Source organism: Mesoplodon densirostris, chromosome 16 (assembly GCF_025265405.1).
Source record: "Mesoplodon densirostris isolate mMesDen1 chromosome 16, mMesDen1 primary haplotype, whole genome shotgun sequence".
Lineage (NCBI taxonomy): Eukaryota > Metazoa > Chordata > Mammalia > Artiodactyla > Ziphiidae > Mesoplodon > Mesoplodon densirostris.
Genome location: NC_082676.1, coordinates 28,915,874 through 28,986,687, shown reverse-complemented (window position 1 = coordinate 28,986,687; position 70,814 = coordinate 28,915,874). Strand labels below are relative to the sequence as shown.

Genomic DNA, 70,814 nt, shown 5'->3' with positions numbered 1-70,814 from the left:
TAATGAAATTGAAACTGTGATTAAAAATCTTCCAACAAACATGTCCAGGACCAGATGGTTTCACAGGTGAATTCTATCAAACATCTGGAGAGGAGCTAACACCCATCCTTCTCAAAGCCTTCCAAAAAACTTCAGAGGAAGGAACACTCCCAAACTCATTCTATGAGGCCAGCATCACCCTGATACCAAAACCAGACAAAGATACTGCAAAAAAAAGAAAATTACAGACCAATATCATTGATGAATATAGATGCAAAAATCCTCAACAAAATACTAGCAAACAGAATCCAACAACACAGTAAAAGGATCATACACCATGATCAAGTGGGATTTATCCCCGGGATTCAAGGATTCTTCAATATACACAAATCAATCAATGTGATACACCATATTAACAAATTGAAGAAGAAAAACCATATGATCATCTCAATAGATGCAGAAAAAGCTTTTGACAAAATTCAACACCCATCTATGATAAAAACTCTCCAGAGAGTGAGCATAGAGGGAACCTACCTCAACATAATAAAGGCCATATACGACATACCCACAGCACACATCATTCTCAGTGGTGAAATACTGAAAGCATTTCCTCTAAGATCAGGAACAAGACAAGGATGTCCACTCTTGCTACTGTTATTTATTTATTTTTTTGTGGTACGCAGGCCTCTCACTGTTGTGGCCTCTCCCATTGTGGAGCACAGGCTCAGCGGATGCACAGGCTCAGCGGCCATGGCTCACGGGCCCAGCCGCTCCGTGGCATGTGGGATCCTCCCGGACTGGGGCACAAACCCGCGTCCCCTCCATCGGCAGGCGGACTCTCAATCACTGCGCCACCAGGGAAGCCCTTGCCACTGTTATTCAACATAGTTTTGGAAGTCCTAGCCACAACAGAGAAGAAAAAGAAATAAAAGGAATAGAAATTGGAAAAGAAGAAGTAAAACTGTCACTGTTTGCAGATGACATGATACTATACATAGAGAATCCTAAAGATGCCACCAGAAAACTACTAGAGCTAATCAATGAATTTGGTAAAGTTGCAGGATACAAAATTAATGCACAGAAATCTCTTGCATTCCTATACACTAACAATGAAAAATCAGAAAGAAATTAAGGGAACAATCCCATTCTCCATTACAAGAAACAGAATAAAATACCTAGGAATAAACCTACCTAAGGAGGTAAAAGACCTGTACTCAGAAAACTATAAGACACTGAAGAAAAAAATCAAAGATGACACAAACAGTTGGAGAGATATACCATGTTTTTGGATTGAAAGAATCAATATTGTGAAATGACTATACTATCCAAAGCAATCTACAGGTTCAATGCAATCCCTTACAAATTACCAATGGAAATTTTCACAGAACTAGAACAAAAATTCTTAAAATATGTATGGAGACACAAAAGACCCTGAATAGCCAAAGCAATCCTGAGGGAAAAAAACGGAGCAGGAGGAATCAGACTCCCTGACTTCAGACTATACAATAAAGCTACAGCAATTAAGACAGTATGATACTTGCAGAAAAACAGAAATATAGATCAATGGAACAGGATAGAGAGCCCAGAGATAAACCCACACACCTATGCTCAGCTATCCAGCTATAATTAGTTGTATATTCTTGCCAAAGGGAGCAAGGATATACAATGGAGTAAAGACAGTCTCTTCAATAAGTGGTGCTGGGAAAATTGGACAGCTACATGTAAAAGAATGAAATTAGAACACTCCCTAACAGCATAAACAAAAATAAACTCAAAATGGATTAGGGACCTAAATGTAAGACCAGACACTATAAAACTCTTAGAGGAAAATATAGGAGGAACACTCTTTGACATAAATCACAGCAAGATCTATTTTGACCCACCTCCTAGAGTAATGGAAATATAAACAAATGGGACCTAATGAAACTTAAAAGCTTTTGCACAGCAAAGGAAACTATAAACAAGATGAAAAGACAACCCTCAAAATGGGAGAAAATATTTGCAAATGAATCAGTGGAGAAAGGATTAACCTCCAAGGTATATAAACAGCTCATGCAGCTCAGTATTAAAAAAAAAAAATCCACACAATCCAAAAATGGGCAGGAGACCTAAATAGACATTTCTCCAAAGAAGACATGCAGATGGCCAAGAGGCACATGAAAAGATGCTCAACATCACTAATTATTAAAGAAATGCAAATCAAAACTACAATGAGGTATCACCTCACACCGGTCAGAATGGCCATCATCAAAAAAAGTACAAACAATAAATGCTGGAGGGGGTGTGGAGGAAACGGAACCCTCTTGCCCTGTTGGTGGGAATGTAAATTGATACAGCCACTATGGAGAACATTATGGAGGTTCCTTAAAAAAAACTAAAAATAGAACTACCATATGACACAGCAATCCCACTACTGGGCATATACCCTGAGAAACCATAATTCAAAAAGGGACATGTACCACAATGTTCACTGCAGCACTATTTACAATAGCCAGGACATGGAAGCAACCTAAGTGTCCATTGACAGATGAATGTATAAAGAAGATGTGGTACATATATACAATGGAATATTACTCAGCCATAAAAAGAAACGAAATTGAGTTATTTGTAGTGAGGTGGATGGACCTAGAGTCTGCCATACAGAGTGAAGTAAGTCACAAAGAGAAAAACATTGATTCCTTAAAAAAAAAAGAGAGAAAAACAAATACCGTATGGTAACACATATATATGGAATCAAAAAAAAAAAAAAAAAAGAAAAAGAAAATGGCTCTGATGAACCTAGGAATAAAGACACAGACCTAGAGAATGGACTTGAGGTTACAGGGAGGGGGAAGGGTAAGCTGGGAAGAAGTAAGAGAGTGAGGGCTTCCCTGGTGGTTCAGTGGTTAAGAATCTTCCTGCCAATGCAGAGGATACAGGTTCGAGCTCTGGTCCAGGAAGATCCCACATGCCACAGAGTAACTAAGTCCGTGCACCACAACAACTGAGCCTGCACTCTAGAGCCCGCAAGCCACAACTACTGAGCCTATGTGCCACAACTACTGAAGCCCGTGCGCCTAGAGCCCGTGCTCTGCAACAAGAGAAGCCACCACAATGAGAAGCCTGCACACTGCAATGAAGAGTAGCCCCCGCTCGCGGCAACTAGGGAAAGCCCACATGCAGCATCGAAGACCCAATGCAGCCAAAAATGAATAAATAAATAAAATAATTTAAAAAAAGAAGTGACAGAGTGGCATGGACATATATACACTACCAAATGTAAAATAGTTAGCTAGTGGGAAGCAGCTGCATAGCACAGGGAGATCAGCTCGGTGCTTTGTGACCACCTAGAGGGGTGAGATAGGGAGGGTGGGAGGGAGATGCAAGAGGGAGGGGTTATGGAGATATATGTATATACAGCAGAAACTAACACAACATTGTAAGGCAATTATACTCCAATAAAGATGCTAAAAAAAATAGACACATGCACCCCAATGTTCATTGCAGCACTATTTACAATAGCCAGGTCATGGAAGCAACCTAAATGCCCATCGACAGATGAATGATAAAGAAGATGTGGTACGTATATACAATGGAATATTAGCCATAAAAAGGAAAGAAATTGGGTCATTCATAGAGACGTGGATGGACCTAGAGACTGTCATACAGAGTGAAGTAAGTCAGAAAGAGAAAAACAAATATTGTACATTAACACGTATATGTGGAATCTAGAAAAATGGTACAGATGAACCACTCTGCAGGGCAGAAATAGAGACACAGATGTAGAGAACAAACATATGGGCACCAAGGAGGGAAAGTGGGGTGGGGGTTTGGTGGTGGTGGGATGAATTAGGAGATTGGGATTGACATGTATTCACTAATATGTATAAAATAGATAAGTAATAAGAACCTGCTGTATAAAAAATAAATAAAATTCAAAAAAAATTAAAAAGAACACTGAAGTTTTTACAGTAAGGAAGTGTATTTCTATGTGTTACCTGGAAAGGTGCCTGCCCCAAGTGTATAAAGTAGTTGGATATGAACCCATTTATGTAAAAAAAAAAAAACAAAAACAGCCTATACACTAAGAATAGCTCCCAGTTTTTGAAGGCTAATGATCATCTGGGCCCATTATAACCACTTTTACATTGTCTTGTCTCATTTGATCATCACAGCAACCCTTTGGGGTAGGCACAGTTTTAGGCACCTTTCTAGAGAGGAGGAAACTTTCACAGAGAGGTTAGGAAACTTGCCTAAGATCACACAGCTGGAAAGTCGAGAGCCAGAAAATGAATCCAGAGTCTGACTTCCAAAAATATATTCACTAAATGGGTGTAGAGTGATTATTTCAGGGGGTGGAGAGGGGTGAGTTGAGGTTCAGGAGGCCCTGGGATATCAGGCGAAGGGTCCAGATGTCAATGCTTTTCTTAGGACACTGTGAGATCTCAGGCAAGTCAGCTCTCTTCTTGGTGCTCACCTGGGAACCCAGGGTGGTGGGCCAGAGCTACTGAGAAGAATCAATTGGATAATGTCGCCAGAGTGCCCAGCTCGGGGCCTCAAGACATGGTAGCTCACAGCAAAGGTTATGAATGTTTGGGGAAGCAGACCTGACCTTGGCTGCCTGAAAGCCTTGTTCCATTTCCTGCATCCAAGGCCACACACGGTCTCCCCAGGGCCTGGGTACTTGGTTCAAGGCCACTGTCCGCATGGGGCCCCAGGGCTCCCAGCTGTCGCTGCTGCTCTCACTGTGCTGGAATGTGACTCCCTGTGTGGCCCAGCCAGGGGAATGTGCAGGGGTCATTCTTGACATAGCTGAGCTCTGGCCACAAGGTGCTAAGAGCAGGGCAGGCAATTTCAAAGGGCCTTTGCTGCATCTCTTGAAAGATGTGACTCTAAAACTTGTCCTGCCTCAGCGGAATACACAGCTTGAAATGGAAGTCAAGTTAGGAGCAGGTGGCTCAGGCCTTTGGTGCCTGCCAGGCAGAGCTGCTTCTGCACAAATGGGTGAGGGAGTGCTCGTGGGCAGCTCCCAGTCTGGACTGTGCATTTGGTTTCCTGCACCTCCCCTCTGAGCCGCAAATTCACGTCTAGTTTTGTGATTATTTGGTGATTCCCTCATGCCTCCCCCCCATTTCCCGCAAAGGCCTGGGACCTTGTCAGTTGCTCTCTCTCTGTGTACACAGTATGACTTGCAGTAGGTGCTGAGTAAATACTTCTTGAATAAATGGATTGCCCCCTTCCGCCAGTTTTGTCATGTTGGAAAGGCCCTGGGATTTATTTATTTATTTATTTTTAACAGATCTATTGAAGTCTAATTGATATACAAAGAAATGCACATATTTAATGTGGGCAATTTGATGAGTTTGGACATGTGCAAACACCCATGATACCATCACCACAATCAACATAATAGACAGGCAACACCTTCCAAAGTTCCCTTGTGTCCTTTTGTTTTAGTTTTTTTGGAGTGCACAATACCATACTGTTAAAAACTGGCACTACCTTGTACAGCAGATCTTTAAAACTTATTCACCTAGCAGAACTGAACTTTATAAGAGAGAGTTATTTTTAATTGATTAAATTACAATACAGAGTTTAATTTTTCCTTTCACTTTCCAAAAATGCATATACAACATAATACCTTAAAAAATGTCATCAATAGATAAATTTTCGGGAGGTCTTTACATGTTTTGGCATCTGTCAAAGAATAAAGAAAGGTCTTTCTGATATAGTGACATTTGGACACAGACTGGGAGGAAATAATGAACGTTCCAGACAGCAGGAACACTAAGGGCAACAACCCTGACGTAGAAGCACGTGTGGCAATTTCAGGGAAGACCAAGGACACCAGTATGGTTGGTGCAAGTGCGCAAGCTGAAGGCCCTGGGATTTAATCGTGCTTCTAGGACTAGTTGGGTAACTTTGAACTTTGCTTTCAAGGCGATAAGGCTCCGGAGCCAGCCTGTCTGGGTTTGAACCCAGGCTCTGCCTCTTCTTACTAGCCACTTCAACTGAGGAAAGTTTCTGAACGTCTCTGTGCCTCGGTTTCCTCATCTGGGAAATGGGGCCCTCGCTGTGCCTACATCACAGATCAGTGTGAAGGATAAATGGCTCAGCACGTGGCAAGCACTTACAATAAGGCAAGGCACAGAGTAAGGTCTAGATAAATATTAACTCGTATTATTTTATTATTAAATCAACTTTATTAAGGTGCAACTTACAAACAATAAAAGGCATTCATCTTAAGAATACGGTTTGATGAGTTTTGATGGATATATATACACCTGTGTAAGCACAACCTCAATCAAAGGACAATCCCACCTCCGCAAATGTTCCCTCTGCCCATTCAGTCAACCCCCTCTCCCCTGGCCCCCATTTGTCTGCTCTCTGTCTCCATAGCTCAGTTTTGATGGTTCTGGAACTTTATATAAATGGAGTCTTACAGTGTGTGCTCCAGCCTCTGGCTCCTTTTTCTCAATGTGTTTTCATCCATGCTGTTGTGTATATTCGTAGTTTGTTCCTTTTTATTGCTGTAACTCATGTTATTACCAGTGATTTTCTCAGTCTCAGTTTCCTCTTCTGTGAAATGAGGTTAATAATTTCCACCTCATAGAATGCGGTGAAGGAGAAAGAGGACCCTGAGTAGTGTGGCCACATCACCGAGCCCCGCACAGAGGACCCTGCATCCTGTACTCAAACCATGCTCTCCCACCACCTCCCCCTGGTCCCCAGAGAGGGGCCCTTCCAACGTCACCAGGAGCCTGGAGCCCAGAGGGTCAAGGGCTTTGCGGGGTCGACTAGGGAGGGCCCTCTGAATAGATGCACAGCCGTGAGATGATGGCTGTGTTTATAAAGCAGACTGTTATTTTTTAATTCTTCTCCTTGTGTCCTTTCCCCTACTTCTCTCTTTCAAGGATAATTAAAATGCAAGCTGGCACTCCCTGCGAGGAGACAGCTGAAGATTTAATTGCCCCAAGAAAAATTTTCCAGTGAAAGGTCTTGCGGTAATGGCAGCTCCCGGCCTGGCTGCCCAAGAGGCTTTGCATCTCGCACATAATATTAGCGGTAATGCCTTCATCTGCATGTGCATGGGTTCCATTTACTGGCACGGAAGGAGTCAGGGCAGAACCGAGCCGACAGCCTCAGTCGGGCCATCGCCTTCTCACCATTAAACTCTCACCCGGCCTCACTCTGGAGACAGGTCTGTGGCCCAGATCCACGCGGCCGGCTGCCACACCAGCTGACCCTGCCCCGAGCGGGCCTGCGGGGGCAGGAGGCCCGGGCGCCTGGGAACAGCCCCTTCCACCACGAAAGTTTGGCCTGTTGTCCTTGAATTGGGGCCAGGAGGACATGTCTGCCGAGCGTCCAAGCCCCACCAGCTCTCCACATCGGGCCATTTGCCAGCTGTGCTTGGGTTGTGCAATTTCAGGGTAGAGAAAGATCTTGCAATCTCTCATTCTGTTTTCCAAGTGTGGTACCAGTTTCCCCAGAAGAAGCATCAAAGACTCAGACAAGGGTCACCGGCTCCTTGCCTGTTGGGGAGGGTGCATCAATGTTTTAAAAAGTGATCGCTCTGAACCCTGGATCATGATGAGAGGCAGAGTGACTTGTTGGGAAAGTCGGACGGACTGGGGTTTGAGTCCTAGTTCCAAACCTGCCAGCTGGGGCACGTTTAGTTCTCCTGAGATGCCGTGCAGTCTCCAATTTCGGGACCTCTGTGCGTGCTCTTCTTTCCCCACCTTTCTTCCCTCCCTCCATCCCTTCCTTCCATCCTTCTTTCCTTCCTATCCAGACATCCATCCTCCCATGCATCTATCCATCCATCCATTCATCTTCCCTCCAACCTCCCATCCTTCCATCCCTCCTCCCATCCATCCAACAAATATTTATTGGACACAGCCTGTGAGCTGAGCACAGGAGTTACATTAGTAAGCAAAGCTGACACCCCCTTGCCCTGAGGCAGCTCCCAGGGCAGTGGAGGAGAGGGGTGTTAAGTCACCACAAGGTCAATGTATACTTACAAATTGTGACCAGGGCTGCAACGGAGAAGTTCTGGACAGGTTGTTACCGTGGTGTTCAACAAAGGAATTCAGCCCATCTTTGATTTGGAGGACAAGCCGGAAGGACGTAGCAAGTGTTCCCGGTAGGGGGAACAGCATGTGCAAAGGCCCTGTGCTTCCTGCCAGGAAGTGTCGGGAGGCTGGAGTTGCCAGTGGAGGGAGTGATGGGGAGAGTAACACAGGGCCAGCCCCCACGGGGAAGGCAGAGCCTTCACCGGCGCCTCCACACCCTCTTTCTCTGGCTCATTCTTACTCATCCTTTAGGGCTCAGCTCAGGAATTACCCCTCCAGGTAGCCTCTCTGCCCTGTGCAGGTTGAGTGAGGCCTGTGTACTTTCTCCTAATAGGAAAAAGTGTCCAAAACTCAGAAATAAGGCAAAGAAGGTGGCACTTCCTTTCGTTGTCATACTGCAGCATTGTTTAAAAGGCCCACTAGGGGCTTCCCTAATGGCGCAGTGGTTGAGAATCTGCCTGCTAATGCAGGGGACACAGGTTCGAGCCCTGGTCTGGGAGGATCCCACATGCCGCGGAGCAACTAGGCCTGTGAGCCACAACTACTGAGCTTGCGCGTCTGGAGCCTGTGCTCCGCAACAAGAGAGGCTGCGATAGTGAGAGGCCCGCGCACAGCCATGAAGAGTGGCCCCCGCTTGCCACAACTAGAGAAAACCCTCGTACAGAAAAGAAGACCCAACACAGCAAAAATAAATTAATTAAAAGGCCCACTAAAGGATTAGTTAGTTTAGTGGGGTATATACCCGAGTTTGACTTTGCTATTCTGTACTTGTCATGTTTTATCATTTCCTGAAATGTCAAGTTGACACCCCCTTGTTCTAGTGGCGCTCATGCAGTGTTGGGATTATTACTAGGAGCTCTGGCTCCCTCACCCTTCGTGGGCTCACAAGGGTATGGTCATCTTTTGTCAACATTGTATCCTCAGAATTTTGCACAGGGCCAGGTTCACAGCCTGAGAAATAATTATTGGCTGAATGAGTGATCTTGACCGTACCTCTTCACTTCTCTGAGCCTCAAATTTCTTATCTGTGAAATGGACATCATAGCACCCATCTGCAAAGGAAGTAAAGTTTCAGTGATATACAGAATTCAGTTCCCTGCAGTTCTGTGGGCCTCAGTCCCCCTTCTCCCAGGGGCTGGATCCCAAAGGTAGGAAATGAAGATCTGGTGTGGGGAGCTCATGGTCTGGTTGGGGGTGGTACTTAGTCACTGGAGGAAGGGAAGGTGACTCTCTGTGGGGCCAGGGCAGCCAGAGGCAGCTCCATCTGGTATTTGTTGGGACAGGGAGACCAGCCTGGTTGGGGAAGAGCAGGAAGTAGCCTTAAATAGACCAGGTAGGGTGTAAGGAAGAGACGCTGGAAACCAGGCTGGGGTGTTGGATTCCCCAAAGTTGGTAAGAGGGAGCCATCCTAGGCTAATGAGGGAGGGAGGGACTTGATAAAATCATTTCAGCCAGGAGAGGAGAGCCACCATTGTTGAGCTCCTCTGAGAACCTGGCCTTGGGAGGGGTGTGTGTGTGTGTGTGTGTGTGTGTGTGTGTGTGTGTGTGAGAGAGATTGTGTGTATAAATGTGTGTGAATCTGTGTGTGGGGGGCATGTGAGAGTGGGGGTGTGAACGTGTGTGTGGGTGTGAATGTGTGTGAAGGTATATGTGTGTGAGTGTGCGGGTGAGCGTGTGTGAATATGTGTGTGTGTTGACTGCCATCTGCACCACACTGCTGCAAAGGGCTGATCTATTCTCTATCTAACCTTCACTAGAGCCCCCAGAGCTGAAGACTACTACTCCCCCATCTCACAGGAGACCAAATGGAGGCTCAGAGGGGAAGCCATTTGCCCAAGGTCACAGGGTGAGGACTGCGCAGCTGTCTTGACACCCCTGGGTGGAGAGAGGAGGGGTTTGGGCGCAGGGTGAGGAGGGAAGGAGGGGGTAATTAAGGGAGTCTCAGTAGACAAAGTGATGACAGATAAATGGTTCCTGACTGTTTCACGTGCTGTTGAGGTCACCTGGATGTTATCTTTCAAAGGAATTCAGCAGTGCTCCCTAATCCCTCACCTGGGCCAGGCCCTGGGCTGAGCTCCAGGATAAAAGATAAGGCGTGGACTCCATCTTAAGAAAGTGTCAGGTTGGGGCAGGCATCAAAGTTGGGGGTGGGGTTGAATCCCCGGGGGGCCAGGGCACCAGTCTTCTTAAAACTCTGAGGTATAACTTGTATGCAGACATTGAGTATGTACTTGATGGATTTTTATATCTGCAAGTCCCCACATAACCACCACTCGGGTGGGGAAACAGCATCCCATCACCCCAGAGGGCCCCTCGGCCTTCTCCCCTTCACTACTTCCTCCAAGGATAGCCTCCCTCTGACCTCTGTCACCAAGCTGTTGCCTGTTTTTGAACATCTGGGGCCCATGTCTCTTTGGAAAGCATTTTAAATTTTATAATCCTGTATTCAGAAAACAGACCCAGATCCCAGTCAAACACAGTGCCATGGTTAAGGGGGGGACAGAGGGGACCACAGTGGTGGCAGGCTGAACCCCGGGGAGGCCCAAGGGTACATTGGCTGGCTGGTGACCGGACAGGGGAGTGAGACCACCCTGACGCTTTGGAATGAGACCGCATGATGTTTCCTGGCTCCCAACAGAGTCCAGTGCACCCCAACCCTGTATGTGGCCACTGTCTCTCCAGCAACCCCCAGTCCCCATGATGCCCGTCCAGTGCCCACCCATACCCACAGTGGCACCACTGTCCAGATGGACAGTGGCTCTTGAACAAAATTCGTAATCTCTCTGTGCTTCAGTTTCTCTGTTAAACCGGGGATAATCTTAGGACCTACCTTACAGGTGTGTTAAGAGGCTGGAGTGAACTGATATTAAATAAGTTAATAGTTGTACAGAGTTTAGGAGACTTTCTGATATGTGTAAGGGCTTATGTTAAAACTAAATAAAATAAACGAATGTGGATCAAATCTTGGCTGGTGTGAATATGCTAGAAGACGCAGGTGCTTTTACAGTTGGGCATTAGAACCTTGAGAAGGGGCAGAGATTTTCGTGATTATCATGTAAAGTGGGCAGGGGCTGCAGAAGGTGAGAGTACGGGTCCTCAGGGATGGGGGTGGGGTGCGGGGGTCCTATCGCTCTCCTTTGCACAAGGAACACCCAGGAGGTGCCTGACAAATGCCGAATGCTTAACTTATTTCCCGGCAGGAGGGAGAGGGTCACTTGGGTCCCATGAACTTAGATTTTGCCTGCCAACCTCAGCCCTAGAGATACGGGCTGTGGAGAAGCGAGGCCCGGGTGCCGCATGAATTACATCCCCAGGTCTCCTCATCTGGATGTGCAGTCTGCACCCCCACTCCCGCCTTCCCAGAGAACGAGGGCATTTCCCCACCTGCTCAGCCTGCATTCATGCCTGGAACACCTCATCCTGCAAGCAGTACGTGTATTTCACAAGTTGGGGCCAAGGGAGGAGAGCTGAGTTCTCTGTCACAGCCAAGGTCCTGGAGGGTGAGACAGGTGACCTCTCTGAGCCCGGCAGGAAGCTCCTTGACTCCTGTGTGGTCACATGGACCAGGCCAAGGGCTCAGGGCTGATCCCGGGTGGGCTTGTGGATCCAAGTGCAAGTCCCAGCTTGACTAAAGATTCATTGTGTGAGATTGGCCAGGTCATGTGCACTTCTGAGCCTCAAATTTCTGTGTCTCTCTGCAAAATGGGCACAGCCACCACCACTACTGGATAGTTAGGAGAATTAAACATGATGGAGAGACTTCCCTGGTGGTCCAGTGGTAAAGAATCTGCTTTACAATGCAGGGGATATGAGTTCGATCCCTGGTCAGGGAGCTAGGATCCCACATGCCGCGGGGCAACTAAACCCGCGAGCCACAACTCTTGAGTTTGCACACCTCAACCAGAGAGCCCATGTACCACAAACTGCAGAGCCCATGCGCCCTGGAGCCTGTGCGCCACAACTAGAGGGAGAAAACCTACACGCCACAACTAGAGAGAAGCCCGTACGCCGCAACGAAAGATCCTGCATGCCTCAACGAAGATCCCGCGTTCCACAACTAAAGACCCGACGCAGCCAAAAAAAAAAAAGAAAAGAAAAAAGAGAAAGAAAGAAGAGCCAGACTACTTGGGCTCTGCCATGGGGCATTAGGGAAATGACTTAGCTTCTCTGTGCCTCGGTTTACTCATTTGTAAAACGGGGATAATAAGAGTTCCTACCTCACATGGTGGTTGGGGGATTAAATGAGTTAATAACTGTAAAGCACTTGGCGTATTACTCACCACAGCAGGCATTAGCTGTTATTACTGCTAATAATTTTGCATAGTCAGTGCCAATACGTAATGTGTTGATATTAACTCAGTGGCTAGAAGTTGGGCTCTGAAGCTGGCAGCTAGAGTTTGAGTCTCAGCAACATCACTCATTAGTTGTGTGACCCCATAAAAGTTACACCACCTCTCTGTGCCTTGTCTATAAAACAAGGTCAGTGCTATTATTTACCTGGAGTTGTAGTGTATAAAGGGGTTAATCAATGTAAAGCACTGACACACAGTAAGCACTAACTATGAATGTTATGTTGCCATCATTATATAACTGTCATTAATATTATTAATATTCTTATGGAGGGGACATAAAGAAACTAACATTTATTGAGCACCTACTATATACTAGCACGAGACATGAATCATCTGGCAGGGTTATCCCAGGACAAGCATTAGCTTCCACATTTGGTAGAGGAGGAAAGAGGGGCCCCGAGAGGGTGACCTGCTTGTCCAAGATCCCACAGGTGGTGAGGGGTGACCAGACCCCACTGTGCAATGTTTGGGGCAGGAAGACCCAACGCTTAGTGAAGGCCTGCCACGTGCCGAGCACCCTAGCCCCTTTAATCCCCACACTAACCCTGGAGGGGGTATTATTGCCACAACTGTGCCAATGATCAGCCTGAGTCTCAGAGAGGTGGGCGGTTTGTTCCCGCAGCTACAAAGTGGCAAAGCCGGAATTCAAACTTGGTTTTCTTTTGGAATTCTGCTCAAGCAGGTGTTTGGGTTGCCTTACCCTGACTCCCTCTGAGCCAGGGGAAACAAAGTCTTTGTGTCTATAAAACCCAAGAGAGGACCAAACGCTGAAGTCACTTCCAAGCCCTGGGGCCCACATGATCTTCTCCCAGGCTCGTGGGCACAGGGACAAACTCACGGAGACAAGGACACTCAACACCCAGAGGGGCCGTTGTTACCCAGAAATCTTTATTACAAAAATATTTTGCAAGCCAAAAAGTTTAAGTTGCAACTATATACAAAATAGGGCCTGTTTTCTTCCCCGCAGTTTGAAAATAAACTCCCGAAACCATGCTCCTTCCATACTGTTGTTTCGACTCCTTCCTTCTCCTGGGGTTCGGTTCACAAGGTATGGGAATCTCCAGGCTGCCGGGCTGAAGCTGAACTACGTGACTTTCTTGGCCTCATTCCTTACTCCCCTTCCAAAATTCAAAATAAAATAAAATTAAAATGGCACCAAGAGAAATTTTTTTTTAATTCTGTGTGTTTGCGTGTGTGTGCTCTCTCTGGGCAGAAGAGAGGGAGACCAAGGTTTACAAGCCAACCTTTTGGAATCTGGACATAGCTCGAGCCAGGTGGCTGGGCCACTGTGCTCCTAGATGCCACAGAGAAACTCTGGCTTGTGGGGCCAGAGCTGCCCACATGGCCTGTTGGCTCAGCCAGTTCCTGCATGCCATCGTGTAAAACAGATCACTGTCCCCCAGAGAGCTGGGTCTGCACTCGGCTCCCCGAGTTCCACCTGGAGGACCTGCTGATGGGCAGGATGGCTCAGCTTCTGCCTCTGACAGCCTGAGCCAGGAATCCCTTGGGCATCAAATGGCTGGACCCAGGGGGCAGTGAAGATTCGCATCTCAGCTCTGAGAGCTGATCAGTTACACGTGAAGACCGAATAAACAGGGCTTGCAACACCTGCTTGCCCTGGGCCCAGCCAGGCCCCCACACTGAATTGGAGGGGTGCGGGGTCCGAGGATAACAGGGTCACGGCCTCTGCCCAACCTCTTGAGACAGAGGGACAGAAGGTGGGTCACTCCTGGCTTCACAGCTGCCCAGTCCTCCTGGCTGTCTTTGATTTATTCCAGTTTGATCTCGACAGGGTTTGGGAGCAGAAATGGAAGATTCCACCTTCAGAGATGAGCTCAGAGAGCTGGAATGGGGAAAACAGCCAGGCTGTTCCTACCCTGCATGGCCCTAAAGTGCTTGTGAGCGGTGGAGGGGAGGGATGGCATATTTCCTCTCCCCTCTTTACAGGTGAGCAGACTGAGGCGTTGGATCTTGGCCAGACAGAGAAGGAGGCAGCCTGGAGAAGCACGGGCAGGTTCAGACTTAGCAACCGGGGGCTTGGAAGGCAGAAGTACCAGTCTCGTGGAGAGAAGGCTAAGCGTCTCCATGGAGCAGCCAACCTGGAACCTTCTTCCCCATCCTCAAGCCTCTGGGACTGGGAGGAACTCAGTTTCCGCTGTAAGAGAATCCCTCCTGGACAACCGACCGTCCAACCTTAGACTGCACAAGACCCAACCACGCACTTCAACACATGACAAAGAGCCAGGATAACACTGCTGTTGTTTTAAGAAAAATACAGAACAAAACACCACAGATCAAATTTTCTAACACCTCAGTTTCAAGATTGCACATTTCACATTTCTCAATAATTTACAGGCGTCCACAGCGAGAGGTGGTGAGTTAGTGCTTGCTGAAGGAAGCGAGCTCAGGTATGGAAGGGAGAGGTGGGGCCATGTGGAGTATCACCGTCAGAGGTCCTCCAGGTCTCGAGGGCCGTGAGGAGGAGGGGCGTTTTGTCCCTCAGTCCTTGGTGGCGGAGGAGTTCCTCTCCTCCCCGGGGCTTGTGGCTGGTCAGTGCAGGGAGGGGAGGCCAGGACTGCTGGCAGTCACGGCACCAAGTCTCGGGATGCGCGTCCAGCTTCTCCTCCATGGATGGGCAGTTCGATCTAAAGGGAAAACTCTCCCCAAAGCCCCAGGTGGGTGGTGCTGGGAGGAGGTGGGTTTTCTCCCTCCTTACTCTGGAAGATCGGGCTGCAGAGTGTCAAGGAGGCAGTCAGTGGTCTCCAAGACCATGACAAAGACCCACAGTTGATGGACAGAGGCGTGAGAGTTCTTGCACCCCTGATGGTTCTGGCCAGGTCCCAGGTCGGTTCCCTGCCTAGTCTGGCAACACCAGCCTCCACGTGTGGCCACATAGAGGGGCCATGGCTGCCGTGGAAATGCTGGAGAGCCAGCTGGGTTGGGGAGACAAGAGCTACCCTCACTGTTGGGTCCTGTCCCACCCTGGCCCTCCAGGAACTGGGCTGGCTGTCCTCATCAAGGCTGCCCGCAATGGGACAGGAAGGCTCATGGGGACAGACCCTAGAGATGACCACGGACCTGTTCACTTCCTTTGGACCTGGACACTGGCATACTCCGAGTAGGATGGCTCAGGCTTGGGGGCTGGCTGCTTGGGGTTCCGGTTGAGGTGGACCATGTCCAGGTCGGCGTAGGTGAGGGTGTCCTCGGACACAGGTGGTGGGCGGGCCTGAATGCTGGCATACTCCGTGTGGTTGTTGGGTTCGTCGGCCTTGGGGGTGGACTTCTTCCCCTTGGGCAGGTTCAGGTCTGCATATGTGATGTCGTTGTTGTCCTGGATCTAAATGAGATGGAGAGAAGGTCATTCTGGAGCCCCCAGCCACTCACTCACCCTCAGTACCAAGTCTGGTTGCTTCTCTCTCTTCTTGGCCTCCACTGGCTCAGCCCTAGTTCATGCCCCCTCTTCTCTGGCCAAGGTCACCTGTCTCCAGCCTTGCCCTTCCAATCAGCCTCCTCCTCACACAGCCTGAAGGGTCTTCCTAACCATCAGTGTAGTCGCCTCACGTCCCTGCTTCAATGTCACCCCCTCCTGCAGGTCTCGTCTGCCTTTCCTGATGCTCTTCCCTCTGCCTACAGTGTCCAGCCCTCCTTCTTCTTGTAATGAAACCCAATCCACCCTGTCAGTTTCATCCTAAGACCCTCCTCTCAGCTGGGTCCAGAGCTCCATCTCTGTGCTTCCTCAGTCTGTGCTTCTGCATCACAGCACCCACCATCTAGGACTGTCTGTGCCTGTTCGGAGGTCTGAGAAGATGCTGACCCCCCAGTGGATGCGGACATTCACTTATTTACTCATTTATTCAACAAAAATTCACTAGGCATCTGTTATGATGCAGAAACCAAGGCTGGCACAGAAGAAGCCCCATGGATGTTAAATGAACGAATGAATGAGTGGTGGATGGATAAATGGATGGCAACAATTTCAGCCCCACTCCTGGTGAAGCTGGGGACTGGGGGACAGAAAACAGGCGTGTGTGAGAATGAGGCCAGCAGTGAACAGGAGGTAAATGTTCTGTAGGCAGAAGTCGGAGTGTGAATCCTGGTTCTGCTCTCTCTGGCTGAGGGACTGGGCAGTTCACTTAGCCTCTCTGGGCCTTGGTTTCCCTATCTGTAAAGTGGGTCTAGTAATAGTATCTATTGCCAGGGTCACTGGGAAGATCCGATGAGATGGTCCAGGTAAAGCTCTTAGGAAGGAGCCTGGCTCATGCCAAGTGCACATATGTTCAGCACGTGTCAGCTGTCATCTGCCACCTGGCAAACCTTAACCTCTCCCACATGCTCATCTTACTACCCACAACCGCTGCCTTGAAATTACCCATCATGAATGACATACTTTGCTCCTTCTGTGCCTGGCACGCTGCGCTGTAGAAGTGGAGGGGAGCTACCAACACCCATGATCCCACCTGATGCACAAAAATAACCTCAGTCCCCAACAGCTGACAGGCGCCCTGCTCTCACGTGGATCACCCGATTTAGGCCCTAACACAACCCTGCTTGGTAGGAGTTATTTACACTATTTTACGGTGAAGAATCTGAGAGCCAGAGAAGTTAAATAATTGGGTCAAAGTCACACAGCTAGAAAAGAGCCAAGGTCTGCTGGTCTCTAAAGCTGTGGTCCGACGGCCCACAGCACTGGGAGTCCTAGTCACAGGGCTGCAAGCTCCACAAGAGCCTTGCTCACTGCCCAGGGCCTGGCACATAGTAGGTGCTCAGGAAGTCCCAACTGACTGTGAATTCTGTACAGGTTTCAGTGCTCTTTTCGCCATCCTTCTTTCCCTGCAAAGTTCCAGAAAGAACTTTGACTTTGAAAGCCCCAGAAAGTAAAATGACGGGGGAGAAGGCCTTCCTGTCCCATGACTGGAAATGGTCTTGGATTTCTAATCACCACCTGAGCTCATGCCCAGGACCCGCTGGAGGCAGGAAGGGTGGGGTGGGGCTGTGCTGGGTCAGGAGAGTTTTGGCCTAGAAGCACCGTGCCTCTCACCAGCCCTGACTCTCTTCAACAGACTACAGAGACGACGATGACAACTGCCAGGGAAATGTCAAGGACAGCTGCCATGTTCTCATTCCAGGCTCAGGGTAGGGCCTGTCTCCTTACAAGGCTCAGAGGAGCCCTCTGCCTCCAAGGTCTGACAGCGTCAGCCGGTGCACACAGGGCCAGAGTTCTTGGAAACAGGCCAGCCATGGTGCCTTGAAATCCCCTCAGTGATGCTGGGGCGAAAGTGCCAGCTCAAGGGAGTGTGCCCTTGCATGAGGTCATTAATGACATGGGGTCTTCCCATCAGCAAAGGCAGCGCAGTGCTGCATGTTACCCCGCGTGAGAGGCACAGGGCTGCAAGGGTGCTCTTGGTGGAAGGACTGGCTGGGCACGTGCACGGAGGCTGGATGGCGTGATGAACACTAAGCCCGACTCCAGGGCACCATTTAGACAGAACACATGGTGGACGGTGCCCTTCCAAGCTGTGCAGTGTTTGGCACTGAGTCAGACTCTCGGTGGTATGATTTCCTTGCATCGACAGGAGTTGCAGATCCTGTTCTAAATTAAGACTCCTTCGCCAGGGTGGGCGGGTGCCAGGGGTGGAGGATCCTTGCTTTCCTGAGTCCCCCCTCCCTCTGTTCCAGCTGGGAGAGTCTGTCCCAGCCTGTTCCTGTTTCCCAGGAAGGGCATCTCACCAAGCACCGTACCTGGGTTGTTTCTCTAGTGTTCTTCTCGGGCTCATGCAACCTAAAAAGGAAAGAGACGCACAGATAAAAATACCCTCACTATCTCCAGTGCTCATGCAAATGGATAAGAATAACATTAGGTTCCACTTCCTATATGGGTGGAGGACACGGATGAGCGATCCCCAACAGAAACACAACTGCTTATCACATGTTTGGACCAAAGGGCTTTTCAGCAACGCACTACCTTTTTTTTTGTTTAACCTACCTTATCATCAAGGATCTTTACAAATTATAATACTCGGTGCTGGGGAAGGTGCAGGGAAACTGGCAGGTTCACACACTGCTCGTGGGAGGGGCCGAATGACACAACGTTTTCTGGAAGCCGCTTGGCAAAGTCAAGAGCTTGGAAGTTGTCCTCATCTTTTGACTCATAATCGCACACTTGGCCGGGTGGGGGGGAGGGATTCAAAATATAGAAAAAGCTTTATGCACAGAGGCATTTACCGCAGAACGGGATGGGGGAGGAAGGTTTACACCTCACAGCTCCACCAACTGGGACTGGTTAAGGAAATTAGGATAGATTTGTAGATAAAGACTTAAAAGGTTTATGAGGAAGTTTTTTTTTAAATTACAAATGATTACATTAAAATGATAAGTATAAAAGCAAAATTCTCTGTGGAATGATTTCAATTATGAAAAATGTGTGGATAACACTGGAAGGAAACATAGTAAAATGTTAACAGCAGGGATCTTTGGGTGGTATTTTTTCTTCTTTTTAGTTTCCCATGTTTTCCCAATGTTCTATATTATACACATCTAAGTCACCATTAAGAAAGGAAAAGAGAAGGACCAAGTGTTCTGGTTAATCAAAGAAGCTCTTCAAGCACTTGATTCTGTAATTGGAGGCCGTGGCTTGGCTCACTGCAGGGTCAAGGTGGTGAGCAAACCAGAGCCACTGGCTCTGAAGGAGTTGTGTAAATTCTCAAGCTGGCCACTCTGGGGATGTTAGCCTGGATCATGTCAGAAATGAGCAATGGGGCTTGGCAGTGGGGTTATTAATGGATTTGGCATGAGCGCTTGGCTCAGAAAGCAGTTCTGGGGCAGGACGGGCCCCACGTGGCCACAGCAACGGCCCTCCAGGAGCAGGGACATCGTCTGGAGAGGAGCATCACTCAACTCAGCTCCATCCATACCCCTCCTGCTTCCAACGGGTCTGGCTTCTCACTGCCTTTGGTTCAAGTCCAATGCCTCGCCCTGCTCGTAAGCCCTGTGCAGTCTGTCCCTGGCTGACCTCCCTAGGGGTCATTCACTCCCTCACCCTCATTCACCCACTTATTCACTCACCCAATATTTCTCAAGGGCTACTTGATGTGGCCCACTTTACATGTCAACAACAGCCTTGAAGAACACCCAACCACTTTTCCTCTTGGTTAACCTTTGTTCATCCTTCAAGACTCAACTACGTTGTCACTTCCTTGGGAAGGCTCTGACAGTGCTGGGCTGGCTGGGCTGCCCCTCTGTGACAATTTCAAACTTCCTGCATATTTTCCCATCTGGTTTGTGTGTCTGGCTGTCTGCCATGCTTCTTCACCACATAGGTATGGGTGCTCAAAACTGACTTGGAATGAATGACAATCAGGCTGCCCCAGGGCCTTTGCACACTCATTCCTCCTTGCCTCTTCATCTGATTCACTCCTTCTCTTCCCTCAGAGCTGTTTCAAATAGTTCTTTCTCAGGGAAACCTTCACTGAATGCCAAACTCCATTCTCAGAACACTGGGCTCCTCTATCAGAGCAATTATTACAGAACAGAAGCAGTTACCCATTTTTCACGTCTGTCTCTCCTCCGGTCCCTTCTGTCTCAGTGAATGGCATTGCTGTCACTCATCCCTGTGCTCGGCTAAGGAAGTGGGAATCACCTCTGATTCTCCTCCCTCTTCCTTTAAAGCCTGTGTCTAATCCACTGCAAGGTTTGTCGACTCTGCCTCCAAAGTACATATCGAACCCCTCCACTCCGTCATCACCACCATCCAGGTTTTAAATTTCTGAGGAGCCTCTGGCGTCTCTGCTCTATTCCTGCCCTGCCTGCACTCCACTCCCCCCATGTAAAATGCATCTGCGATGTCATATCATCTTTCTGCTTAAAAGCCTCAACTCCTTCCCACCACGCAGTGAAATCCATCTCCGAGTCCTGACTGCCTGGCCTGCGTGATGTGCCCCCACCAAATGCTCTAGTCCTCTGTCTCCGCCCTCGATCACTCAGCTCTGGCCCCCTTGCCTCCTCCATGGTCTGTGAACACGTCCAGCTGCTCCTGCCTTGGGGTCTTGGCACTGGCCATTCCCTCTGCCTGGTCCACTCTTGCCCCTGATATTCCCATGGCTAGAGCCTTCTCGCCCTTCAGCTGTCTCCTAAATGTCCCCTCCTTAGATGGCCTTCCCTGACCGCCGACCACACACCCACCCCCTGCCCCCCCCAACCCCTGCTCTGCGCCTGACTTTGTGTTATTTAGTCAGTGCCTGCAGCACAGCGTGTATTAACCTCCTAGCTTCTTTGGTAACTTGCCTCCCTGTGGACCACGAGCTCCATGTGGGCAGGGACTAGGCCCATGTCATTCACCACCGGAGCCCTGACACCTAGTAATGGGCCAGTGCACCGTTAGCATGCCATAGATGTTTGTTGAATGAATGAACATCTCTCCCCTGGGATCAAAAGTGCCACGAGACCAGGGCTAGTGTCTTTTTTGCTACTCTTTGCAATCCCCCAGCTTAAGGCCTGGCGCTCAATCCAGATGAATAAATGAAAAGAGTCAGGGAAGCCTTAAATATTCCAAGAATAAATTCAGTGAATGTCTGACAAGTGAACAAATGGCCGACCGAATGAACCCCAGTGCGCAATTAAGGGAGCAGAACCACATTTTCCCCTCATCTGAGCTGGGGAAGATTACAGCGTTCTCCTGTACGTTCCTAACCTAGGGAGTTAGAAATAGCCAGTCCCCCCACTGGCCCTGCAACGTGATGGGCCCTCTGAGCTCAAAGTGGTGGCATTGCCCCCTCCCCTGCTCCACCCCCTCCCAGGGTGCTGGGTTGTTACCCATGCCAATGTCCTCTGGAAAGTGTCTGATCCCAGTCAGCCTAGCTGAAGCTGGCGGCTGCATGGGAAAGCGCCATTACCGCTCACTAGCTAACGTTTTGGCTTAGAGAGATGAAAGGGAGCAAGTGATCTCACGGCTCCCTCGGTAGGCTCATGCTAGAAAAATAAAAAACAGGCAGAAAACGGTTGGCTTCTCTGGGGAAGAAGAAACAGGCAGCAAGAGGCACTGGATCAGTGATGAAGAGCCTCAGCTTCAGCGTCAGAGAAATCTGGGTTGACCCGTGGGTCAGCACTTACTAACGGTGGGACCTTGGGAAGGTCACACGACTTCTCTGAGCCTCAGTTTCCTCAACCACAACATAGGGACAACAATAAGCTTCTAGAGCAGCGGTTCTCAACGTCCAGCTCGGAAGCAGCAGCATCAGTGCCACCTGAGAACTTGTTAGGAATACAAATTCCGCATCAGAAACTCAGGGGGTGGGGCCAGGAATCTGCATTTTAACAAGCCCTCCAGGGAATTCTGCTACACACTCAAGTTTGAGAACCTCTGTTGAATTAAACTGGGACAAGAGTAAATCATAGGATTTTTGCAATAATTAAATCACCAATGGGCTAATATAGGTAAAATCATAGATCTGTGCCTGGAACACAGTAAATGCTCAATAAATGTTAGCCGCTGATGCTGCTGTCAATATTATTATTATTATTATTATTTTTTTGCGGCACGCGGGCCTCTCACTGCTGTGGCCTCTCCCGTTGCGGAGCACAGGCTCCGGACGCGCAGGCTCAGCGGCCATGGCTCACGGGCCCAGCCGCTCCACGGCATGTGGGATCTTCCCGGACCGGAGCACGAACCCACGTCCCCTGCATCGGCAGGGGGACTCTCAACCACTGCGCCACCAGGGAAGCCCTGTTGTCATTATTATTATTGACACACCCCTTTTCTTCCAGAAATGTACTAATTGAGGAGATGACATGTAAAAAATAGTGACAACAATAAAAACAAAACAAAAAAGAGAGACACTTCCATATCTGGAGCTGTGAAGCCACCGACAGGGAGAGTTTCAGGGATTCAGGAAGTTAGAGATCGGGGATTGCTGTGGTGGTTTGGGATGGCATTTGTTCATTCATTTATTCAACAAACCTTTACCGAGCACCCATTCCATTCCGGGCATGGTGCCAAGTTCAGCAGCAATTAGCAGTGAACGTGAGGGAAGTAACCCCTGCCTTCAAGAGGGGTGGGTTATACTATGGGGACAAGTGCAGAGACAACTTGGACACACTGGGGTGTCCATCCAGGGGCATCAGGAGAGCTCCCAGGAGGGGCCTCTGTCCCTGGAGGAGGTAACACCCTTGCTGAGCCCAGAAGGAAGAGCAAGAGGTAACCAGGTAAAAGGAAGGGCGCCTACACTAGCTTCCATGTGGCACAACTCCCGGGGCGCTGTTCAGAGCCTGCCGTGACTGCCGCCCCCTGAAGCTGTGCAGACCCTGGGTGGCTCAGGAGCAGGGGTGCGGGGCACATCTCAGGGAGAGAGGCCCAGCGCATAGGGCGAGGAGAACGAGGATGCAGCGTGAGGGAGGAGGTGAAGGGGGGCCGCATCGGCTGAGCCACGGAATGTGAGCTCCAGGAGTGGCTGGAAGTAGAACTGTCCAGTGCAGCAGGTCTGGACCACGAGGGGCTTGAGGGCCTCAGGAGGGCATCTGGACTACCTCGAGGGCCACAGGGAGCCACTGAGGGGTTTTAGGCAAAGGATGGAAGCTGAGCCTTGCCCTTGAGAAAGAGTGTACTTGGGTGGGAAGTGTGACAGGTGAAGGCCCGGCAACAGGAAGCATGTTTCCCTGGGGGCAGCGAGAAGCCTGGTTTTGCTGGAGTGGCGGCTCTGCTTGTTCAGGGATGGGGAAGCTGGGAGGCTGGCCAGGGCTCAGAGCAGGAAGCCACCTGTGGAGGTCAGAACAGGCTCTCTCCCAAGGGCACCACAGACTCCCGCTGTGGGGCAGGAGGGACACATAGTGCTTCCCAGGGCCCGTCAGACAGGTCAGATGCTCTTGCTGTGTGCAACTGCAGTGCCTAGTATTTCCCCACTGCATCTGTGGTCCCCAACACAGGACACAGCACCCCTATGCCCCCAACCTTGGTATTGTCCTTGACCCTACAATCCATCAGCAAGTTCTCTTGGCTCTACCTGTGAAATATATCCAGAATCTGACCATGTCTCAGCCCATCCCGTCACCCTGGTCTAGGCCACCACCAGCTGCTTGGACTGCAGCAGCCTATTCTCTGGCCTCCCTGCCTGTATCCTCACCTCCTTTAGCTTGGTCCACACAGAGTGGTCAGGGTGATACTTTTAAAACAAAGTCAGATCATCTCCCTCCTAAGCCTCCTCATCCAACCGGGAGTAAAACCCTGAGTCCTAACAGCTACAGGCCCTAGACCCCTGGCTTCCCCTCCAGATCCTCAGTTCTGCTTTGCAATTCTGAAATCCACAAAGCTCTAAAAATATCAAAAGATTTGCAAAACGCATTTGGTGGCAAAACCTGTCACGAACCAACATGCAGCTATTCATAGTTTGTATTTAGCGTCCTTGGTGTGGACGTTCATGTTTCCATGCGGGTACATTCACGTGGTAGATGATGGGGCGCTGCCTCTACTCTGCTGGGGTGAATGTCGGGGGCCTTCCCCAAAGCTGCAAAGTCTGGATTAGTCACCCATCTGCTGCATGGGCCACAGCTAAGGTACGTGGGCCTGCACCTCCTGACCTCATCCCTTCCTGGCCCTTCACTCCTTCTGCTCCAACGGCTGGCCTCCCCTATCCTCCCGGCACTGCCCACCTCGGGCCTTTGCCTCGCCTGCTCTCTCGCCCAGCAAGTGTCCCCTCACAGGTCCCCAGCTCCAGGTCCCTGCTCATATGTCCTCTTCGGAGGAGGCCCTGCCCCTGCCCTCCCTGCCCCCCAGTCTCCATCCCCTTGCTGTGTTTGATTCGTCACCACCTGACAGGGCATTATACTGTTTTGCCTCCAGGCTTACTGCCTGCTTCTCTCACTGGCATCTGAGCCTCATGAAGGCCCAGACTGACTCTTGTTCACTGCTGTATCCTGAGCGCTCAGAACAGAGCTGGTGCACAGTAGAGACTCAGCAAAAATCACCGATAATGTGAATCAACAAACTAATGTACCATCTGTGATGTAATGTCATCGGCTTAGCTTCTGACCAGGTCACGGGCTTCAGGAGGGCACAGATGCTTCTATCCTACTCATGCCGGCACTGCCAGGGCCGTCTGTGCCAAAGCACTCAATGAATATTTAGTGAACGAAGGAAAGAGCAAAGTATACAATTTGGATTCGGGGGCAGAATGTGCAGGAGTTTTCTGCCACAGTCCAAATGGGATTTGATAAGGGTCTCACTGTCTGTGGACAGCAAGCAAGAAATCAGTGCCTCTGTGTGCAGAAATCCCCTCAAATCCCCTCATTTGAGATAGTAATTAAAGATGGACCTGGTGAGAAGAGCTTACAAAGGAAAGAAATAGAACGGTTGACTGGCGCAGGAGTGAGGGTCAGTGGGTGTGCATTATGCTTTGCAGTTTTGGAGGCAAACAACAAAATAAATACAAAAGCACCCTAACCCAGTGATGCACTTACCTTGTAGAAGAAGTGGAGCCCTTGGCTGAAAGAGAGAAGAAACAAAAGCCAGTTATTTAACCTAGAAACACACTTTTCTCATGTAACTTTGTGTGCGTGTGTGTGTGTGTGTGTGTGTGTGTGTGTAGAGGCGGAGACAGAGGTTTACCTCCAAGGATGTTGGGAGGAATTATGGAAATCACCTCTAAACCACAGGAAACCCCACGTCCACCCCACTGGGGTGTGCGGCCCATTATCTTCAATGGAGGAAGACCAGTGAGCTGGGCCTTCCTGCTTTCCCATCTCTGGGAATTGCCAAAGGTCAGATCCCAAAGCAGCTGGCCTGGGAGGGGTCAACTGCCCTACCTCTGTCTGAGCCTCACTTCCATCCATCACACTCCTTACCAGAGACCCTACAGCAAGCCTGGGTCCCCATCAGGGCCCTTCACTGCTGGAGAACAGGTTTTGGCAAGGTCTGCTAGGTAGGGGAGTAAATGGGAATCCCACTTCTGCCACCGACTCACTTGCTGTGTGACCCTCTGTGGGTCATTTTCCCTCTCTGAGCTTGGATTTCAGTGCTTTAACTCACAGGGTTGGGCTGGACATTCATTTTCATCTCACCACTTTCCAAAAAAGGATCTTGGGAGGAAAGAAAGGGTCCATCTGGCTCAGAGATTTTAAGCCTGTGATATGGGGCGTCCCACAGAGAAGCCACTGGGGCTCAGCCACCATTTGACTCTCATTTTGCTGTAAAACTGTAATTAAAAAGCAACACGCACAGGCAAATGTGCTTTGCACCACATTTTAACAGGCTGGAGGCTGCCACCATGCAAGAATTCTCACTGCCAGATTAACGCTTGGTGCCGGGCAGGTACTGGATTTTTAGGTGAGTGACACCAGTTAGATGCTGCAGCTCAGCATCTAACATTTGAATGGAGGCTGATGGGTTGCCAAATGCTGGGTCATGAGTCATCTCAGGGAGTCCAGTGATGGGACCCATCATCTCCATTTTATACCAAGGACACTGGATGACTCCCTAAGGTCACACAACTGGTGTGTGTGATAGAGTTGAAATTAGAATATTTCACTGTGAGTATGAGGTAGAGGATGGCAGATACCTCCAGGGACCAATGAGGGAGAAGGGGTGTCTCATTAGGATGGAGGTGAAGTGCAGAGTGGTCTCAAACGTAGTCCCTGGAGACCCACTGTCCAGGTGTGAATCCTGGCCTCAGCACCCACCAGTTGTGAGACCCTGAGCAAGTTTCATAACTTTCCCATGCCTCAGTTTCCTCATCTGTAAAGTGGGGTTAGGTCTGTGAACAGTTCCTGGAACATCAGATGTGACTGAGGGCCAGCTGTCACTGTCTCTAGAGCCTATGTGTAACAGCTGGGCTCTGCACACAAGCAGACACACCACTCAGGGCTGGGTGGCCTTCACCAGCATCTGCAGTTCTCCAACCCCCCTCACCCTCCGGAACACTGGGTCACTGATGCCCAGGCCCATGGTAATGAGCTCACATGTGCGGGAGCCTGATGTGGTGGCCAGGGATGAGGCTCCAAAGGGGCCTGGGACACGAGTGGACACCGTGAACGCTCCATCCAAGGGCAGGCTTGTCACTCTTGGTGGGCAACAGACCCTGCTTCCCCACCTGAGGAGGAGTCCTTCCTGTGCGGGGGCTCCAGGAATGTTAGGGAAACCACCCTGTAGATCACCTGGCAGAAGCTCTTCTGGATTCCAGAGATGGGGGCCCTGAGGCCAGCCCTGCTGGACGGGAGCTGGAGGCTCAGGCAGTGTCTCAGAGCTGAGTCCCTCCAGCCAGCCCAGCGGGGAGGGAAACTTGGGGACCAGAGGAAAGGGGGTGCAGGAGGGGTGCGTGGCTGATGCACAACATGCCTGTTGAGCTCTGCCTGGAGGTCTGGGAGCAGAAGCACAGCTCGGGACCACACTTTGCTTTATAATCTGCGGCATGTGGTGGGTCACAACCAGCATTTTAAAAAGAATATAGTACAAAATATGACAAAAAGGAAAATATCAGAGTTCCAATTTTATAGATGGGGTGTGTGTGCATTGGGTTGAGACATGAAATGTATTTCTATCACTTGTAGCCAAAAAAGTTTCAGAAACACTGGCTTAAAATAGTCTCCTTCAAGAGTGGGAAAGAGAACATGTATCTTTTTAGGTCTGAGAATGTGTCAGAGCTGCTGTTTCACATGAGCTTATTTGTTTCATAACTAGCCTCTAAGGCAGGCACTGCCACACCCATTTTACAGGTGAGGAAATGGAGGCTCGTGGAGGCCAAATTGTTTAGAGCGTAAAACAAGGGTCTGGAACCCTAGTTTGTCTGACTCCAAAGTCAGAGGTCTGGCCACAGCAACAACTACACACACACACACACACACACACACACACACACACACACACACACACACACACACACACACACGTGCTTGCCCACACACATGCATGAGCATGCAAACAAGGGGATGATGTCCTGGATTTGAACTTATACCCTCCTGCTGCAGTCAAAGGCCACACATCTTGGCACAGTGAAGGGAGCTTTCCAGGGAGGTGGCTCATGTTTCCAGGCTCATGTACAATACTGACGACAGGAGTTAATACTGAGCACTTGCTGTGTGCTGGGCATCTTACTAACATTGTACCCACAGTCAGCCATTTAATCCTCCCAACGGCCTCAGAAGTAAGTTGTGGTATTATCCCCACTCCCTTCTAGCCTCCTGCCAGGGTGCTGGGCATGTAACCTGGACAGGTAAGGGGAAAGCAGAAGTCTGCCCGGGGCTCCTGGGAAACACTGTTTCCTCCCTGAGGCCCTCTTGCCACCCTGGCATCTCCCTGCTTCCCACCTTGGTAGTGGTCCCATGAGGATGTGAGGCCTGGAGCAGTGATGGCTGTGAGGGTGCTGACCCACCCAGATTCCAGCCTGGTGAAGGGCCCACACAGCCATGGCACTGTTACCTCTGGACTTCTTGTTACCGGGAGTAACTGGACATCTTTATGGCTTAAACTGTGTGAGGCCTCCCGCTCTGGGAAGGACAGCCCAGGGGCAAACTCATGAGGAGGAACTGAGGGAGGCACCCACCTTTCTTCTGTCTGATTCGAAGGAGGTAGAGGGCGGCGATCAGCAGGGCCACCAGCAGGGCACACACTACGCCCACCACGATGAAGATACTGTTCCAGTTGTCAGCCTTGTCTAGGACCACACAAAATAGAGGAGGCTTCTTGTAGGAAAATTTAAAACGAAAAAAAGGAAAACCCACTGCCCCTATTCACTATGAGGCAGGCTTCATTAACTGCAAACATCTGGCTCAGACATTTCAGGCCACATGGGCACGTCCATGGGTCTGCACACACCTCTCCTCATGGGTTACCCACCGGCAGTGCAAAAACCGTGCCGAGGTAACAGGGGGGAAACGCTGCTGTCAGCCTCGGAGAGGCCCAGCTGCAGGGCATGGGCAGGAGTCTCCCTCCCGAGGAACAGACATATGTTCCTCCTCATCTAAGTGAGCCGTGGAGCGGCCACACAGGGGCGCAGGTCTGTCCGGAGCTCCTAATCGTAGCTGGGGCATCACACAGCACAGGGGACAAGGGTGGTGAGGAGTGCTGGATGTGCGTCTGGACATGCAGAGCCCCGAGGCTGTGCCCTGGTCCGTGCCCAGGGCCTGGGCCTAGGAGCGCTGAGCCCAGGACATGGGACACGGAGACAGGGCAGGGGTGGTGCCGGGCACAGGCAGGGGATCCCACATGAGGGCAGAGTAGGAGGCCAGGAGCAGGTCTCAGACACGTGGGTTCAAATCATTGCCCTTTGTGGTGTGACCTTGAGCAGGTCATTTAAGGCCCCCTCCACACACACTGGCTTATGTTATTGAGGCCAATAGTAATCTCTACCTCATTGGATAGCTCTGAGGATTACATCACTAACTAAACCAGCTCACACATCAACCAGCTAACTCACTCTTTCATCCTTTCTAAAAGTATTTCTTGAGTGTCCACTGCATACCCAGCCCTGAAGCTACAATGCTGCAACAGCTATGGTCCTAGCAGCTGAGGCTCAAAGCTGGGGGGTCACCAGGGTCACCTCCCTCAACATTGCCAGAAGCAGGCGGAGCAGCCCAGAGACGGGCACTGACTTGTCCAAGCTCCCCCGCAAGACTGTGACAGGCGGAGTGGATCCACACAACCTGTCTCCAGAGGCAGGGCTCATCCTGTGAAAACCAGCCATTGGTGGCACCAAAGGGCACCGTGACAGGCCCCAAGGCTTCTTTAGAGCTGTTCCCTTGAAGGATGCACGAAGGAAGGAAATGGACTCTATTCTAATCCATTCAAAGGGTCGCTACATACAAGCGTACAGGTGATGGAACATTCCACAGTGGTCCCAAAACACCAACTAGGTGCTGCCGTTTTGAAGAAAGAAGGGAGACACATCGACAACAGGTTGGATGGGGGCTGACGCCTTTCACTCTCCCAGAAGGGTGGCAGCGTCACCATCACCTTAAATGGGCCTAGGAATGTTCCCTGGAAATCGTCCCACAGAAATAGCTGCGCATGTAATGGAATATGTACAAGGACATTTAGTGTAGCATTGATTTTACTTGAGATAAGCCACAGACACCCTGAAGCCCCCATCCCTACTCCCAGTGGGGCACCCTTGCGATGGCAGCCAGGGAGACAAGGCCCAGGTAAGAAAGAGCAAGCCGGAGGGAGGTGGGCGGACATGGAATGGTGAACACAATTACTGTTAGTGAAAGAAAGCAAGAGGCAGGACGCTATGGACAGGACGATCTCTCTCCTTCCCTACTTTCTTTCTTTCATGGATATTTATGTCAAAAGATCTATAAAGAATATACCAAACTCTAACAAGTGGTCACTCTTGGGGGTGTGGGGTTTGGGGGTGGGAACTCACTCTAAAGTTCTATTTTACATCTATTCACTTCTAGAGTGTTCTATAATAAGCATGAATTACTACCTTTAATGTTAAATAAAAAAGGTAAAGAACTGGGTCAGTTGGAGTGGAGGCCTCACCAAGAGGTTCATCTGCATCCTGGTTCTTCTGGGGAGCAGAGGTCTCCAGGGTGTGGCTTTTGGTGACCGCCGGCTGTCCGTCATGCTCCACCTGGCAGGTGAGCAGCACAGCCTCCCTGTGGGCAGATGAGTTCACCAGGAGCCAGCTCGTCCGGTTAAAGGTCCCGTCCCTGTTCTCTAGGAGGGTCGAGGCCATGTCTATTCGGGACACATTTCCGTTCTCCAACCAGGTCAGCTGTAGGCGCTGGGGGTAGAACTTGTTCACCTGGCAGGTGACATTCACCTGGTTCCCCGCCATGGGGTGCTGGGTAATCGTCAAGGTAGGCGGAACTGAAACAGCACAGGCAGAAGCTCTGACCTTCTAGAACCAACAGGTCACAGGAGAGGGGCTTCCAGCACAGCAAGGGAGTCACCAGAGGACAGGGCCAGGCATGCAGCAGGTGCTCAAACACCGAGGGTCTCTTTGCATATAAATGAAATCATAAGCACACTGCAGGGCACACAGTAGGTGCTCAAGGACTGGGCTCCTATTAAGTTAATAATGTGTGCCATCTACAAGCACAGCCCCTGGCATGCAGTGGAATATAATAACTGCAGCAAAATATATAAAATCACCAAGCACATAGGGGCCTGTAGTTGGAGAAACTATTGATAAAGTAAAGGAAACTACTTAGCACAGTGCTTGGCACATGAGGGGTGTCCACCTGGCAGCTGCCGTTAAAACAGTAGTTAGTGACCAGCTCATCTAGGAGCCTGGTGATGGGGCAGGACTGTCAGGAAGTAGATTCCAGGCAATTTGAGGCCTGGAGCAAAAGGCAGGGAGGAGGAACAGGCTGGGGCCTTGAGGGCAGGTGCGGGCTTAGGCTGGTGTGAGGGGCTTCTACCTCGGATGGTCTCAGACAAGTTGGCTGTCCCACGAAGAGGAGGGTCTCCCTGCAGGGTGATGTGGGTCACCTCGCAGATGACCTGGGAGCGAACATCCCCCGGGGCCAGCACCACCTTGGCTGTGCTGGAGATGCTGTAGGAAACGTTGTTTCCCTCTGGTTCCACGTTGGTCTGGGAGGCTGAGAGCTCATTGCCATTTTTGAACCATTTCAGGGAGATGTTTCTGGGGGAGAACCCGTGGGATTTGCAGGTGAAGCTCACTGTCTGCTCAGGTGTGACCCTCACTGCGGGGCCTGATACCACAGGAGGAGAGGGTTTGGCTACAAAAGGAACATTTATAAATGATGAACATGATTGTAATTATCATCACTAATGATAAAAATGTGACACAGTTAAGAACCACCACACATATTATTTTTTAAATTCTTCACATAGTTCTGGGAGGGCAGTGTCATCATCCTCATCTGACAGAGGAGACACACAGGTTCCCAGAGGTGGCTCTGAGTCAGGGGCAGGGCTGACATGGAATTCCAGGCCTGAGTTCAAAGTCCACCTTCTTACATCTGCCAGGTGATTTCCCACCAGTTTGGGCAAAGGAACAAAAGTACTGATTGGTCTTACTCTCCTGTTAACTGTTCCTAGCTGGGCTCCCCCTGGAAAACTTAGGTAAGTTCTGAGAAGTGTTTACAGAAGTAAATGCAGGGGAAGCGGGGTCATAGCGGGACCACATGGAAGCTGAACCAGGCTGGCCGTCCAACGAGAGGTGTGGCCACGGCACCTCCCAGCTCCTCATCTGTGAAAGGGGACAGCAGGCATTACCCTTCCCGGGCTGCAGTGAGGGTTAAATCAGGCAGTGGGAGCATTTTTGCTATGAGTAAAACACAAGATGATTCACAAAATTAAACAAACACAGATCCGTCTTTAACCCAGACTGTATTTATACCCAGAGCTGTGCCTTCAGGTGTCTATGAATTTACTGCATAGTTTTCATTCTTTCCACGAATATTCCAGTAGGACTAATGTATCAATCCCTGAATTTCAAAGGAAGGGGGCAAATGGATGTTTTTCTGAATCTGGGTTCCTCTCCTGGGTCCGTTTTAGGTTGAAACAAAGATCACTGAGTGCTAAGAAACCAAAGGTGGTTAATTTCTTAATTGTTATTCATTCAGAAGAGACATAGACACAGGCCTATGAAGCAGCAGAAGCACCTCTTGTGTCCTGAAAATGTACACAAATCAGCAAATCAAAAGTGAGGGCAGTTTCTCCCTGTAGAAGGGTCCTCTAGGGTGTCTCCAAATTGTTCGTTATTACGTAACACCTCCTGTAAAAGTTGGCAGACAGCAGCTATTATAAATATTTGCATTTGTAAATATTTCACTTGCTTCCTAAAACTCATCAAACATTTTGAGGACATAGTAAGGAGGTGTTACTTGAATAAATCAAGTCAAAAAAACACCAGCATCCTGGACCTAAGTAAAGGGAGCAGATACTGTGATCAGTTAGCACTTATAGTTTTTGGGAGCCTGATGCTGGGCTGATTCCTCCAGGAACCTCAGCTCTCTCATTCCCCACATCAGTCCTGAGAGGGAGGCTCGAGAGTGGTCCCATTTATGGGATGAGGCCTCAGGGAGGATGCCGCTGGCCAAGGGCACCCAGCGAGGAAAGGCCAGAGCTCATCTCACTGCACACAGCACTGACTGATTTTAGGGTCTCTGATCTTTATTCTCAAGCCTCAGCGTCTGATTCTAGACAAAGTGGATCAAGCACCACCTGGTAAGATGAGTGAGGATGTATGTAAAACACAGAGCCTGGTGTATAGTTGCTTAATCAATAATACAATAACATCTTAATCATAAGATCTGGTCATTCCTAGGTCTGAAACTATGTACTTATTCTCTAAGTAAGAAGGCAAAACAAAAGTATTATGGAAAAAAACAAGAAAAGTCTCAAATCTTGTTCCCTGCGGTTGCCATGAAAATTCCACATGAATAAAGGAGTAGGAAACCACCAAATTATGATTCTCTCCCTCTTTTTAAAAATAATCCCCTCAGGGAAAAATTGGGGGGAACTGGCTTTCAAAACACACAAGGCACCATAGGCATTTTCCTGCAGGTCAGCCCTTTACAGAAGCTGGAAGCATTTTGAAAGGAGGGAACACAGACTTGGTCAGTGTCACTGTGGTGTACTGAGGCAGGAGGGCTCTGGGCAGAGCAGGGAGTGTCTGCAGGGATTCTAGCATCTGTTTACACACACACACGTGTTTAAAATATGGGAAAGTTTCCCCAGAGATGAAGCTCGGGTCTAAACAGGGTGGTCTGCGTGGGCAGGAAGCCCCTCTCAGCCCAGATGAGCTCACCGGGGAGGTGTCTCTGCCTCTCCACTCAGGCTGACTTCTTTGGGCCTCCTAAAAGCTGTCACTGTCCTGGACTATTCTGAAGCACCCACACCCGGAAGAACAGTTCTTACAACTCAGGCACCACGGGGGACCCACCTTTGTCAGGGAAAAACCACAGCCTTCCCTCTGTGACCTCAGAGAACATGTAGATCAGGGCTCCTCTGTCCTGGCTGGGCACCAGCATCCTCTGCAGGAGTTAAAACACTCACCTGCCCAGGCCCACATCTGGCCAATTAAATCAGAATTTCTAGGGTGGGGATAGGGTCTGGGGAGCTCGTCACTGTCTCCCATGTGATTCCAATGAGGAGCTGAGGTTGAAAGGCACCCAGCCCCACCCCAACTCCAGTTGTACTTAGTTCTGGAGGGAAAGTGACCCATCTGAGGTCCTCTGGCTCCGGCACATCAGAGCTCACGTTGGTGGAACACGTTCCGGGTGCCAGGCTCTGCTCTAAGCTCTTGACATGTATCCTTCATTCAGTCCCTGCAGCAGCTCTGTAAGGGCAGGGCTGTCACTGATGGACGAGGACACTGAGCCCCAGTGTGGAGAGGGACTCGTCAGAGGTCCCAGAGCCAGGACGGGGCAGAGCTGGGATGGAGGCCCAGGCAGGGGGGGCTCGGCCCAGGCTCTCAACCGCTGTGCACTGAGCTCAGTGACACCCAGCCCACTCCATCCAGGGCTTCCTAGATCTTCTTCAGTCATCACAGACTCCTGAAAGGCAGCGTGATTACCACCATTGCACAGATGGGGAAACTGAGGACTAGAGGGAACTGAGATATGCCCAAGATCACACAGCCTGGGAGGCCAGCACCACCACTCCCTGAGGGGCTGTCCTGTCATCAGGTCATTGTACCCTCAGGACATCCTGCAAAGGCTGTGTGATTATCCTCTTTCTACACGTGAGGAAATGGGGCCCAGTACAGGGAACTGGGTCACAGCCTTGAAAAAACACCTCGACTGGGGGGCCCCTACTCTGTGCTGGTGATTTAGACAGAGCACCTCAAATCCTTCCAACTCTCCTGAAAGGAGACCATGATGATCACCATTTTACAGATGAGAAAACTGAGGCTGAGAGAAATGAAGGGACTGTCTCCTCACCCCCCCACCGTGTCCCAGAAGTATTTCCTGTCGCATCCAAGCTTTCATGGCCATCAGCAGAGCAAGAGCCCCACCTTCACAAGCCCCCCCACTGACCACCACCCTCCTCTTTTCCCTCTGAGATTCTTGACTTCAAGCAAGTACAGGGAGGAGTGGCCTCTGAGGGCCCAGGCCTGGGGACCCTGTAGCAACATAGGAAGACATGGGCTCCTGACACCTGAATCTAGAATATGAACTCTTGCTCACACGGGGCCCCCAGCACCCTCTAGGGAACACCTCCCCCTCCCCATCCTCAGTCTGCTGAGCCAGGAATGGGCGTGCATGGTGCTGCTGGGATTGCACTGGCCCCTCTTTGCTCTGTCCATTCTACCCTTCCCAGAGCTGCCCCCCCATGAGGCCTAGTGAAGGAGCAAGATAACAACAATGGAGAGGAAAACTCCTGATGCTTTTAAGTGTGTCTTTTAGGAACACATTCAGGACATCGTGAGACATTGTAGTATCTGTCTGATCTGGTTGTAAAGGTAGTCCTGCCTCTCACACAGGACTTTTTCTCATAGTTATTACTGAAGAACAGAACAATACAGGATTTTATAGGAGAGGGTTGAAGCTTTCTCTACACTTTGACAAGCACAGTGGGGGTGCAGAGAGCAGGGTGTGAGTCAGGATGCTGGGGGTTCAGTCTTGGCTCCCCTACCTGCTCACCAGCCACATCCCTTTCTGAGCCTCAGTGTCCTTATCTGTAGAAGGGAAAACAGACAGCCTTTCCTTCTGAGCACTGGTTATAGGGAGAAAAGGCCATGAGGAAGATTCAGCGTCTGTCAGGCTGCTGTTCCCTGGTCCCCTCCCCTCGCTCCTTTCTCATCCAGGGAATCATCTGGGCAGGTGGCCTGGGAAGGAGGACGAGCAGCCTCCTGGGAGGCAGCTGATCCGAGTGGTGGTGGAGCCCCTTACTAGCTGTGATTGGCTGAGCAAGGGAACCACCATCTGGGAAGTTTAGTAATAGCTGCAAAGTCACGATAAAGGTACCTTCCCTATGTCCAGGGGTAATGGGGAGATTTGATTGCTACCACATCTAGGAGGGAAATTTGGCAATATCCACACGAATTAAAATACACATAGTCCATGATCTAGCAATGCCACTTCCAGCGGGCATCGCCCACTTGAGTAGAGTGATGCAGGACAAGACTATCCACTGCAGTGCTGTTCTAATATCCTAAGTTTGGGAACAACTTGGTATTTGTCAACAAAAGACTGACAGATGCTGTCTCCATATGCTGAGTGCTTTGCAGCTGTTGAAACACTGGGCAGCTCCAGGTGCTGATATGGAATGAGGGATTTGTGGCTAAAAATAGGGAGAGGTTCCCAGTCACCTTGGGCCTCAGGGCCTGAATGTGAGGGGCAGTCTGAACCTTGGGGAAACCTATGAAAAGGCTCCCTGTTCAACGGTTAATTCAAGGAGCTTTTATCTTGTCCCCTCTATGTGCCAGGCTCTTCCATGAAACCAGTTCCAATGGTGGTGCCGGAAGGAGTCTGGCCTGGAATCAGATTGGGTTCTGGAAGGATTCCCTCACTGACCATGTGACTGCGGTCTAGGTCCCTGTCACGTCTTGGCCTCAGGCTCCCCATGTGTACGTTGGGGGTTGCACTGGATGGTGTCTAAAGGTCCTCCCTGTGTCACAGTCCAGGATTCAGGAGTCAGGAAGAGGATCCAGGGTCCTTGCCAGAAAACTCTAAATGAGCACCTTTGCTACCTCAGTGGGGCAGCCCCTAAGTCACCCACATGGGGAACCTCTTTCCTGGGGAGGGACATTCTGAGATGACCCAGCTCTGCTGGGAGCCTTCAGTGACTGTGTGAGTCGGTCCCTGAGTCACAGGAGGGTTTTCCCAACAGACCCCCAGGAAACACCCAACCTCTGGGCATCTCCTCTAGCCCGGGCCGTCAGAGTAAACACTGAACCTATGCCTCTAGGAATTTCTTCTCAGTGTGATGTTTCTGAAGAGGAAATAAAGAAACCCTGCCCTGGATAGACTTCTCTTTGGAAGGGGAGAGAACATAAGTTCCATGGGAGAAGAGCTTTGTTCACTGCTGCTTCCACAACATCTGGAGCAGGGCCTGGCACACAGTAGGTGTTCAATAGGTGCTGAATAAAGAGAAGACTCAGCCACATTGAGGGGAGCACTCTCTGGAGGCAGGAGGTGATACCTGGGCTGTAACAGGGCAAGTCGCTCAGACTTTCAGTTCCCTCATCCCTGGAAACAAAGGGCTAGACGGAATGGAAAAGGCAAGGGCTGTGGAGCCAGGCAGACTGGGGTTCCAGACTTTTCCCAGTTTTACCAGTTATGGGGTCTTTGGCAAGTAGCATGACCTCTGCAGGCCTCAGTTTCCCTAATCTGTAGAAGGGAGTGAAATCAGATCATGATATAAGCACCCACTGCTGCACTTGATTCTTTTTTTTTTTTCTTTTTTCTCAAAGGGTGGAGGGCATTCTTGTTGACTTGTTGTCACAGACCAGGGGGACAAAGGAGACCCAGGCCATACTCACCACTCACAGTGAGATGAGTGCCTGGTCCAGACTTAACCTCCACGTCAGGGTTTCCTTTCTGGAACTTCACACAGTAGTATATACCGGTGTCTGCTGGGGTGATGTTACTGATGCGGATGGAAAAGTCCATGTTGTCTCTCTTTGTAGTATCTGCAACACTTGTTACTCGAGGGAAGGAGCCTCCTTTGAAACTGTAGATTAACTCTCGGCCTGGCTCCGTGCCCCTGAACCAATTGACGGGCCCCACGGGGAAGAGGGAGGTCACGTCGCAGTGCAGAGTGGCCGTCTCTCCTGCTGCAACTGAAACTGACCTCTCAGGCTGAATCACCTGCAGCTTGTTCTCACCTGCCACTCCTGGAGGGAAACACAATCCAGTTATTTATTCATCCTTATGTGATCCTGTAGGTTTTCTCAAGTGTTTATCAACAACAGTTTTCATTGACTTTGTGCACCATGAGCTACACCTGAACTCAGCCCCTTGCACGTGTATCACATGCAACCTGCCCAATGAGCCTGTAACGTGAGACCCTAATACAAGAGAGGAAAGTGAGGCACAGAGAGGTTAAATGATGTGGCAGAGAGTAGGCTTGAGTACTTGAGCCCGCTCTGGAAGTCATGTCTGAACTGGGTTCTCAATTCAAATCTGAATTTACCAGGAATAAAGGAAGGGGCACAGTGTTCCTGAGAGAGGGAGCAGCCTGGGCAAAGGCTCAGAGGTAGGTGGCAGCATGGTGTGCGGGGGGGCTCTATAAGGACTTTAGATTCTGTTTTGGGTCTGGCTCAGGAAGCAGGCCCTGGAAAAGTACTCAGCAGTTGGGGCTTGTCCGGGCCGTGGACTTGTGAAGTACAAGGACTTGGGTGTGAGTCCCGGCTCAAGGCTTATTGCTGTGTGACCTTGGCTATCACTCAGGTGACCGTGAAGATCCCATAGGGAGGCCTGTGAGTATGCTCGATAACTGCACACTTGATATTGCTTGATACCTTTAGTTTGGGCAGGTCCCTTTACTGCCCTCTGAGCCTTAAGTCTCCTCATCTGTCAGTTACTATGGCCCCATCTCCATGGATCTCTAGTAAGAACAAACAACATGCCTAGGCCAGGACAGTGTCAAAAAGAAGAGTCTGGTCTTTGGAGCCATCTGAACTGGTTTGAGACCTGGCTCACTTTTTATTCACCCATGACCTGAGTTTATGCATTGCTTTAGTATCAGTTTCCTCATCTACAAGATGGGTAGACCACCCCCAGGCCTCTGCGTGTTCTGAAAAGAAAATGAGATCACACGCAGAAGTCACTTAGCACCAAGCTGGGCACAGGGGAAGCTACTGTCATCACACAATGAATAAATGAGGAGGGTCAGCTGCTCAAACTTCACTCCCACCAGATCTCGCTGATGCTCCTTCAGGCCAGGCCCAGGCTGGATGCTGGGACACACAGGGCCTGGACCCAGGTCGGGCCTCCAGGGCTCCCAGGCTGGACAGCTGGAAGGGGTCCTAGAGGCTGGCGGTGGGGAGGGACCTGAGCCCCAAATTGGAGAGGACTGGGGCACATGAACAGGGACTCCCAGTAGAGGAGGTTGGGAGGGCGGGGGACACAGGAGGAAGATGGACAGGCCTGGTGAAGATGCTGTGAGAGGTGCTGTAGATGGTCGGAGTGAGGTGCAGCCAGGGCCTTGATTCTGAACAAGGTGGGGGGTGGGCAGAAAGGACAGATCATGAAGACCTTGGAGAAACACACACATACACACACACACAGAGACAGAGAAAGAACCACCGAGATAGGCAGAGGGAGGGGCAGACAGAGGTGGAGTGAGAGACTGAGAAGGAGGCGGGGGAAAGAGAGAATAAGACCGAGACACGGAGTGGCAGCAGCCTGGCAGAGGTGCAGATGGGCCAACTGGTCTCTGCCTGGTTGCTCCACTGACCCTTGATGTGACCCTGTCCTGTCCTGACCGAGGCCACCTTGCCTTGTACATTGGACAGGGTTGCAGTTGATGCCCCGAGCAGCCCCTCACCTCTGGCTGAGCTGGAGAGAGACCTTGTGAATTTACCCAGCCACAGACTCCTTCACTGCAGGTAAGCCCAGGGCCTCGGGACAGGCCTCTCATCCCCTTCCTGTGGTCCCAGCCCTGACTCCCATGCCAGGGATTGCCCGTTTCTCATGGCCAGTGAGTGGAAATGCGGAGTGGCAGCCTCGGGACGGCCTGACCCTCATGGTGCAGGGAAGAAACCACTGTCTGCAGAGGGACAGGGGCTTGGGGTAGAACTGTTGACCAGGTGTGTGAGAGGCACATGGAAGAGGCCCACAGGGGCAGGCAGGGAGCCCGAGAGATCCCAGGCAGCATCAGCAGCTGCCAAGAGCATCCAGCCAGGACCATTCCCGAAGGGTCTGCATTCTACATTGGAGACTGGACTAGAAATGCCACTGGCAGGAAGCATGGGCGCTGGGGCCAGCAGGCTCGGGTGAGAGCACGGTCCACCCTCAGCCAGTTCAGCACCCGCCCTCCCTGGGCCTCCACTCCGTCACCCACAAAGTGGGGTACTGGCACCCACCCCCCCAAGATAGCCATGAGGACACAGTTGGACATAAGTGCCTGCAGCACAGGTGCTGGTTAAACTTTAGTTTCTGTTCCCGTTATTATCACAGATACATTATTATATACTTGATTTTCTCTAGATTGTCATGTTCCCCCCAAGCAGGATGCAGGATCCATGAGGAAGCGTTTCCAGCCCCCTACCTAGAACACGGCCTGGCACACACTGGGCCCTTGATAAATACACGTTGAATGAACACATTAATGAAGGAAGGAGGGATTTCGCTTGCTCCTGGGCAAATCCTCTCCCTGAGGCTCTTTCTTCATCTGTTAAAGGGGCTGTCACAGGCAGGTCTGGGAGATGGCGAGCCTGGAGCCCGGGACTGTGCCTGGCCCATAGACACGCAATCAATGGTGGTTATTATTATCTTTATCAATACCACCGCACAGGGCTGTGAGTCAGCAGCTGGCGAGGGAGGCGGGAGCAGAAGAGGAGGTGCGGAGCCAGGCCTGCGGCTGGGGCAGGGCTATTCTTGTGCTGCAGCCGGAGGCCTGCAGTCACAGCCAGGAGGCCACAATAAAATCTGGAGTTGTGTGGGGCTGCCCCCCCGCCCCGCCTTTTTTAGCTCCTCTCAAGCTCTCTCTACCAACTGCAGCCAGATTTAGGAGGCTTAATTAATTAGCTAGTGTTTATAAAGCGTTTGAAGAATTTTAAAAGTGCGACAGAAGTGCCAAATATTATTTTAATCTGCTTGTGTGTGTGTGTTTCCAGCAGAGTCCTTCCCTCGCTTGCTTGCTTTTCTTTTTCTCGGCAGGTTCTGTTCTGGGAATCGGCCTTGTTAAAAATCACTCCCGCGGTTCTGGGCCTGGGGTCATCACGCTGGCATCACTGACAAACCCATTTCCCGCTCTCTCCTGCCCTCCTGGCAGAGAAAGCGATGGTTTAGCAGCCTGAACTGTCTCTGGGAGAGGAGGGCAGCTGGGCATCGTCACATGATGCTGGTGGGAGTGGAGAGTGGCACATCCGTTCGGGAAAGCAGTGTGGCAGGAGGTACCACAGGTGTGAAACCTGTTCTCCAGCCTTTGCTGGGCTGTTCCATGAGGACATGACCCCGAATATGGAGTGGGGTTCCCATGTAACGATCTTGAAAAAGTTGGGAAAAAACCCAAGTGGCCAATGACAGGGGATGGTTAAGTGTCCACTAGATGGAATTACAGGCAGCCATAAAAAACCATCACTGTGAATCTGTAGCAGTCTGGAAATTTTTGCATGGCATAATTTTAAATGATACTGTGGTTAGCAAATAAAATCTGTTTATTGCAAAGCATTTAGAGAAAACAAAAAAGTATAAAAAGAAAATAATAATCTCATAGAATACCATCAAAGATAACTGTGATCAACATTTTGATGTTGTTAAAATATGAGTGAATAAATATGTAAAATCATACTCAGGTTACTAAGGATGTGTGCAAACATTTTGCTTCATTCATTCAGGTGTTGTTATAAAAATTAAAAATTGGAAATATTCTAATTTCCAAGAAAAGGAGGCTGCTGATCCCCTGATGATGAATTCACATGATAACCAAGCCTACATGTGAGGATTACAGTTATGGACACAGAAATAGATTACAAGATCAGAGTCAGTTCCTGAGTGATGTTTTCAGTGTGATCCCAAACTTCTAGTTTTGAAAAAAATGTATATCTGATATTAAAGATTAGTAGTAATTAACTGTGAGTAGTAGACTTCCAAGGGATTTTGCTTTTATGTCTTCTGTTTGTGTTACTTGTGCAATAAAAAAGCAGGAAAACTGCTTTCAGTATGATCATGACATTGTAAACTAAAACGACGTATAAATAAACAGCTGCAAGGTACTATACAAAGCTATAAAACACAACTCTCTTTGGATCGTGAATCTCTTTGGATCATGAATCTAATGGGTTTTCCCTTTTTTTCCTTCTATTTTGGGTATTTTCAGATTTTCTAAACTGGATGCCTATTAAAGAATATTTACAGTATCCCATTTTGTAATAAGAAAATACAGTGCTTGGTGCAGAACAGATGCTCAATAAACATCTGCAGACTGACTGATCGAATTGTCTAGAGAAAAGGCCTAGAATGATAAACATCACGATGCTGAGGTAAGTTACGACTGGGAAATGGGACCAGCATGGACCAGGGTGGACACGGGGATAGGCATATTTTCTATTTTATAGCAAATAATATATTGAAGTCTCTCTCTCTCTTTTGTAGTGAACATTTGTTGCTTTTGGAAGAATATTAAGTAATGAAATAAAACACGTGAGTAAGTTATCTAATGGAAGACGTCAGCACAGTGGGTGGAACTGCCCCGTGTACTTGTTGTAAGAGGAACTCTGTCCGCAGGATGCAGGGAGCTCACAGCATGGGTGGACAGTGATGAAATACCAGAATCTGCTATGAGCCAGGCCCTCAGCTCAGGGCTGCAGAAGGGCTGTGTCCTGGCCTCATGGGGCTTGCACACGAGTAGACAAGATAGACTTTAAAGAAATAACTCCAATGTTACATTTGGACTGAGCCCCAACCCTTTAGACAAGGGACTCCTGCTGGCATCTCTGACCCCATCTCCTGCCCCTCCCCATGACCTGCTTCCCCCACCGCGCCCACTTTGTCCTCCACGAATAGGCCAAGGAGGGTGCGAGAGATGAAATAAGATGGGGACTGAAAACTGACCATTGGACTTGGAAAAATATGTGATTTTTTTTTTTTTTTACAACAATCATGGGGAGTTTTTGAGATTAAGAAAAGATGAAAACAATTTCATCAGAAGTGAAAAAATAAGCATGGATGCTTTTCTAATGGAAAAAACAAATCAACTTAGAACTGAAACTTGCCGGGAGGGAAACAGGGCCGCTGTGATCTCTGGTGTGATTCCTCCTGCTTCATCAGGATGCAGAGGCAAAGCTGAAATGCACATTTCCCAAGAGCCAGCCTTTCCCTGATGGGCACTCACTGCCACTTGCATGGGAGCCTGCCTGCACCTGGACGCAGTGGGTCACCAGAGCAGGGGTCTTGGGGACAGGGTGGAGATCACCCCAAAAATTTCCACAAATTCAAGGAGCCCGGGGCTTGGGAGGCTATGGCCGGAGGTCTGGCAATGCCCGGGGCTCAGCATCCCAAGATGGCATCCACCGCGGCCCCTACAGCTGGGGCAGCTCAGCATCCCCCTTTCCTGACCTCGATCGTTTTCGGCCATCCTCAGAGGGCTGCTGGTTTATCCCCCCAACACAGCAGCACCTCATCAGGTGCTGCCTTTGGTATCTTCTGGGTTATGATTTGATGTCTGTGTACAAGAGTGTGTAGTGCAGGAGTGTGGATAGGAGTATGCACACAGGAGTGAAAGAGGGCAGATGCAGGAGTGGGTACACAAGTGCACAAGTGCACCAAGGACAAGTGTTCACACACATGTACATGGATGGGCATGTGTACAAGATGCTCGTGTGTGCAGGAACGTGCTCTGGTGCAGCTCAGAAGTGTGTCAGAAGAGTACCAGGGACCAGGGGCAGGAGGGGGGGCGTGAACTGTGCCCAGGAGAGTATCTGAATGTGGGTGTGAAACTGTTGGTGGCATGAGAGGGTCTGTCTGCACCTGAGGTGTGAACAGATAGATATCTGGGAGGGGTGTGAGCATGTGGGTGCATAGAATGTGTGTGTGGGCGGGGAGGATAGGAGTGGGATGTGCGCACAAGTGTGTGTGTGTGTGTGTGTGTGTGCGCATGCAGGGAGGGCACGTGTGTGATGGAGATGGTGTATACATGAGTGTGAATGTGAGGGTGTGTGTGCTTTAAGTGCTGGGGAGCAGGGGCCCAGCGTGTGTGGAGACCACTGTCTGTGTACACCGTGTGTCCACGCACCCGAGTGTGTGAGTGTACCCAGTGGTGAACATGCCTGGCACATACAGGGTGGTGAGAGAGAAAGGAGGGCAGGGGAGATGCTTCCCTCAAATCTGGCTCCTGGTGGGCAAAGTGCTGCATGGCCCCTGGCACAGGGTCCTGCCCTAGACCAGAGACTCAAACCTTTACTGAGCACCTACTGACTGGGTGCTAGCTGTAGGGCACAGTGGTAAAGAAGTCAGCCTGGAAATGCCCTGCTGAAGCTCATGACCCTGGGTGGGGCAGACGGTCCCCAGGATGCATTCAGGAGGGGGCCGCATGGGTGATGGCTGTGTAGACTCTGCAGTTCCCAGTTGGGGAGCCTGGGGCTCTGATTCAGGAGTACCATCTGCAGCAGGCACTGATCTTCCTCTGGAGTCAGAATGATTCATTCATGCCCTTTCAAACCTCACTCCATTGCTAGGCCCTGTCCTAGGTGCCACAGGACACAGAGCCAAGTAAGATGGATCCCCACCATTGTGGGGCAGAGACCCGGACACAGGCAATGATCATGTGCAGGGTGATCAGTGAGCAAGAAGGGGCTTGGGGATAGGGTATTGGAAGAAGGGTGAGATCTGAGAAGACTTCCTGGGGGTGGTGGTCCCTGAGCTGCATCTTGAAAGCTGACAGAGGCTGGGGAGAAGGGAAGGCATTCAAGAAGGTGGAACTTTTCTTCCTCTGCACAAAGATGCAGAGGAGAGAAAAGGGACAATTCAGGGACCAGGGCAGAGTCTTTGGGACATGCTCAATGGCTGTGAGCAAGCTGGGAAAGGGCTAGGGACTGGGTTAACCTAGTACCTGAAAGGATGGCTTCAGTTACCACCTGAACAGCAGGTCATCACTGGGAGCAGTCTACTGGTACCCATTGGGTGGAGATGCCACAGGTTCTGTGGTGGAAACTAGCACCTGCCTTGGAACCAGCACAAATGAGGATACACGTGGCCTTGTGAATAAGGTGCGGGAGGGCCCAGTGGGCCCAGGGTACTTTCTCCTTCACCCCCACTCCAGGCAACTCAGAGAACTGGGTACTGTCCATACCCTTGCAGGGAAAGGGCAGACCCTGGTAGCCCCTTCCATGCAGCAGGTAAACTCCTAAGGTGCCAGGACAGTCCATAGCTTGGGCTCTGGGGCCAGAAGACCTGTATATCTCAGCCCTAGTGGAGTGACTTGGCAGAGTCACTTTTCTTTAAGCCTCCACTTTCTCACCTGTAAACAAGGGGGTACCATCGTCTCTCTCCCCAAGGCCAAATGTTCAGTGGTTGGAAGAGCTGGCCTGAGATCTGTACGTTTCCTCGACTCCCATCTTTCTCCTGACCCACAGCCAGCTATTAGCAGAGCTTGCTGGCTCACCTTCCAAGATCTGGCCAGACTCTGACCTCTCCCTACCACCTCTATTGCACCACTGTCCCTTACCTAGATCCTTATCTCAGCTTCCAAACCGGCTTCCCTGCTCCACCTCACCTCTGTGTAACATGTATCCTCCCTGAAGCGAGAGGAGCCTCTAAAACCTAAGGTAACATCATTCCTTCGTGCAAAACCCTCCTGCACCCTTCACTGTACTCAGAGTGAGACCCAGGATCCTTGCGGTGGCCCCCAGGGCCCTGCAGTCTTGCTCTCAACCATGCCAGATTCTCTACTCACCTCAGGGCCTTTGCACTTGCCATCCTCTCTGCCTGGCACTCTCATCCCCTAGATATCTGCATGTTGGGTGCCTCACCTTCTTCTGGCCTAAGAGGCCTTCCTTGGCATGGTATATAAAACACTACCCCTCTCGATGTCCCCTGCTCTGCTTTATTTTTCTACAACACATATCACCCTGTATCTACAATACATATCACCTGACATATTACAAGCATTTGTCAATTTCATTAGCATCTATCTCCCTACCCTAGATTTACTTATAAGCCCTTTGAGAGGGACTTAGTTTTGTTCCCTGCAGTTTCCTTCAGGTTTATACCAGTGCCTGGCATTTGTTGAATGCATGTTCTGGTTTGGATTCTAACTCTGCCACTCAGGAGACCCCAGGAAGTGTCTTAATCCCTTTGGACTTCTGGTTTCTCATCTGTAGAATGAGAATGATGATGATGATAATAATAATAATAACACTAGGGCTCTTCTAGGATGAAACAGGCTAATGTGTGTAAAGAGCTCAGTGCTGCTCCTGGCACAGAGGAAGCACTTGGTGCAGGGCAGTGTTACCATGCAGTGGATATTTAAGGATGAAGAGGATGATGGAGGATCACAGCCTTAAGCCTGAGAAGCTAAGGATTCTGTCTGAGGCAGAACTAGCTCTGCCCCAATGTCTGCACAAGACCACTTGGAGCTGGACCTGTGGGCAGGCTGTATGCACTGTTGGCGGGAGGCCGGGGGGGCAGGGAGGGTCAGAGCCCTGGTGAGCATTTGCTAAGTCTAGACTGGATCTGGAGGCAATGAAGCAATGCTCGCAGCGCAGCCCTGTTTGCAAAGCGGCAGGGAAAGAACTATGGATACGTGTGTGCTGTAAGCACGCTTCCTATTCGCCAGGCCTGGTGGGGACCAGGTGAGGCTGGGAGAGCATGCAGGGGCACTAACACCCACCATCCACTTCCTTGACAACCTAAGGACCTCTTTCCCACCTCCCCATTTTGCAGAGGGAGAAACTGAGGCCCGGAAGTGAGGCTTGGAGAGGCTGAGAACCCAGGTGGTGTCCTTCCAACCTCCAGGCCCAGCTGTTACTCTAGGACAGGCCCTGGTGCTTCTCAGCCACGGTCTCATGGGTACAACGTGTGGATGAGGTCACATAATGGGGAGCCCTCATTTACTTAACTGTCATGACGGCCTAGTGAAGCAAGTGCTGTTGTCACCAGCCCCGTCCTACAGGTAAGGAAGCTGAGACCCTGAGAGGCAGGGGAGGGGCAGAGGCAGGACTCAAACACTGAGGTCAGTCACACGCGATCTCTTCCCCCTGTGACTGGGTCCCCTCTGGCTCAGGATTCTGGATTCTCAGGCTGCCAAGGACGTACACACATTTTCCCAGCTGAGATAAAGGCCCCCTTAAAAGGAACACGCATTTATTAAATGACATTTGCCAAGGTTTCAGCACACTCTGCTGCCCACAGCAGATAGTCTCTGGACAAGATTTTTCCCCAAGCTGACACCATCCGCTGATGCCTTTTATAGTGCTTTTTGCAGTTCACAAAAGCACTTTCCACAGCTCTTAATTCCCTTAACCCTCAGCAGTCCCTGTGCGGGAGGAAAGAGTGGTAGCATTTCCATTTTACAGATGAGGAAACTGAGGCTCAGAGCAGGGCAAGACACCTGCTCCAGAGCACACAGCCAAGAAGTGGCACATGCTGGATTCACTCAGGAATGTGCCCCAAAGTGGGTACCTCCCCACTGCCTCCCCTGCTAGAGAGGGGGTCTGGGGTACCATCAAGATGAAGGGTGAGAGAAGCATCCTGGCTGGAGCATCTGAGCTGGAAGGGACCAGCAGGAGAGCAGCCAAGCTGAGCCTCCACTTCACAGAAGGGGAAACTGAGGCCCAGAGGGGCAGTGTAGTGAGTTCCAAGTCCCGGCTGGTAAGTGATGGAGCAGGACCTCCACCTGCTCTGTAGAGCTCCAACCATAAAATGGTGATCACACAAAGATAACAGTAATAGTAATGATGGTTAATGAGCATTGAGCACGGGTATTATCAGGAGCATGACAGGCTTCACCAGCCTCCGCAGGGACCCAGCAACACAGGCTGTCATCACCCCCACTTCACAGAGGGCAAGACTGAGGCTCAGAGAGGTACAGCCACTTGGCCAAGGTCACAGGGCTGCGGAGCAGTCTGACTCCACCCACAACTTCACCCACTGTACCACATAGCCTTGTGCAATGAAGGACCCGCTGGGGGAGGCTGGCGCCAAGTCAGGCCCTTCAAACCAAATCAAGGCCTAAAGGGCGTAGCACGAACTGTGTCATGTTTCGTGGTTTGCCTGCTCGTTCACCAGGGTGTCTACACTGGGGCAAGCTGTTCTGTATAGCCAGAATTTAAGTACCAATTCCAGGGTTTCTGGGCCCCTACCTCCATCCCAGCTGGCACTGATATTCTGTGCTTCCTGATAGTTTAGGGATCCCTATTTCAGCACGATAGGCAGGGATTTGCAGGGTGGTCATGGCCCCCATTGCAGAGGTAGGACTGTGTAGTGGTTAGAGCAGAGGTTTGCTTTCCAACCAGGGCTGCTGCCTGTGTGACCTCACGGCTCTGAGCTCCCTTTTTAAAATGAGCGTCTTTCTTCATTCAACCAATATGTATTAATCTGCCTACTGTTACCAGGCCCTGTGTAAGGTCTCAGGAGGCCCAGCAGTGAATAAGACAGACATAGTTCCTACTCTCATGGAGCTTATATTCTAGTGGGAGAGACAGGGCTGAAATAATTAAACAAATACAGAAATGGCTAGGAGTGCAAACGAATCTGGTGCCACGACAGAGAATAACAAGCAGAACCACTTTTAGAATGGGCCAGTTGTAAAAGGCATCTCCGAGGAGGTGAGACTGCAGCTGAAACCTGAAGAAAGCAAAGACCAAGGAAGGTGCTCCAATAGGCCAGAACAGCAAGTGCAAAAGCCCTGGGGTAGGAAAGCAGCTGGTGCATATGAAGGCCAGAAAGAAGACTGCTGTGGCTGAAGCCCATGGAGGAAGGCAAGTGTGATACTAGCTGGGGCTGGAGAGATGGATGTGGTACAGAAAATGCCACGTCTCATGGATCATTGTAAGGAGTTTGATATTATTCTAAGGGCAGTGGGGACCACTGAAAAGTTTGGAGAAGGACAAAGAGGATTTGATTCACTCCAGCTGCTCTGGGTAAAGAGACTGGAGGGGGTAAGAGTGAAAACAGGAAAGCAGTGATGAGGATGCTACAGCGTTTAGGGGTCTGAGCGCAAATCCTACCTCTGCACATATAAGCTGTGTGACCTTAGGCAAGTCACTTCACTTCTCTGAATCTCTCTTTCTTCATCTGTCCAATAGGTATAATAATAGTTCCCATCTTACAGAACTGTGTGGTGAGAATTCAATGAGATGATGTACAGAGTAATGATCATATCACATGACCTCACATGTTCAATGTCAAGTGCTCAGTGAACCAGATCCTACTTGGTCTGGCCCTGACCTCTCCTAACTCCCCCACTGCCTATCTCCCTTAAGTCCAGACTCACTGGCTATTCCTGGAACACAGCTAACCCATCCCAGCCTCAGGGCCTTTGCACTTGCTTCTCCTTCTGTGTGGCCTGCTCTTCCCCTGATAGTCTCATGGTTGCTCCCTCAGTTTTATGCAGGCCTCTGCTCCTCAGAGAGGCCCTCCCTCTCTCCCCACTCAACCTTCTATTCCCTCGACCTGCTTTAGTTCTCTTCACGGCACTTGTCTCCACCTGACATAATGTTTACTTGGGTCTGTTTTTCCTTCCTCACTAGAGTGTCAGTGCCATAAGAGCAGGTATTTTTGTCTGTTTGCAGTGGTATCCCTAGCACCTAGAGCCACCCCTGGCACATAGATGCTCAAAAATATTTGTTGAATGAATATTTGTAATTAAAATGACCATAATAAGGACAGAAAAGTGGTTGAGTAAACCAAGCCTTGGATCCAGCTTTATTGAACTCTCACTGGTTATGTGGCCTTGGGAGGAGCCCAACTCAGCTTTGGGGAATCTCAGTTTCCTTATCCATAAAATGGGGATGAAAGATTCTATGTTTTTTGGCTCATTGTAAGGATTAGACGATGGTACACATCTAAGCATTGATGGATGAAATGATGCCTGATGTCTACCATTTGCTTTACAATCCTCCCTCCTCCCCCCATCCCCAGAAAAATGAGGGGCAGGTGAAACATGAATGGCAGAAGAGTGTTGAAGCTGGGGTTCCTCACACCATTCCTCATCTCGCAAATGTTTGAAATTTTCCAAAATAAAAAGATAAGGAAGAGGCAGCGCAGATTCACAACTCGGCTAGTCCCTAGCACACTGTGCACTACTTTCTTCCAGCATATGGGCCGCCACTTCTGGAGGACAACGCGGGCTCTGAAGAATGAGGGCACTAGAGCCCACCGTGGCATCGTCACCCACCAATGCGGGGCTCCGGCTCCGGGCCCCTAGCCTGCAGGCTCATCCCTCACTCCTGGCTTCCAATCTCCCCCTGATCTGGGCACCTGATCTCCCTCAGCTCCTGGCTTACTCTGCAGCCATCTCACACTCCGCGTCCCCAGTCGGACGTGCCAGGAAATCCTACAGACACAAAGAACCAATTCTGTATAATGGCCAGCTTCCATCTCAGCTGTTTTGCATCTCTCTGGACTGAGGGCCTGGCAGGACACCTGGCAGGGAAAATCCACCTTGTGGAGGGCTCCATCAAAAGATCTGCCCCAGGAACGCCCAAGTTAACAGAAAAGCAGTTTCAGTTGTGAAAACAGATGAGTCCTTCTTCAGTATGGGACAGAAACACATCTTGGGAACACCCGCCGCCTCTGCCTCCCAGAAGGATACACTGATTGACAGAAATATGCGAGGAGCGCCAAGAGGGCAGGACGCCAGTACCCCAGGGCCTCAGTGTTTCTACCTGTCAGGGCGAAGTGATGCCTAGTGGGTGTACATCATGGGTGCTACGGCCATCCTGACTCTGCCACTTACTGTGTGGCCTTGAGCAAGTTGCTCTCTCTGAGCCTAGTTTCCTCACTGGTCAGATGGATTTGATTACAACCATGCACATCACCCAGGGTAACTGTGAGTACCACTGGGATCATACATGCCCAGTGCTGAGCCCAGTAAGTGGCCAGAAACAATGTTTCCCATTATTATTACTTTGGTATTTTCCAGGGAATTTGGGATCCTGTCAGATTTCTGGCTTTAACGATGGAAACTTCCAGCACAGCTCAGTTTGAAAGAGCCTTGGCCTGGATGACAGGGGGCTTGGCATGCCACCCAAGGCCTTGCCAGGGATCTGCTGTGTGAGCCTGGCCCGTCCCTTCCTCCCTCAGGGCTGCAGTTTTCTCAGCTGCACAAAGAGGTGCTGACTGATGGCTCTCTCAGGCCCCCTCCTGCTTTTCTGGTCTAGGAATCGACAATTCCAGCCCTGTGGATCCGGACAGAGACACCTAGAGGCAGGCTGTGCCCATGGCGGGCGCTCAGTCCCAGTAACTATTCCATCACACCAGCTGGTCGGTCTCTGCGCAACTTGTCCTCCCCAACCGCACAAAAGCCACGGGGAAAAATGCCAATCTCGTGTTCACTCTCAACAGCTTTTGTTGTTCTGTGAGCACCTACTGTGTGCAAGGAGCTGTGCTGGGTGCTTTTACCAACATCAGTCCCACTCCCATAGATGAGAATACCCAACAGAATGAAACAATGACAATTACAACACTGGTTGAACGTAACGTGCAATAAACTGGTACTGGGCGCTTACTACATGCCAGGCATGGCTTCAAGCGTTACACATGGGTTGGCTGACTGAGTCCCTGAAATACAGTTGTTGATGTCTTCTCCATTTTACAGGTGAGGAAACCGAAACACAGAGCTCAATAAATTGTCCAAGTAGGGTACGCTGTGTCTGTACGTGGAGAGGCTACAATGCAGAACCACTACGTGAACCAGAGTTAAACATGCACTCATATGTGATAAAGCAAGGGGAAAGTGATAAGTAGCCTTAGATAAATCCTGGGGTGAACGTTCAGAGGAGGAAGAGATCCCACGGAACATGAGGCAGCACAAATGGAAGGCTGAGTAGGATTCGGACGTATGAAGATAGGGACGTACAGGGAAGGGCATCTCTGGGGGCAGGAACAGCGTAAGTGAAGGCACAGAGATGAGAAAGTTCAGCTGAGGGTGTGGATTTGTACAAAGGCATTTACCAAACTGGGTTAGGCGCGTGTTAATGGGCATTAAACAAACCCAATGCTTCTTGTTCGTATGTCTGGGGAACCCTGGAGTAAACAAGGTTCTGGCTGGGCCTTCTACAACTGCAGGCCTTCTCAGGGTCTCTCAGGTGCCAGTGCACTTGAGCTGCCAGGAAAGCTTTGGCTGCAGGGAGGAAGCCTGGTCGTTTAGCAGCATCTCAACAGGTCAGCTCTTTGGAGAACATGTAGCTGAGAAATAGGGCCTGTCAGGGAGGGAGCCCAGGCCTTGTTGTAGGTTTTTTTTTTTAAAAAAAGAAAACTTGGACCCACTCAACAGTTTTGAGCAGGGGAGTGACATGATTAGAATTGTGTTGACAGACCAGAAATCTGAGCACATTAAAAAGAGGCGGAGCGGGGGGCACCTTCCATCAGTCCAGGACTACAAATAAGAAAATAATCTGTCGCACGGAGCCATTGGAAGCAGCAAGCGAGCGTGTGTGGGATCTGTACAACAGTTTTAGACTGCCTTCCTCTCACACACCCCCTCTCCATCTGTCGCAAAGGGCACCAGGAAGATGCAGGGAGGAAGATTCCAGCTCTGGGGCCTCCAGAGCTCGGCAGTCCAGATCAGGGGCTCTGACGGGAGCCACACTGCTCCCAGAGCTGTCGTTTATGAGGACCAAGGGGCTGCCAGTGCTTGCATCCTCTGGGCACTTTCAGAGAAATGACCATGGCTCAGTTAAAAACTTCTGCCCCAGAAGGAACCCTTCCACAAACCTCTGTCTGAGCTGGGCGGGGGCCCCTCTGGTTCTCTTCAGCTTGGACTAAGTAACCCTGATTAAGTCATGGAATTTCTTCCCTCAAAGGCTGCCTAGCCATGAGGCCAGGATTCAAAATCCAGGCTCCCTAACACTTACTCCTTGGACAGGTTACTTCCCCAGTTCTGGACTTTATTTTCCTCATCTGCAAAATGGGGGTAACAGCCAACTCATGCTTTGCTTCGCTGACTGATGGGATTACGCAGACGAGGCGCTCAGCACACAGCCTGGAATACAGGTAACATTCAAGGAACTTTGGTTCTCCTCCCTTCTCTCAACACACGGTTCCCATCAGGACTTCATACGTGCTGGATGACAAGTAAAGGAATGAATCACACCACGAGTCTCCACGGGGTTGGTAAAGGAATAATTAATGGCAAGAAAGTACCCAGAGAACACCAAGGCCTTAAAGGACCTTCCACAGACTGAGCTCTTTGGGGCCGAAGTACTCGCCCCCCTTTCTCTCCGCGTGAAAGAGGAAGTGAGATGAACTTCACCACTTAGGAAAGTACAGAGGAGTCACCAGCTTGCTACCCTTTTCCGACAGGTGAGAGGTTCAGCAGAGGGCCAGCTGTCCCCCAAAGCCTGACCCCCATTTTGGCCTGGCCTTCTCCAAGTCAGAGCGAGGAGTGAATGGGAGTTTATCTGAAGTCTGTTCAGCAGGGGTCCCAGAGGTCCCCAGACCTACGTGGGGCCAAGTGAGGAGTCTGCAGGCTCAGCGTCAGGCACCGCTGCTGTGCTGCAGAATCCGGCTGCCCGGCTGTCCCCACCCCGGCCCCTTGCCCTTCTGCCAGCCTCACAATCTCCCTCGGTGAAGCTGTTTGAGGAAACAGGCCTCACGTTGGCTCCAAGAACACAGGTTGGTGACTTCACCAGCCTCTTTTCAGAATTTCCCTTTGGCAACATTTGTGCTGAAAGCAATCTTTAGAAACTTCTTTCCCTGCCTCCCCCAACCAAGATAATTCACATGACCAGCCCCTTCCAAACAGTGATCATGTGAAGCCATAGCAATCATGTGACACTTCCCAGGCTGACAGTTCTGCCAGAGACACCAGTAGTCATTCAATCCAAAGCTGCCTTCCTAAGCCTGACATTTGAGTTTCTCAAACAAACCCATTTTCTTAGAAAATTGGACAACTGCCTCCTTCTACCTTCCTGCCCTTCTGTCCTGCCTCTCTTCTGCTTTGTCATAAAGTCCATGCCTGGAGCCCTGAGAGAAGGGTCTGAAGACCCATCCTTCAGCCAAACCAGGTGAATTCCATGCCACGGGCGAGGGTGAACCAGGACCCCGTAGAACCGAGTGAAGGATGCTGGGATGTTTGAGCTCTGGCGGTGACACCCCTTCCCCACCACCCTCAACCAAGAAGTTTATTCTTACCTCCTAAGACTTACTTATTTCAAAGTTAATCTTTGCCCCTCTGCTGCTCCCACTTTTTCAGGCTATTGATGCTGAATGGATTGGAACAGAAGTTTTATGGCCTGACCTTTACCGTTTTATAGTTTGTTTTTATAGGCAAAAGGGGGAGAATTTCCTCCCGAGAAGGGTGTTGGCGTTCCCAGGTAGCCCTGGGAAAGGCAGCTGCCCACTCATTAGTCAGCGTCACCCCTCATTTGCCAGGGATGGAACCACGGGGTCCTGGTTAGAGAAGGGTCTGGAATAGACATTTAGAAATCAACTTGGGCCCAGTTCCCTGCTTCAGGAAAATTAAGCACTTGAGAGAGACCCTCGTGCACTTCCAGGCCAGGAAGGACGGCAGGGCAGGGCCTCGGACTTTTGCTGGGTGTAAATGGCCTGCTCAGGCAGGAAGGAGTAGATCGGAGATGCCACCGGCTCACCAGAGAGCCATGAAATCTATCAGGGCTCCCTCTTGTCCAGCGAGGACCCAGCTGTAATTGAAAGACTGGGGGAGGGGAGGTGGGGGGATGCCTGCGTGGGTTCGGGGGCTCAGGGTAAACTGTGGGGCAGAGAGAAGCTGCTGTCCACCCCCACTACTCCCTCCACCCACTGTTTGCTAGTTCTCTGTTTCTCACTGCTATCAGATGGTTACCAGTCTCTAGGCAAATGCAGGAGGGGGGAGGTGCATACTGATCTCATCTTTACCTCCTTCCTCAGGGGAGGGGAGGTGCAGAGACCCCTGTGCTGACAACACAGCTTCAAGGAGCCAAAAACAAGATCCCCATTCTCCCTCCAACAACTCCTTTAACGCAGTTTCTCCACCCCCCCACCCCCCTCCCAGGATACTCAGGGCGCTGCAAAACCCCTTTAAGAAGCAGGGCTCCTGAATGGTGACCTCACCCCTTGGTGAACACACGGTAGACTTCTGAGCCCGCCTGCTGGATACAGCCAGGTGTTTGATGTAGGCCAACGAAAAGACATGCTCAGAGCCACAGGTAACAGCCCCACAGAGCACCTGAGCTGCAGGGAGTTGCCTGGAAGCCTGGGGAAGGGAGGAGGAAGGAGGAGGGGCCGGAGAGCAGCAGGGAGCACGACCATCCAGCGAGAGGCTTTGGCAACCACGGGGACAATCCGCCGTGTTTCCACATCAGGATCTGTGGATTGCAGCAGCTCACCCCAGGGTTACCCTGGCCTCCTTTCCTCTCTCTCTCCCATACTAACACTGTTTTACTCTGCGCACAAGAGGGATAGCTCACTCTTCCCTAATTGCAACAGCCTGATTCTGTTCCATCCCGTCAGTACTGGAAGGACCTCTGCCCCTTCTCTTAGACCCTGAAGTCAAACATGTGGAAAACATAAGAGCTTCTAGGGAAGCCAGGGGCGCCTTGCTCTCAAAGCCTCTGACAGCCTGCCTCCGCCATCAGATTGGGCAGGGGCTGGTGAACCAACTCATCTGGGTCTGTCCTGGTGCCCAGCACAGTGCCGCACAGTCAGAGTCGAGAGAGACTGTGTTCCATCCTTGGCTGTGTGACCTTGGGCAAGTCGTTGTCCCTCTCTGGGCCTCAGTTTCCGCATCTGTAACCCTGGTTACGGGCACCTCTCCCCCATTACTGCTCGACATTAGCCGAGTGGCGGTCTGAGAGGCCTGAACCCGCAATCTGGGGACGGCAGCGGTGGGGGGTGGGGGTGCTTACCTGACCAGGCGCTGGACGCAGCGAGCAGCAGGCAGAGCAGCGGCCTGAGGCGGCCGGGGGCCGGGCGGGCGGGCTCCATGGGCCGCGGCTGCGGAGCGAGGAGGGAGAGCGGCCGTGAGTGCGCGCTCGGGCGGGCGCGGACTGGAGCGGGGAAATGACTAAGGCTCCCCCCTCTCCTCTCTCCTCTCCTCGCGGCCGGGCTCCCCCCACCCCCCGCCCGCCACCCGCCACCTCCCCGGTACGGGCGCCTGGAGCGGCTTAGGAGCCGCCGTCAGCGCCGCGATTTTCGGAGAACCCCCCGCCCCCCGGAGAGATCGAGAGACGGAGAGGGGGAGAGACCCCAAGCACGCGAGAAACGAAGCCAGGGACGGCCCGAAAGAAGCGGCAGGAGAGGGAAACAGACCCAAGGGAGCCAGGCAGAGAGCCAGAGACACAGAGAGGCGAGAGAGGGGGAGAGGGAGAGCGAGAGAGCGAGCGAGCTCGGAGTGAGCAAGGCGGCGCGCAGATCGAGACAGCGCGGGAGAGGGAGGACCGACGCGAGGGCAGGGCGAGGGGCAGCGGGCCCGGCCGCCCCCGCCGCTGCCCACCTGCCCCGCCCGGGCTCTTCGCGGCGCCGTGGCTCGCCTCCCCTGGCCCACAGTCCCGGCCACGGCCCCCGCCCTCCTTCCCCTCCCCCTCCTCCCGCCGGCCGCGCGGGAAGCTGCGGGGCTCAAGCCCGGCCGGCACCTCAGCCGAACGCCCCCGGCTGCGCGCCCCGGGAGGGAGGGCGGCGCGCGCGGCCCCGGCACCCCCGCACCCCGGCCCGGGCCCAGGCTGCGGCCCCCGCCGGGGGCGCCCCGCTCGGCTCGGGACTGGACGAGCCCGGGCTCCGACAATAAGCCAGTTCAGAAGCCCGCGCGGCTGCCCCGGGCCCCGAACCGCCTCCCCCGCTCCCCCTCCCTCGGCCAGCCGGGCTCGGACCTGCGCCGCCGGGCCGGCGAGGGCTGCGAGATGGTGGAAGAGCCGCCGGGGCTGCCCAGAGCCCGGGCCCCTCGCTCCACTTTGCGCAAACTTGTTTTTCTAAGGTCAGCGCCGCGAGCCGGTTACATCGTCCTCTTAAGGTGGACTGGGGAAGTTGCGGCCGGCCTCCCCTCGCCTCCGGACTCCGGCCGCGGGAGGCTGGAGGCGGCGAAGGAGCGGGGGAGTGAAGGAAGGGGGAGCCTGCCTTTCGCCCCTCCCCAGTGGCCCTGCTCCCGTGCCCCAAAGCCGAAGGCCCCTCTCGGGGTGGGTGAGGGCCAGAGGGGCCCCGATTCTTTCAGAGCTGGGCCGAGGTGAAGGAAAAGCAGGAAGTAAGTGAAGGTAGGGGGAAGGGGGGGAGGAAGGAGAGAGTGATGGTACAAAAATAGCGTGTGTGTAGGAAGGACTTCAGTACCGCCTGGAAAAGCTCGCGGGGAGGAGAGGGAGTAGAAGAGGGGCTGTGGCCAGGAAACCCGAAGGGAAGGGTCCGGGCCTCCCTGGGCAGGTGGGCTCTTTTAGCGAGGTTCCTCTCTGTCAAGGACGGCTGATTCAGGGGTGCGGAAGGCCCAGGCAGGGGTGCGGGGCCGGGGGAACTTGAAGGCCTGGGCTTCAGGAAGATGGCCGGTGGTGAGGAAGATGAGGGGATGGGAGGAGAGCAGGGGCCAGAGGTCTGGAGGCAGGACAGAGTCTGCTGGTGAGAAAAAAAAGCAACCATTCTCCCTTTCTCAATCTCTCTCTCTGTTTCTCCCCTTCTTTGATGGAAAACTGTGTACCCAATAGCAGCCAGGCCAGAGATAGCAGGTGGGAATCCTCTGGTCACCCAGCCAAAGAAGGCTCCAGACTGTGGGAGGGAAGGGAGACCAAGACCCTCTCCTAATTGTAAATAACAATAGCCATTTGGCTTCAAAAAGCCATTAGGACGATATGAAGCAAGGTGGGAGAAGGGCCAGCTCTATAAACTGAGTGGGGATTGAAGCTCAGAGAGGGAAGGGACTTGCCCAAGGCCACACAGCAAGGCCTGGGTAGAAACCAGATTTGAATTTCTGATTCCTAGGCTAAAGATCTTTGTACAGTGACAGCCCCCACTTCTCCCCCACCTCCCCGGACCCTACCCGAGCCTCCCTGTCGAGTGCCTAGTCTTGGTATGATGCTAAGACAAGGAGGCAGGCAGGGTGCTGCCTAGGTTCAAATCCTGCCAGCCACCTCTTGTGAGCTGTGTAGACTTGAGAAAATACCTTGTCATTTTTGTGGCTCAGTTTCCTCATCTGAAATGAGGCCAACAGGAGTATCAACCTAAAAAGACTGGTGTGAGGTTTAGATGTATTAATATTTATACAACACTTTAAAAAGTGCCTGGCATGTACCCAGTGCCACATAGCATTTGATAAATAAGTCAAGCATTTGACAGCAGTCCTTGGGAACCCACAGGGATCTGGGCAGTATTTGAAGCGCAAGGGGATTTTCTTTTCTTTGGGTGGGGGAGTACAGCAGTGACCCACACCATGTCCCTGTCCACAAGGAATTTACATTCTAGTGGGGAGACAGATAGGTAGACAAGCAGAAATAATTAATGAACAACAGAAGGTCGAGCTTACACAGTGAGAAGGGTGCACTCATTTAGATAAGGGTAAGGCCTCGGGAGAAGCTGGGAGCTGAATCACAAAGAGGGGCAGCAAGGTGAGGATTTGGGGATTTGTTCCAGGAAGAGGGACCAGCACATATAAAGGCCCAGGGGCCAGCTTGGCTGGAGGGGAACGAGTGAAAGATGGGGGAGAGTGGTCCAGCTGGGTGGCCTTGCAGGCCTTGGTAAAGCGCCTGCATTTATTCTGCAGGAAAGAAATCGTTGGTGGGTGTTAAGCATGGTCTGACTTATGTGTTTAAAAGGCCACTCTGGCTATAAGTGGAGAGTGGGCTGGAGCGCAGGGAGTGTGGAATCAGGACACCAGTGAGGAGTTTTTCTGGGATCCTCCTAGTATCTGAGGTGAGGGTAGGGAGTCTCTAACTGTTCAAGGCCACATGTGACCGAGACCACGAAGGTGACCAGTGGGGCTTCTGGGAAAATCCATCCCCCGAATCCATCTGGGTGGAAGTGGGGGCCGGGGCCGCTACTGAAGGTCAGAGATGAGGCAGCCTCTGGCCTGGGCTTCCAGAAGGCTCTGCTGTTCACTGTACACACACACACACACACACACACACACACACACACACAAACCTGCCTGGGATTAGGAAACTGTGGATTAAGGGAGGATAATAGTGGAACCAGCTGCTATTTATATGTAGCACCTTAGGCCAGGGCGCCCAGCAGGACTTCCCAACACCCTCACCTCCGCCCCAGGTGGGGGCCCTGGCCTTGTCCTCCTGACCCAGCATCCACAAAAAGTCAGCCGTGGCTGACTGTCAGGGCTGGGAGGTCATTGAGACCAGTGGGCAGCTGGATATACTGAGGTGGGGGGACAATTTGCCTGAGGTCACACAGATTATGGCAGATAATTGAGGTGAATCAGCCCCCTTCATAGCAGGCATCTTGGGCTGCCCCAGATTAAAATAAAACTGCCTTCGCACCTATCTCATTCATTCACACGCTCATCCATGTTTATTGAGCGTCTGCTGTGTGCCAGGCACTGGGCTGGGCACTGGGGATGCAGCAGTTGGGAAAAACAGACAAAAACCCCACCCCAAGGAACTGACATCCTGGTGGGGCAAGCAAGTCAGTCTGTAAAATAGCTAGTCTGTGGGATGGGGATAGGCTGCAGGGTAAATAAAGCAGGGAAGGGGCCCAGGGCTAATGAGAGAGGAGGGCATCAGGAGAGGCCTCAGAAGAGGTGATATTTGGGCAAAGACCTGAAAAATGTGAGCTGGAGCCAGAGGTGACTCCATCCAGGCATTGGTCCTCAACCCTCTCACTCCCTGGGGTAATGTGTCAGCACATCCCCGGGCTGGACCTTCTCTCCACATCCAGAACCAAAGCACTCCTCACCCCTCCCCGCTACCACCTGGGTCTGAGCCTCCATCATCTCCCACCTGGGCTCCTTCTTCCCACCCTTGTCTGTTCTCCACTCGGCAGCCAGAGGTCAGCCCACATCCCCCCACCCTGTTGTCCAGCATCGGTGGAAAGAAGATTTGAATGAGTGTGTGGAGGGGAGGGTCAGGGCCTTGACGTCAAGACAGCCTATTTGACTCATTAGACTTGGGGAAAAATTTTTTTATGCGCCTCAGTCTCTTCATCTGTGAAATAGGAATAACAAGGTCTACCCCTCCTCAAGGGGTCGGTGGTGGCACAAATGTGAAAGCAACTGTGGTGGGAGCATATCTGGAGTTTGCCTCCGCAGGTGGGGTGTTGGTGCCCCATGTGTACCAGGCCCTTTGATGTCTTCGAAGCCTTAGCAACCCCACTATGTCTCCAGAGGTGAGGAAACAAGCCCAGGGACAGAAAGCAACTGGACCAGGGTCACTGCCAGGGCACGCAGGAACCTGCAGGGACCCAGTGCTGCCGGGCACCAGCCCTGTGGGCTCTGCTCCTCGCTTCCCGTTACCCTGGGCTTGGCGTCAGCACGCAGGCCCGCCAGCCACCTTTGTGTGGAGCCTCTCATGAGGCCGGAGCTGCCAACGACCTATTTTTCTGGGCAAGAGGAGCCATTTGGAGTTAGAGGCCTCAGCTGTGGAGCCAGAGCAATAAAAATAAAACCAGCAAGGACTCCTGGGCAGCCTGGATCGGAGAACCAACCGCCCCAGAGAGGAGCTGCTGAGGGGCTGGAGAGAAGCCGGTGGGGGCCGGAGGAGGGACCGTCCTCACTGTACCTGGCTCTGTTCTCTGACCCATAGGTGGGTCATCTCCAGAGGTCACAGAAACTGCAGTTCAGAGGGATAGAGTGACTTGCTCGGGACATGGGACACACAGCTAGTGAGTGACCAAGCCGGTTAGGATTCGAACTCAGTTCTCCAAATAATACCGACAGTTCCCATTTGTTCAGCATCTACTGTGCTTTACAGGCATATTTTTGCGACATTTTCAAACCACACCTGGGTACTCATAATTCCTCTAAGCTGCCTTAGAGGGGTCTCTGCTCACAGGTCACCTTGCCAGACCACCCTTTTAAAAGTCATCTCCCCCCACCTCAATGTGCTGTACCTCCTTCCCTACTTTTTTTTGTCTTCATTGCATGCATCACGACTTGCCAGCGTTGTGCATCTGCATTGCATGTTGTCCATCTCCTAGCTGCAGGTCAGCCTAGCCCTGGGGCCCAGTGCCCAGCTGTGGGAGCACATCCTATGGCTCAAACCCCAGCACTGCCTCAGACCAGCCGTGGGGCAAGTTACTGTGCCCATCTGTGCCTCACTTACCCAGATTCAGGGATTGATGGAACCAGACCTGAAAGGTCTCTTATAAGGGAAATGAGTTAATCTGGGAAAAGATGTTGGCTGTTATCATTGTTTTCTCCCAGCACTGCGGCCCCAGGGCCTTAATAGTGAACAGTAGGTTATCAGTAAATATCTATTCAATTACAAAAGTGACCTGCCCAAGATCACATGGTAAGACATCAGCAGAGCCTGGATTTGAAGGAGAGTTTCCCTGAGCCTGTGCTTCAATGCACCCTACTTCATAATCACCTTTCCACAGCCCCCACCTTCCGGCCACAGCTGAACAGGAATCAGAGCTGAGCAGGTATCATCCTCACCTGGAAGGACTGTTAAAACATAGATCCCAGGGCTGCACCCCCAGAGTTTCTGATTCAGTAGGTGTCAGGTAAGATCTGAGAATCTGCATTTCTAACAAGGTTCCAGGTGATGCTGCTGCTGCTGCTGGTCCAGTGGTTCTCAAAGAACCACTGAATGGACGGGTGGGACTGTTTCGTGAGCCCAGTTTCAGCTTTTCTGTTTTCTGTCCTCCCAGCCTAGGGGAAAACAGAGGGAGCAACAGTACTGGTTCAGAGACTGCAGCTACTGCCCTGAAGCTGCAGGGCTCTGACAGATCACAGAGCCAGGGCCTGGGGGAGCCGTGCTGTAATTAGTGCTTTCCAGGGGAAGTCAGCGACTAAACGACTTGGCAGGCAGGCAGGCAGGAAGCTCGCCTGAGCTCGTCAGGGGTGGGACTGCACTGCCAGACCCTAAACACTGTTCTCAAGCTCTGGGGATCTGGCTCTGCCTGGAGCTGAGCCCAGCTGTGCAGAGCCTAGCCTCCCCCTACACCTCTGGGTGGGGATCCCCTGCAGGGTGGAGAGGCAAGGGTGGCATCAGGACAGAGTTGATTGGCTCAGCGTGTACTGGGGGACCTGTGTTCAAGTGCTGACTCTGCCCGATGATAATACTAATCACAGCTAAAATGTAGGACTGTTAACTAAGCCCCAGGCCGGAAGGATTTCAGTGGATTTTCTCACGCTCCTCTCACTCCAACTTCCTTATGTGGACACAGTTCTTATCCCCATTTCACAGATGAGAAAACCGAGGCACAGAGAGGTTAAGGGACTTGTGCAAGAGCACACAGCTTGTGAGTTGCAGAGTTGGACTTTGAATCCAGGAGTTCTCATTCCCCAGCCCCTGCTCCAAACCTCTGCACATTCTGACTTCTGTAGTACTTTGCTGTGAGCCTGGAGGCCCCACAGCACACTCTCTGGGTCTCCATCACCATGGAGGGGCTTGCTGATTTCCAGGCCTCTCCGTGGTGCTGAGCACCAGGCCTGCTGACGTGTTGCAGGCATGAAAGTATCTGGTGAATGAAATAATGAATCAGCAGATGAGTCTGACTCTTTCCAGCTGTGATGGGACAATACAGTTCGGTGGCTGGGAGGCGTGCTTTCAACTCCAGGTTCTGTCCCTCACTAGCTGTGTGATCTTGGGTGGATCTCAGCCTCCATTTCCTCATCTGGAAACAGGTTGAGGGCAGGATTAATGGATATAAAGTGAGGGAGGGAGGGAGAGAGAGAAAGAGAGAGAGAGAGAGGGAGAGTGCAAACAGCAGTGAGAAGCCGGTTTGGCACCTGTCTCTGTCCCGTCTTCTTCCATTCCTGCAGTTGCTCGGGCGAAATAGGGCGAAATACCTTCGTGTCTTCCTTGAACCCTCCCTTCCTCGCCCCCGCCCCACTCACAGTCCTGCCTGCCAATCTCTTGGCTCAACCATCAAAAGAGACCCAGAATCTGATCACTTCTTACCACCCATATTATCTTCTGGTCCCACCTGCTTCCTTCCATCTCCTCACTGGTTTCCTGTCTCTCACTGGACTCCTCATCTGGTCCTTCCTTCAGTCAAAACCTCCAACAGCCTTGCCTCTCATCTCTTGGCATAAGCCCCAAAGTTCTCAGTGTGACCCACAAGGCCCCTTGTGATCTCACCCACTCCTCCGTCTCTGACCTCGCCTACCCCCTCTCCCCCAGCTCGCTCCACTCCAGCCATACTCATCTCCATATTCCAGGAGTACACCCAGCAGGTGCCTGCCTTAGGGCCTTTGCACTTACTTCTCCCTGTGCCTAGAACCCACTCTCCCCAGCTAACCACCCGGCTTGCCCCGTCTCTTTCTTTGTGTCTCTGCTCAGATGTCCCCTCCTGGGAGAAGCCTGTCCTAACCACTCTTTCTAAAAGTGTCCTATCATTTCTTACCCCCCAACCCACTTTATTTTTCTTGGTGGCATGTAACTACGACCTACTCTTTGGTCTCTGGAGCTTTCCCATACCCCATTCGAGCTCCATGCGGGTCTCTGTGTTTGCTGTCCAGCACATGGAGCCTTGTCTGTGCAGAGCAGGGCCTCCGCACCAGCTGCTGACAGAGTGAAAGGAGCCCGGCAGGGAGCAGCTCCGTCCACAGGCGCTGGCGGCTCCCCTGAGGGGCGCAGGTTCCTCTGTCCCCTGCCCCCTCTTGGCCTGGGTTTCCTCAAGAAACAGATGTCCTCCGTGAACTTGGCTTTCCTTCCTAGGCGGAGAGGCCAGGACTCCAGTTGGCCTCATTCCTGTTCCCAAGAGGAAGTATCTGTCCCTGGGCAGGAAATGGCCTGGCTCTCAGGGGAAGCTGAAACAACACACACCATGCACCCTGCTCCCAGCTTCTGATGAGTTGGCACTGTGGCCTCAGGGCAGCGGGTGTCCATGCTGCTACCACGCTGCCACTGCCCCTGGAGGGAGGAGGGCGGTGGGATGGAGGTCCCCCCAGAACTCATTTCCAGAGCTCCTTGGCCTCTTACCCCATGGGAGCCTCACAGCCATGCTCTGCAAAGACTGGGCTTGCATGTCAGCCTTGCCCGGCTGGAGTTTGTTCCACTTACGTCTACCCACTTGTACAGATGAGCAAACAGAGGCTTCAGGAGAGGCAGAGACTGCTGGGCGACATATTGGGCCAGTGGAAGCAAGGTGATGAACCCAGATCTTCTGATACCAAATCCTTTACTCCTCATCTTTATCCACAATCCACCCTCTTCCCTGACCAGAAAGAAAGTAGTAATGGTCCCCATGGAATGGATAAGAAGACTGAGGGGAAGAGAGGGAAACAGGGTGGCCCAAAGTCTCCCCACCTAGATGCTGACAGGCCAAATTGGAAGGTATTAGTCTGTGTTTGTCCTAGTGTTTCTTCTCCCCAGTTTCAAGCAAATACTGGGACTTAGTAAACAGCTATCGTAAGGATTTGGCAGAAGGGTGCCCAGAGTAAGAGCTTCTTGGTTTTTGTAAAGTCTGAAACTGAAGAAATTGCCAGAGAGAAGTGGGAGAGGCTGGAGGGAGGCAGATGTATTGCATGTGGCTGCTGGTGGGTCCCAGACTGGAGAGGGTGCTGCCCTGCCCCTGACGGGATGGGGGGTGGGACAAGGCCTCAGGGCAGGCTTCCTGGTGGCCCTGGGAGGCCAGACCTGGGTTCCAAGGCCTCGGGCCTCGCCACACAGGCTCTGTAGTCCCACAGCGCTGCTGAGCTAGCGGACCCCCTGGAGTGGGACAACTCTCATGGCCTGCATTCAGTCAACAGATATTTGTTGAGCAGCTACCTTGGGCCAGGGGCTGTGCTGGGTGCTGGAGGCATTTACATTCTAGTGGGAGAGATGGGAAAATGAACGCATGAGTCATGAAATACCCTGCATGCCATGTGGGCAGCGGTAGCTGCTGAGAAAAAGGAAGCAGGGTGAGGGACACAGACTGATGGTGGTGAGGGGTGCTGCTTTTCTGTGAAGGGCGCCAGTGAAGGTCTTGCTCAGGGAATAGAGTTTCCTAAAGGACGTGAGAGGGAGAGTCACAAAATGAAAGGAACAGCCAGTGCAAAGACCCTGGGGTGGCACGGTCAAGGACATGGGCAGCTGTGTGGGCTGGGGTGGGGAGGTGAGCTTGGAGAGGAAGTAGGGTTCACAGCCTCACAGGCAAGGCAAGGCCCTCAGCTTTCACTTGGAGTTACAGGAAAAGCAGTGTAGACAGATTCCTGGAAACCACCTCAGATTTCCTGGTACTCTCTAAGACTCTGGAACTGAGCAAACTCTGGAGAGGAGGGAGTCCCCAGAGTGACCAAGGGTGAACTTGCTTCCCCTCATCCCAATGGATAGGATCACAGACCAGAGGAGTTTACCGTCAACCAGGGATTCCCAGACTTTAACCCAGTTAAATGTAGATTCTGACTCAGTAGGTCCGGGTGGAGCCTGAAACTCTGCATTTCTAACAAGCTCCCATGTGAAGCTGTAGTTGCTTGTCCACAGACCACACTTTGAGCAGCAGGTGCCCAACTGTGCCCGTGGCCTGAGAATCCTACCTGCTGTTCAGTTTCAAGCCTAAATCCTTGGGGTGTCCTTTGAGCCTGAGGGCCTGAAGCTTGTTAACTGTTGCTCACAAGAACCAATGGGGGCTTCCCTGGTGGCGCAGTGGTTGAGAGTCCGCCTGCCGATGCAGGGGACATGGGTTCGTGCCCCGGTTCAGGAAGATCCCACATGCCGCGGAACGGCTGGGCCCGTGAGCCATGGCCGCTGAGCCTGCACATCTGGAGCCTGTGCTCCGCAGTGGGAGAGGCCACAACAGTGAGAGGCCCGCATACCGCAAAAAAAAAAAAAAAAAAAAAAGAACCAATGGCTCTTTCCTGCCCCAGGCAAGCCCCACCCCTTCCCTGGGAGCTTGGGGGGAGCAATGGACACTCCAGAGCCAGCCTGCTGGGGTCCACACTCCAGCCCTGCTGGCTACGGGTGGTGTGACTTCAGGGAAGAGATTTTCCTCTCTGTGCTCAGTTTCTCACCTATAAAAAGGAAAAAATAGCCTTTTTTTTTTTTTACAGGGCTATTTTGAAGACTTAAAGAAATAATATATATCACAAGTGTGGCACACAGGAGGTGCTCTATAAATGTTAAACATCACTCCCTCTAATTCTGCCTGTCCTTTAAGATGTGTAAAAAGATGTATTTTGATTTTATTAGTTCAAGTTTTTCTATTTTCGTGTCTGTCTATGAAGTATATATTAGTCTAAAAGTATATAGTACATTTATAAAATACACAAATAAATGGACATTGGGGTGCATATTTAAAATATCTTTACTGATAGGGAATATGATTAAAACATTTTTGAAGATGACAGATTTAAAGCCCGGTGGAACTGATAGAAATAGAGAGTATTAGAGCTGGAAGGAATTTCAAAGTCCTTCAGTTCCCCCATCACTCCCTCTCTCATCTGACATGCAAACCTCTCTGTTACACTAGATTGCCACTAGCAGTGGGGAGCTCACTACCTTTATGGAGAATCCAATTTGTACAGCTCTGGGAACAGTTTCCTGAACTCGGTGCCTACCTGTATTTCAGCTCCTCTGAGCTCCCACAACCTAACTGAACTGCTCCCTCCCACTTCACGTGTCTTAGTTCTGCAATCTCCCAAGGGCCCAAAGCTAGGCTGTGTGCATAGTAGGCCTTCAATAATGTCCCATGAATGAGTGGGAGTGGCAGAGAGATGAGAGGGGGATGGGAAGGGTGACATTCCTGTCATTCCTCATTTGGAGGCTACACTAACATGTCAGTGCTGTGTCCTCCTGGGAGTGTGTCCATCTATATATTGCGCATCTATTTGTTTGCGTTTGTTTGCATGTGTTTGTCTGTACATATGTGTATGTGTGTGTTTTACTGTTGTGGCGCGTCTCCATGGATGTGTGTGTGTGTTGCACTACAAATATCCATGTGTGCTGTACATGTCTTTCTCTGAGTCTTTGCATGTCTGTGTGTTCGGGGGGGTGTCACTGTAGGGTTGTGTGTCTGCCTCTGATTTGTTTGCATTGTGTGCATTACACATGTGTGAGTGTGTGCTGTCTGTAGATGTCCACGTGTGGTATGCATGTCTCTCCCTGTGTCTATGTGTGCCTGTGTGCCTGGGGCCTTTCTTTGTGTGTTTCGCTCTGTGTGTGTGTGTCTGCATGAGTGTGTCTCCCCTCCCCTGCTCCACCATTTCAGGGAGCCTGGTAACTCCCTGAAGCCTGGTCGACTTAAGGCCGTCTGACTGGCAGGCAGCAAGGGTTCCACACCCCTCCTATCCTGCTCGGCTGGGCTGCGCTAATCACTGGGTTACATGCAGATGGCAAATGTGTGGCTGCCAGGCTTGGAGGAGGGACTATGTGTGTGGGGGGGGTATGCAGATGAGCAGACACCGAGGAGGAGTGAGAAGGCAATTTAAAGGCAGAAAGGGGAAAACAAGCTTCCTTGGCTTTGGAGTTAGGGTTGGGGTTCTCTCCAGACGCATGGTTTTTATTAAGAGGACACGATGGCTGACGTTTTCCTTCCCCTAATCAACCTAGCGTCTTAGAATCACAGGATCCTAGAATCCTAGAATTTTCCATCTATAGGATTCTAGAATCTCAGCCTTATGCAACTCTAGACTCTTAGAAGCATATTCAAGAACTCTAATCCCTTGGGATCTTAGCATCTTCAAATGTTGTTCTTCTCTCCGTCCCCCTTCTCTTGCTTTTCTTTGTATAGAATCATGGCCAGGGAATGACTCTGAAGGTTCATCCAGTTCACCCTGACACCGCCCCCCCACCCCCACCCCCCAACATTGGGCAGGGCAGTGGAGAGAGAGGCCCAGTCAGCTGGGACGTTTTTGGGGATATTGAACTGGAATCTTCCCTTGGCAAGGACTTGTCTCCTGAATGGTCTGGGCTCATATTACCCCTCCACCTTCTGCAGGAACTGAGACAGAGGCGCCTTTGTTCCCAGGGAATGTTTTCAGCCTTTCAGGAACTTGTGTAACAGGCTGCAGGTGTGAGGAAAGCCTAGGGGCGGGGCTTCTCTGATGGCCTCAGCGGTGGAGGCTCAGTAACCCAGTCTGGGGTGCAGTGGACACCAACCAGGCAGCCACCCTCCCCAGGATGTCCACTGAGGTGTCTCCTTCCCCTCATTGCTTCTCAAGATGACAGCTTAAAAGGTCAGATTATGTCCCATCCCAGTGATCCTGGGAGCCATGGATGGTCCCTGAGGGAGCTCACTCCACTCACTTTGAACTCCAGGACTCTGTCAAACTCTTTGGCGTGGCAGCTTTTCAGGCCCCAACTACTAGCCATCCCATCTCTCCCTCCCACGTGTGACCAGCCACACAGAACTCCCTACTCACCTTGAATCTATTTGACATCTTCATGCCTCAAATCTTTGCATGGGCTTGTTCCCCTCTGCCTCTTCTCCAGGGTGCAAACTCATTCATCCATGGAGCTCAAGCTCCCACTCAATTGTAAGTGCCACGAAGGAAAAAGTTTGACTTATGTAATACTTTATTTCCCAGAATCTACAACGTTTGGCACACAGTAGGTTTTCAACAAATGTTTGTTGAATGACTAACTGATTGAAAGTATCCTTCACAATTTCTCCTCTGAAACCTCTATTCTCCAACCCCTTACAAGTATTTCCCTGGGACCCAGAACTTACCACTTTAGGCTATGGGTCTTTGCTTATATTGTCTGTCTTCTTTACTAGACGAGGAACCCCTTGAAGCTGAGATCATGTCTGGTCAATGTTTACCTGCAGCATCCAATTCAGAGCCTGGCACCCAGCAGGTGCCCAGTAAACACAGGGCAGTTGCCAGCAGCCCGGCTTGGTGACGTGCAATCCCCTTTTGGTCCCAACTGCAAGTGCTGGTCCAAGCTGTTGGAACATCTGCTTCAAAGTCTCATTTGCAATTATACGTTCCTAGGCTCTCGCCACTTAATGTTTAATAACTAGACAGCTAGCCTTCTCTGGCAGCCACATAAGCCCCTGATTGCCTCTTATCTGAACTTGGCCCTGAGTGAGGCCGGGACCGCTCTGGGGTTAAGTGTAAAGCCCATATCCTGAGTCTGGGGCCAACATAAGGCGGTAGCCTCAGAGATAGGAGGAAGGAATGCCCACTGGCTTGAAGCTCCTGGATGACTTTACCAGGCAAGGCAGGTTGGGAATTGGCTCCAGCTGGCTCCACCTCTCCTCCCTGCCATATAGGGCTGTGTCTGCTCATGCCCTCGTGGGCTGGGGAGGAGGAGAGAGGAAAAATGTCTACGGGACCTTCCCTGACTCACATCCGAGCTGGGCGAGAAGGAAGAAAGGGGGATTCCGCCTGGGCTGTGTCCCAGCAGGAAAGGTGGATCTATCCTGTGTGGCTCTGCCCCCAGAGGCCGGGGCCAGCCCACGTGAGGGCTGGTGGCACCACCGAGTGGGTGCTGGTAGCTGTGCCAGCCTCTCTTGGCATAGGGCTGGGGAGTCCTTCCAAGTGGGCTGTAGAAGGGGATGAGGCAATGGTAATGACCTGACCCTTGGGTTTGCTCAAGCACCTGCCCAGCACTGGGAAATCCTGTAGACTGTGAGGCCGGCCTGCTCTGCAGCAGACCTCTGCAGGGCTGCTGGAGCGAGAGAGTGAGGAACAGTCATGGGAAGGCTGGGGAAGAGGGTACAGCAAACACAAAGGCTCTGAGGCTGGGCTGCTGGTACCGCTGAAGCCTTGGGGTCCAGAGGAGGGTCAGGAAATGAACTTCAGAGCCAGTTTCTCAGCGGATGCTGGGGGAAGGGGCTGCTGGAATTCACACCTGGGAATCGTTGACTTTTCAGATCCCAGAGGGGAGTTTCAGAGTCAGGAGACTTGGTTTCCAGGTCTTTCTCTGCCTCTAGCAAGCCCATTGATCCTGGGCAAGTCCAGAAGTCCTTGCCCGGTGTTCACGCTGCCACTGCACTTACTGCACAGCATGACTGCCCGACCCCTGCCAGGGTGGAGAATCCTCCTTCTCCCCTTAGAGGTCATCTGACCCAACCCAGGAAACTGAGACCAGAAACTCCACCAGCAGAGTTGGCAGGGCGGGTCTGGGTGGCAGCTTGGGCTTGGTGCAGGACATTCTGCTCTTACAATGGGCAATATCTATCGAGCACTTACTATATGCAAGGTGCCATGTTAAATAAACCCTTTACCCACATCCCTAATCTAATTTCATCCTTGTCCCCTCCTTCCCTCACCCCCTTATCCAGTTACGACAACTGTTGACCTTTAGAACCCAATTCTGGTCCATTTGTCTCTTTCCACCTCAGTGCTGCCCTCACTGCCCACCATCTGCTCGCGCCGGGATGCCGTATCAGCCTCCTCTCAGCTCTCCTGCTCCACCCCGGCTCCTGCAATCCATCCCCAACCAGCCTCCAGGACGCCTTTGAACAATTTAAATTGGATCATGTCCCTTCCCTGCTTTTGAACCTCCAGGGCCTGCCATAGGGCTTAAAATCAAACCCAAGTCCTACGGCTGGCATTGCTCAAAACGCCCTGTCCCTCAGTCCTCTCCATCCTGAGGTGGTACCATCCCCACTGCCCACTCTGCTTCAGCCACACAGGATTCCTTCCTGTCCTCGAACATGCTGGTCAAGTCCAGCCAGGGCTCTGTGCTCGCTCTTCCCTCTTCCCGTGACCTGCCGCTGACTGCTGGCGAGGTGGTGCCAGGGATGTGCTTTTTTTTTTTAATTTTTGCGGTATGCGGGCCTCTCACTGTTGTGGCCTCTCCCGTTGCGGAGCACAGGCTCGGGACGCGCAGGCCCAGCGGCCATGGCTCATGGGCCTAGCCGCTCCGCGGCATGTGGGATCTTCCCGGACTGGGGCACGAACCCGTGTCCCCTGCATCGGCAGGCGGACTCTCAACCACTGCGCCACCAGGGTAGCCCCAGGGATGTGCTTTTTGATTTTGCCGCCGGCTGGGTCTCCTGCCTTGAAGCTGGGGCTGAGGGTCTAGGATTGAAGCCCAGCCTCACCCACACCCCTCTGCCCAAAGGCCACCTGCTGCAGCTCCTGTGGAGGCTTCTCAGGCCCCTGGAAGCCCCCAGTCTGATTGCTGATCAGCAATCCTATTTCCTGCCCACCCTGTGGGTTTCCAGCACTCCCTTCTCTCGGCCGCAGTCATTGTTACACAAGTTAATGGAATAACAAGACACTTTACCCATTATCTGATGCAAATACCTTTTGTTGCCAGAGCCAGCTCCACAGCTCAGCTCTCCCTGCGACCCAGCCCATAGGCCTCCTGCTCCAGCCTCCAGCTGAGACCAGGTGGAGGGGGACCCCCCAGAAGTCTGTCCAGTGCTTAGGTCCAGGAAGGAGGGTCCGGAGGCACCGACCCTTCTTCTAGCTACCATACAGGAAGCCCACTGTGAGCTGGCCTTTTGCATATTCAGTCTTCACATGACTGCATGCAGTTCCGACCCCCATCGTACAGACTTGGAGATGGAAGTTAGGGTGTCCAGTTAGGGTCTGTCTGGACATGCACAGCTTGACCCCATCCCCCATTCATTCCTTAGGGCTTTATCTGTGTGATCCTTTTAGAGCCCGTTTCTCTATTAGGTACTATTGGCATCTCTATGTATAGATGAAGATGAGGAGGCAACTTGCTGACTGTCAGTAGGTGGGACTCTGTGCCCTCGCTCGGGAGCACAGGAAGGTAGATGTGTGAGTGTGGGG

The 70,814-nt window shown here is 51.5% G+C and overlaps 1 protein-coding gene across 3 annotated transcripts; it reads right to left on the bottom strand.

Moving 5' to 3' along the window:
• Positions 1-13,251: 13,251 nt before the first annotated feature.
• SIRPA (signal regulatory protein alpha) lies at positions 13,252-56,270 on the bottom strand. Of its 3 annotated transcripts, XR_009530111.1 has the most exons (10): positions 55,915-56,270; positions 54,955-55,042; positions 36,763-37,116; positions 30,728-31,048; positions 29,844-30,173; positions 27,904-28,014; positions 24,827-24,851; positions 18,122-18,161; positions 14,259-15,719; positions 13,252-13,500 (listed from the first exon to the last, which is right to left on the bottom strand). XR_009530111.1 is itself a non-coding variant. In XM_060077815.1 (9 exons), the coding sequence occupies exons 2-9, from the start codon at positions 55,031-55,033 to the stop codon at positions 15,465-15,467; spliced, it is 1,515 nt and encodes a 504-aa protein (XP_059933798.1). In that variant the 5' UTR covers positions 55,034-55,042; positions 55,915-56,270; the 3' UTR covers positions 13,252-15,464. The 3 variants fall into 3 exon arrangements, 2 of the variants coding, with proteins under 2 accessions (XP_059933798.1, XP_059933799.1); XM_060077815.1 differs by having other exon boundaries at positions 13,252-15,719; XM_060077816.1 differs by lacking the exon at positions 55,915-56,270 and adding an exon at positions 55,542-55,560 and having other exon boundaries at positions 13,252-15,719.
• Between the last annotated feature and the right edge of the window lie 14,544 nt (positions 56,271-70,814).

Excerpts from the sequence above, each read along its gene's own strand:
- SIRPA (XM_060077815.1), bottom strand. The coding sequence starts at position 55,033 with ATGGAGCCCGCCCGCCCGGCCCCCGGCCGCCTCAGGCCGCTGCTCTGC. Across the intron at positions 37,117-54,954 it reads TGCGTCCAGCGCCTGGTCAG|GAGTGGCAGGTGAGAACAAG; the intron begins GTAAGCACCCCC and ends GTTTCCCTCCAG. Across the intron at positions 30,174-30,727 it reads CTTGTCTGAGACCATCCGAG|TTCCGCCTACCTTGACGATT; the intron begins GTAGAAGCCCCT and ends GTGCTGTTTCAG.